This window comes from Trematomus bernacchii, unplaced genomic scaffold (genome assembly GCF_902827165.1).
Source record: "Trematomus bernacchii unplaced genomic scaffold, fTreBer1.1, whole genome shotgun sequence".
Taxonomy (NCBI): Eukaryota; Metazoa; Chordata; class Actinopteri; order Perciformes; family Nototheniidae; genus Trematomus; species Trematomus bernacchii.
The window spans coordinates 2,857,176-2,929,264 of record NW_022987973.1 but is presented as its reverse complement, the minus strand read 5'-3'; the positions used below and the strand labels follow the sequence as shown (position 1 = coordinate 2,929,264).

Here is a 72,089-nt window from a genome sequence, read left to right as displayed (position 1 = left end):
CTCTAGATGCAACGTGAGATACAATGACTGTCGACAATTTACTGGCAGTAATTGAATACCTTGGAAAAATACTGAAGAGTGCTTGCCAGGAGGTGAGAGGTTGCCATGGAAACATATTCAAAAAGGTTCCATCAACCAAGATCTTAACAAAACATCAGATTCAGCGGAGATATTTGTAATTAGTCAGACACTGGCTTGGCTATACCGCAGTTCACATATCCAACAATATCATAGAAATAAAGCAGAGGCACAGAGAGAGACTGTATTAATCTTAGGGGGAGATATAGGTGCAGATTTGAGGGATATGCATAATGTGTATGTGAAGGAATTTTCTATCCTATTGGGACATACTGTAGGTCTTATTTATTTACAAAACACTGTGTCTCTGTATGTGGAGAGGTAAACTGTAAGATGCAAAGGTTAACAAAGGTTGGATGTTTAAGATTTTGTAGATAATTTACATGTGTAGATTCAATGATGTAGTCGCAACCAAAAATAAATGTCGTTATTAGGGCAGGTTAAAAGGTATCTTCAGGATAAATATTCCCTCACAGTTTCAATGAAAACTAATATGGGCAATATGTATATTTATTTCGAACTATACTAATAAATGAAAAAAATCCGTATTCCACAATGAAGCCAACAATGAGAATTTCCCTGAGATCTCTGATGCATCTTCTGCAGATCAGTTCATTAGCTTTACACTGCAGTCAGTGGATAATTAGGCCCCATCCACCTCAATAATGCAAAAAGAGCAAACCAGGCAAACAGCGCACAGCCTTATCTGCCTCTCACCTCTCAACACAGCATCTACCAAGAAGGTAAACAACACATGATTAGCCAACCAACAGTGGGTGTGCAACAACTGGGATCCTTCCTGACCAGAAACCGTGTGCAGGCAAGTCTGGCTAATTGACAGTGAGGCAAGGAAGAGAAGAAATCAATATGTGATGTCACACAGTTATATCCATTCTCTACTGTAAATGTAATATATTTACAAAGCAGGTGGTTCAACCGATCAACCAGGAAAAGTGTTGAACATATTTGTTTTTCTAGTACTGGTAAGGTAAAATATAAAGAATGCTGAAAATATGTTTAGTCACACAGCTATTTGTGCACTTGACTCCGACAGATAACAACAGATGAAGGATCCTGATGACAAATGGCAGAGAGTGGAGGATATGTTGTAGGGCTTTGTGATTTGACATATCAGCTGATAGACATCACAGCACTGCCCACATTGGGAACACAGCAGCCAATGACAGGATGACTTAAAAGGCAGACGCCTGTGTGATCAAACCAATGGGAGCGCAGCTGCTTTGTTTCCCTGCCTGCATGGTTCTGTTTCGTGCGCACATGTGACCTCAGAAGGCGCTTAGCCTACTCCAAACATCAACGATTGGGTGCTGAAGCGGACAGCTCCCCATTCAGATAAACAAAGCAAAAACACAATGGCTCTTTTTGGCTCTTCGTTATGGACGCTTTGAAGCCTTTTTCTCTCTTTATCTCTCAGTGAAGATCTCCATTTCCCCAGCTGCGCATCCTCTTTAAACATTAAGCTATTTTATTTTAAGCTGCTGACGAGTAAAGCGATCCTCAAACGGCAGAAAAAGCGGATGTTGGGACACCTGTAGCTGAATCTCATCCCCTAAAAAGTGAGGTTGGATTGTTTCACATCCATTCAGCATCCGCCCTGCAGGAGAGGTGCTCCTGTGCCGTCTGATCTCGAGTGGGGAAGCGCAAAGGTAGACGCCTAAAGCCATTTACGGACGCATTAATATCTAAGCCGCTCTCTGTGCCTGCTTGCAGACAGGAAGGAGCATGGATAGAGAGGAATTTGCTATGACTAGTGCGCTGAGGGGATTTGTAGAGCTGGGGTTTTGCTCCTGTGGAAACTAAACTAAGGACAGCGGAGGAAGCTCCGTCACTAACTGCTCGCCATTTATCTCCAGGCTCCTTTTGTTTATTATTTCCTATTTCTGGCATATAGACTTTTTATTTAATTCGTCATCATGGGGAAAGATGAGTGCAAAACAATGCTGGACGCTTTAAACAAAGTGACCGCCTGCTACAGGCACTTGGTCATCGCCCTGGGAAGCACTTCGGACTCGCAGAACCTGCGAGAGGAGCTGAAGAAGACCCGCAAAAAGGCCCAGGAGCTGGCCGCGGCCAACAGGACTAAACTGACTTCCCTGCTCAAAGACAAGTCCATCAGCAAAGAGGACCGGGCCGAGTACGAGCGCCTATGGGTGCTGTTCTCGAGCAGCATGGAGCTCCTGGAGGTGGACATGAAAAGGTCCCTAGAGATAGGGCAGGATTTCCCCATCAAGGTGCCGACGAGGCACTTCATCCAAACCGGGATGACCGGCAGCACCACCACCGTGGCGGCCCGGGCCATGAGCGTGCAGAACATGAAGTACGAGGCGGACAGCAACATCGACACGGTGGACCTCCGGGAGCTGCAGACCGAGATCACCCAGGTGAGCCAGATGATGGAGGAGATGGAGATGAAGGTGCAGGTGGCGCCGTGGGCCGTGGAGGCGAAGCAGGAGGCGGGCGCGGAGCTCAAGTCAAACATGAGTGTAGGAAATTCCTCCGTGGGTGTCATCTCCATCTGCGAAGAGGAGCCGAAAGAAGAGGAAGGAGGCGGCAGCAGAGACTCTGGCATTGCCTCGGTCTGCGCTGTGTTTGTATTCTTTGTCATCCTTGCGTCCGCTGGGATTTTAGGATATCTGGTCGTCAACATGTCCTGAAGTGTCTAACAAACAACCCACTTATGGACACCATGCGCTCCACAAGAGAGAGAACGACCTTTTTTTGAGGAGCTGGACAATTGTGGACACGCGAAATTACTCATCTTTATCGGATTTGTGAATGTAGGCTATTCGGTGGAGTTAAGGAGTTGCACTAGATATAAAATGTAGAACAACACAATGGACCATGGGCACCATTTCAGGTTAAGTATTTTTAAGGGGCCAAGAGGTTGTGTATTTTTGGAGAAAAAAAAGTCATGAAGTTACGTGACAGTGTCTGGCCATCAGTTTGATGCATACAACACGTAATCCAAGTGGATTAGTAGGAAAGCTCAAGCGTAAATGTAGCCTACTGTTATGTATTCCCCTTAATGTTCTGCAGATTGATGCTTTAAATGTATCATTTCAATCCAAAGTCAGGGGGCATGTAGTCAGAGAAGGGTCATGATGTATAGAAACTAATAGAGCCAGTATTCCGGTTGGATCAAATCTGCACTGTTCCACACCCTTAAGCACAGTTTTAATACTTCATCAATTCTGTACAGCAAGGTTTTTAGTAGGCCTGCATCTTACTTCATTGCATCAAATCACAATGTGCTTCATGAAACGTAAGTACAAGAGGGATCCACAGTCTTTTAATAATGCACCTGTTCACTGTAAGCCTGTCCATGTTCTTTTTCAGGGTTTTCTTGCAAACAGTCTTGAATGTATGCATTGCAACATGTGAATAGAAGGGTTTTTCACAACCTACAGACTTTGGTGTCAGATAATGTACATACATAAGTATATTTATTATAATAAAATTTGAAAAAACTTAAAAACGTGCTTGTAGTTGGATGAACTATTGCAGCCAAAGCAGCTTTTGTACACATGCATGCATTGAATGTCACACATTTATCATGTGTAGGCATGTTTTAAATTAAAGTTGATGGTTGCAGATGAGTGAAGATTGTCAACACTGCAAAGCCTAGTACACACACATCAGATCAGGGCCTACCCAGAGGTATTTTTTAGCAGTGGATTAACATGTCACCACCTTGGGTTTATAGTATTCGATTTAACATGGAAAGGGGACTAAAATAGATACTCTAACTCCCTAATGGATTTATTTGTAAGAGTCTTTCAAGGTATTCCTGGTGGCTGGCTGTCAGAGGCTGTAAGGCTGTGGCTAGTTGGAGGTCAGCTCAGAAATAGTTGGAGAAATCTTTATCTGATCCTGTCAAAGACCAAAGACTGGGCTGGTCTGAATACATATTAAGCAATGAAATTCTGTTAATCTCTTCCATGGAACATCTTGTGTTTATCCCTTTGAGAAGAGTTTTGAGAGGGTTAACTAAAATAGATGCAATTTTAGTTGACAGTTACATTTAATTTTCACTCCTACCTAAGGACAATTTTGTTAGCTTTTTTTCTTTTTCTAGTATTTCTAGAATATCTAAATACTGAGTCAAAATAATAGTCATGTTAAAAGTTCAACACATAATTATTTTTCTCTGGTTTAAATGAGCAATTATTTACAAAAAAGGATAAAACTAGTAGTCTACAGAGGACATTTTATCAGAACATTTTCTGGTAGAAATGTGATAAGTTGGAAGATATACAGTACCTAAAAATGATGTAAAGTTTAAAGAAAAGTGTTTAATTATCATTGATGAGATTTGAAACAACGGTACCTGTATTTAGTGTTGCTCCTCTGTTCAGAAAGATCCTCATCAGCTGCTTTCTGGTTGTGCTTTCAGGCTGAAAACAGAAATCAGGATAAACATTTATCATCCACGCACAGTTGCTATAAAACATAAATAATTCTTACTTGTCATTATAACACTTCATTTGAATTATCGCCCCATTTTTAATTCTAATAAATCGTCTGTAGTGACTCCTCAAGTTCAATAGTTGCACCTTAAATGAGCTCTAAATTGACTTTAATGATCTCCCATACATGAGCGGTTTCTCCGATAATTCCCGGTAAATAGACCCCTGGCATTTAAAGACCACTCAGCCTCGGTTGCTGGATGTAGAAGTGTGCAATTATCTCAAAGGGTCAAATATAATTAAAGCATCCCTCCTTTTCTTAGCAGATGCCGAACTCATTGTATGTGCGATGGAACATTTCTTACAATAAAAAAAACAAAACAAGTGTTACATTTTCAAGTATCAAATTAAGAAAGGAATTGTTTGGGACATTACATGTTTATTTAGAAGACTTCTTTACTACCTTTTTATCTCTTTTGGCTGGCTGCATCTTCTCAACCTGACAGCGTTAGAAACCGGCAGAGAATCATGAATAGAACATTTTAAAAATGTTTTACGAAGTTACTCGACACCCAAAAGCAAGAGGCAGCAAATGAGTGGATTTATTTATCAGGATTTTGATGAACACAAATCAGTGGCCTGCTAACATGATTCACAGAAGGCTCTCTGACATGTTGTCTATCCTTGATGTCATCTCACAGAGGCACTAAGCTCTGTTAAATGTGAGTCATGTTGAACCTCTTTGAACTTCACGACAGACCTACATTGTCATCCAGAGTTCCAAAAATATAAAGGCAATGAATTATACATGGGAAGGAAAAGGGAGGGGATGAAATAGTGGAGGAGATAAAACCTCCTGAAACAGTGCTCTTTGAAATTGGTTCTGGAGGTTTCCAGACAAATGTTCATGAACAAATGTACTTAGGTTCAAATGTGCAATCCCTGTAAGGCCAGCTCCTACACAAAATAGCCACATCATAGACGTTTTAAAATATATGCTTCGTTAGGTTTAAAAATGTACCCTGAAGAGGTGAGTAAATCGTCTTTCTCTTCAGTTGCTCAGAAGCGATTTTTCTAACGTATGATAGAGTCATTTATTTGCTTCACTCCGTCGCTTGGAAACTAACAAACTAAGCAGACTGGTTCACAGAAATGCAAGCTACACACTTGGCAGAGACAAACAAGCGCATCATCACCTCATCTGGACGAAGATGGTGGGTTTCCAAGGCTGTGGGTTGCCATAGAAACCCCCAACGGACTCCATCGCAACCATGCACAGACGGCTGAGCAGTGTTATTTCAACTCGCCCCCTTCCTTCCACCACCATCCTACACACACACATAGCGCTGTGAAGCACGAGGAGATGTGGTGTGAGGACAGAAGAGAGCACAGCTGAACAGGGGACCGAACCTCAGCCCACCCCAATCCCCCCCCCCCTCGCTAAAATGATTACTTTAATTACATGTTTTGATGTTAACAGATTTCACATAACTGTATCAGGTTAGTTGAAAGCAATAATATGAAGTTTAAATAGGTTCAAATTAATATTATTGCTTTCAACTAACCTAATACAGTTATGTGAAATGTGTTGACATAATACATTTAATTAAAGTCAACGTTTCAGTTTTTTAGGTGTATAAAACAAGCAGAACAATTATGATTCTTTTAGATGTAGAGACTCAGACAAATCCAAAATCAATACATTCAATCACTCTATCAAAACAGCCTGATCTGTCACATCCAAAGGGCAGTTACCAAAAAGGGAAATGATAGTGACCTATATTGTTCCTTTAATATTTCATTAAAATATATATTTATATTCTGTTAAATGCAGGATGACCCTCACTCTACATGGAAAAACGGATAGAAGATACATCTGCACACATAAATCTATTGTATGCAGTGATTCATTTTATTTATAGCCTTCGGACTAAAATACCTACATCACAGAATACATGATTCAACAATGGACCGGCATGAAAAACAATCATATTCTAATCATTGGCAGTATGAGACATACAACGTTGGGGGTAGTTTTTTAAGTGTGAATGAAGTACTGTGAGGTATATGGAAGCAATACGTGATTTAAAATATGAAAAAACTGGGGACATTTATTTTTCTTAAAGTATCATTAGCAACAAACTGTTTTCATTTCAACACTAGAAGATGACGTTTCCTTTACATTAGATACCAAAAAACGGCAGAAATACAGAAATCAGAAAGCTGGTTATGAGCACTGTTGACTGAGTGATGGTTGGGAAGATGTTATGACTGCACCGCATTTAATTTAAATATAAAGTGCCCTTTTTAGAGCAGGCAATATGTAAGTAGATGTGAATTTGTGGAGGACCCATTAGACTCATTTTTCAGCTCGCTCACTATGTGCTCAGTTGTTGTGCATCTCTAACCATCAGAAGCACAAATCACTTAAAAGCAATGTAACAGAGCATCGGTAAAAAATATCAAATTAATAATGAATACATTGATTAGTTTAATAATACATTAATTTATAAATGGCAGACACAGGGTACAAATCCATTTGACAGATTATTTCTTATGAGTTATCAATTCGCCATGAAGGAACTCGCTGTGAGCAAGGAAGACCCCCAAAGGAGAAAGGGAGGAAGCCCTGCAGTGAGATATGCACTCCTGTTGAGAGGAATCACCATAACTAACAACAAACAAACAAACACGCATTTGGTCAAAATAAAACGGTTTATACTTTTCTTTGAAATGTGGATACAATTCTGACAAGAAGTTTTTTTTTTTTTACAGAGAGAACTATCAAGTATTACATTACATGTCACTTGTTAGACGCTTTTATCCAAAGCGACTTACATACTCAATACTGTGGGCAATCCCCACAGGAGCAATTTGGGGTGAAGTGTCTTGCCCAGGGACACAACGACATGCTGACTGCAGTGGGGTTTGAACCTGTGACCCCCTGATCCGAACACCAACGCACTAGCCCACTGCACCACACCCCTCCCAAGTATAAAATATATCCACGTAGAACATGATTTTTGAAGAAGCACTCCACTCAAAAATGTGTATTGACTTTGGTTATGTCACCTAAAATGTTTAATCTGGCCAATACTGATAGTAGCTTTGTAAAGTTTGTCACTAAATTGAGGATTTTAAATTCCTTTACTGAAGTGAGAAATGTCTTCACTAACCTAAAATCTGAGATTCAAATTAAGCCCAGGCAAACTAAATTTGGCACGTCACAAATTTGAAAGCCAATCGCTGTTTAATGTGCAAATGCATGACAAAATAAGCCTGAAACCTTCAGTGCTTAGTAAATCAGACGATGTGCTTTCGTTCACTATATTACAAAAAAATCCCAGTATATATTATTGTATCTTTCACAGCCACTGCCACTTACAACAAATAAGATAAAAATAAAGATCCAAACTACACTTACCATTTAAATTCATCTGCTTGTTGTCGGTTATGGTGCACAACAGACTCCTCATCCGGGTTAAACGTGTTTCCTCTCATGTTGGCCATCTTCATGCAGACTGACCTTTCACCGGTCAACCTAGTGAGACATCTGCATTTGAACAAGTGACAAAGAGTGTATGCTTCTCCAGGCCCTTTTCATATTTTGAAAACCTTCTTATGAGGAAAACCCCATGTTAAACTAATAATTAATCATACTTAAGAATATTTACATAAATACAAATCAGATTTACAAATATTATTTGTAATCAGCATATTTTATAAGAAATAAATTGCACTCATTGAACTTAATCCAGAAGTTCACATTGAAACAAATGATGGAAGCACTTGAATTTGATCACCCTCTTGAAGTGGCCTGCAGGTGGCATGTGTGCTGCAAATATAAACCAGTGTCTGAGCAAAACCTTCAACTTCATTGGCAAACACTTTGTCAATCAAATATGTCTTAAAAACAAACAAAAAAACAGGTACGATGGCAAAGACTGATACAACAGTCACATGGAGTACAAAAAAGAAAAAAGCAGCTCCAGACATATTGACATTGACACAATATGCCTTTCCTACTGAAGACATTTGGCAAGATCCCAGTAGTAACAAAAGGCAAAAGCAGAGATGTAGATTAAAAAATAAATGATGGTTGAATTGAATGTAGCTGCTTCAGTTTCAGGGTTCCTGTGTCAAAGCCACGGCTTAACAAAGGAAACAAACTCATCAGGGGTGAAAAGGGTAAACAAAAAATAATCCTCGATGATTTTTTTTTGGAATACATGCAATTTTTCCTGCTGCAGAATTCATGTAAAGAGGACATAAGCTCAGGGAACCTAATAAAAAACTGTCAGAGTACACAGTCCACATTTGTTTATAAGTGCAATTCATCCAGCATATAATACATTTCATCAAACAAAAACACAATGTGCACAACAACCCACAAATCAAATGGGGAACACAGCGTAGGTTAAAATTTGGTAGATTTAAAAAAACTAACAAAAATAACACATTCACTATATTAGGTTTGCATCCCTGAAAACAGTCAAACTGGCAGCAAAACTGACTCACGTGGAGTCGAAAGAATCGATGGTAATAGTCTCTGAAAAGTTCAACTCTCGAAAATGTTGTCATGCTAAATTGCTCCTTTGACCAACAGCAGGCTGTCTAGACAGTGCTGACCTTTGAGTGCATGGAGAGCATCACTTTTTATTGAACAAAAAGGTGTGAAGTAAAGACCAAAATGCCACTGGGAAGTCAATAAAACAGATTGTTAATTGTTAATCAAGGCAAAATGTCTGTTGTGAAAAAGGCCATCTGATTTCTTCACCTGCATTACATTTGTGTTGCTTCATTGCATTTTCACAGCAGTTGTGCAACTCGTACGGCATGTCGGGCAAGTTAAGACTGACTTTTTAAGTCATGTGGGAAGGTGACAACAGGAAGTAGGTGATTGTACTTGGGTGTGATGGTGATCTGTATATGTATAGTGTTCTGATCTACGGTCACAAAGCGGTGCAGTGCAGAGTCGTCCTGAGCATCTTCCTGCTGAGGGTCTGTACTCGTACCCACCCCCACCTCTCCTGAAGGGTCCAGAGGGTAGTCTTTGTCTCCTGGAGAGAGTGGACAGCACAAGAGAGACAAAGAGAAAAGCAGAGAAGGGGAAAAAGACAAATCATTACTCTATCATACGCATTAATGTTTCATCAATTACATTTTCCTCATTAGCTCAACTGTAGGGCACTTTAGTTTTTAGCAAACATTGTTTGAACAGGAGTAAATATTGCATTTGTTGGCAGCTATTAAGTTAAATCAACTACACAGTCACAGCCCTTTTTTTATGTTATTACATTACATTACATGTCACTTGTTAGACGCTTTTATCCAAAGCGACTTACATACTCAATACTGTGGGCAATCCCCACAGGAGCAATTTGGGGTGAAGTGTCTTGCCCAGGGACACAACGACATGCTGACTACAGTGGGGTTTGAACCTGTGCTCTCCTGATCCGAAAACCAACGCACTATCCCACTGCGCCACACGCCTCCCCTGTTATGAAATAAACACTGAGCCTCAATGGTGTGCTCTTTTAATTCACTTCTGTACAATAGTGGCACAGAGCTGTCATATAAATCATAACCTGCACAGCTTATTTAAATATGGTATTTACTTAAAGGTAGGGTAGGTAAGTTTGAGAAACCGGCTCGAGATACACTTTTTGTTATATTCAATGGAATGCTCTTAACATCCCGATAGCAATGAATATCTTAAGTGCTTTGACAAAAAAATCCATAAAAAATGTCATCTGTGGAAGCCGTAATACTGTAAAAAGTACGACCAATCATTTTAGCCGGCCCGGCTAAAATAACTGGATGGCCTACCTGCCTGTCAGCCTTCCATCTGTGCACAAACTTAACTCGTGCCCTCATTGGTCATGTGCGCGTTCGTGTGTGTTGGAGGAGGGGCTCTATAAGGAAGTGGCAGATTTTCTCCGGTTGTGTATTTTCAAATTCTAGCGATCTCGAGCCGGTTTCTCAAACTTACCTACCCTATCTTTAATGAAACATAAAATAAGCATGTTTGGATGTGGCTTAGATGAGATATATGATACCTGGCAGCAGTGATAAGAACTGTTTATCCTTTAAGGAAATAACTGGCAGCCACTGTTCGCAGCCCTCTCTGGCACGCCTGCTGGAGAAGTCGTGGAGGTCTTCCAGCAGAGGGACGCGACACATTCGACTGAGCTCATAGAACTGTGGGGGGGCGATCCAAAACTCCCCCGAAATGTAGCTTTGCAGGACCTCTGAGGGTGTGGACCACTGGAACAGAGAGAAAAAAGTGTTAAGCAACTATGAAAGTGTGTTTAAAAAAATAAATAAAAGTCTCTGGTTTGTTATATTATGGTACTAAAGATCATAAATACTGTAACTTGACACAAACTAGAATAAATAGTAAGTTAGGCAATGAATGCACCTTCTTGTTTGTCTGTTTACACTGTAAATGAATGTTGGAAAACAGAGGAAATATGCCTGTCTCAAAGTCCAAAGAGACACCTTCAAATGTTTTGTTTTTACTAGCTGTCCCAAAGATATTCAGTAAAGCCTGACAAATTCATCTTTGAAGCTCAAAACTGACACACCATTCAGGACTTTTTACCTTACAATATAATCAACAGTTCGTATTCAAAAAGAAATACATAACACAAACAACAAGTAATCTTGATACACATCTCTTGCTTTTTCATTTGTTTTTTTGACTGATCCATATGTTTTAATGCTGAAAAAATACTATAAACTATATAAAAGCGAGATATAGATAATGTTTATAAATAACCTTAATCCTGGTTTGGCATTTACTTGCAATGTCTTCCTACTCATTGACTGACATAGATGAACCTAGATGTATCCAAATCCTAACAAGTAAAACCTACAACAGAAGGTTATTATCAATTATTTATTGCAGCCCTGATTTATTAATTTGTATTAAATACTTGCTGTTTCTTGCAAAGCACTTCAACATGAGTTTACTTGATGTATGTATCACCTGAAAGCGCACTATTTCCTTCTCATCTTGCAGTGTGTGTGGGATCTCCTGCAGGCAGCAGATGAAGAACATCGTGTCAAACCTCGTCACTCCGTACCGGCCTGTGGGAGTCAGCCAGTTGCACCACTCGTGTAAAGCCCAGATGTTGGGCAACACCTCCAACTCTCTGCACATCCTGATGAAGTTGGAGGGATTCTGGTTTACCAAAGCCCTCCACTTTGTAAGTTCAGTGCTGCACAGATCGTTCACCTTGTAATGCTGCTGTCCTTGAGCAGTGTCCCCCTTGTCCTCTATGCTTTTTAACAAACTCTTCTCCTCCAGTTTTGGCACAACCAGGAGCACCCCAGACTCCTCGAAAGTCTCCCTCAATGCGCAGATCCTGAAGGCGACCTCTCCCGGGATAGGAGAGCCGAATTTCAGCCTGTCTGTGGCGAATATCGGGGGTCTAGTCTCCAGCGGCTGGGTGACATTTCCCAAACCAAAATTTGAAAAGTTACAGAAAGACTTGAAAATATCCAGCCATTCACTCGAAAAGTCTGAGGAGTGCACCTTGCCGCCGGGAAACACATACGCATTTGGCATGAATCCACTTTTACCGCTTCGTTTCAGAAGTAAAACGTCGTAATCAAAGCGGGACTTGTGCGGCAGGTGTTGCGGTCCGCTGTCCTGCGGGGAAACAGCAGCGACTGTCCGGGGTGTCCTTGAGGCCACACCGAGCCTGTGTCCGGCGGCTAAAATAAGAGTGGCCGACTCCTTCCAGTGCTTTAAAGTAGTATTCATGCTAAAAAACAAGTGCGTTTCTTATTTCTTTTACTAAACGCTTTTGAAAGTTCCTGTTTGCTCAGCCCAAATGAGTTTGAAGTGACGTGTTCCAGAGAGGAAACGAGCACAGCTGTTTCGAGCTCTTCTATCGCATAGACTGCATAATAGCTTACTGTATATTTGACTGTAAGTACTATAGTACGTTCTTATTATACATCCATGATTTTGAAGAAGACTCGCCTACTTCCTGATGACGGAAGCCTCGACGGACACTTTTCTTCTTCTCCTTTACTAAGACGTTTCGGGGATCATTGCTGCCCCCAACAGTTCAACACATTACATGCATAGGCTAATGTCTTTTCCACAATACGATGTTTGTTTTTTCCACAATCAAAGTTTTAAAAAAACGTAAACACAATTTTCTATTCTCGGTCAAATTAATCTAGGCCAAGGAAATATTTCTTCCTTTCTTCATTTGTATGAACAGACATTTGAACAAACTTACTTTAACTTTCCTTTATTTTGTAGTTAATATTTCTTAATTGTCTAATCTGACATTCTCTGTATATTCATGGCACTGATACATTTATCTATGTTTCCTCAACATATCAACAATGTTATGTTCTGTAAAACATGTTGGATGAATCAGATGGTTTAACATGCCATACATTATTGAGCTAACCTCTTGAGATCTGGTCAAACGTTTTTGTTCTTTTCTTTTGTGCAGACAAACTACGCTATATGGCAATTTATCAATTTTGATAAGCCTCACATATTGTTTCCATTTTCAACAAAGAGAACAACAATAATAATACACTATATTTTATATCCGGTCACCCTTGGTCACCAGCCTAGATTATGAAAGTGCAAAGGCTCTAAAGCCTCAATTGTTGCAGTGAATGCACTCACTCTGATCATTAGCATTTCATGAAATGGTAGCTGACACTTACATACACCCAATTCCTACAGGAACAAATTGGGGTTAAGTATCTTACCCAAGGGTATTTCGACATGTTGACTGCAGAGGGTGGCAGAGACCTGCTGACCTCCTGATTTGCAGATCAGCGAATACCAACGTGTTGGCAAATTACGTGAGCAGGTGCGGCTGTCTGTTTGCAGCAACTGTTCATATTTTCTCACACGCTTCTTAAAAACATGTCTTGTTTGTATTTCAGCAAGGGCCTTCAAAACTGCAGCCATGAGGTCAGTGACAAAATAAATTGTAGATGTAGAAACAGGACAAACCTAAATATCATTCGACTTCTCATACATGTCCTGTATCATTTTGTCGAGGATGTTATTGTTGAGATTAATTGCATAAAACCGAAATTGAATCCTGAAAAAAAGAAAATTAGACTTGAATATTTTAACCATATTGTTCATAAAGTACAATGAATGCAAACCTATCATTTATGTTTGTCACCAAGACTTTAAACTCACTTTAAAAGTTATTCTTACCTTTGAAAAAGGCTGGCCTCAAGAATTCCAAATGTTTATGAACACAATCCACAGCTCTAAACATTTTACCTTACAATTAAATTCCCTTTGGATATATTCACAGTTTTTTTCACATTTCGCTCAACCCCTTCTCATTTTGAGGGGTAAAACCGTCTGAAGAAAAAGCTTGGTCTCAATCACATGCACTTGCAGGAGGATGCTTGGGTCAACGAAGGAGAAGGTTGCCATTAAACACAATTCATTCTCAAGGAGACAGTTATTTCTAGTAAAGTTGACAATACACTGATGTTAGGAAAAGGAAAAAAACACGAAGGAGAACATGCAAGTTGTCAGACAGAGAGATACCTTTGAAAATGAAAGGCAGAGTAGAAAGGGAATGTAACACACACACACACACACACACACACACACACACACACACACACACACACACACACACACACACACACACACACACACACACACACACACACACACGCGCCTGTTTCATATGTCTTATCAAAGAAGCATTGTGAGAAAGGTCATGTGAGAAAAGCTCAGAGAGTAGGAAGGGTTTTAGAGCTTTCTGTTGAAAATTGAAACTGTCCTGTCCAAATGTGCTTCCCTGACTTTACCCACCTCCCTTCAATCCAGGACTGTCCAGGATGTCCAATCAGATCTGGGAACCTCCCACTGGAGGAGTGTGTTCAGTCGCAGGGAGCCCCAGGTTTTCATTGACATTTACATTCCTGCTCTCCTTCATTAGAGTTAGCCCTGTATCCGGTGTGGGTTTACAGTACTGTACCTGAGCTCAAAACAATCAAGGTTCAAGGAGCATCACTGAAGTGATTTTCTTCAGAGTCATTAAGTAAGTGTACCATCCATCTATCTATCTCTCAACCAAACAAAGGTTTATACAAGGTGCATGACTTCTTGGAATTTACAGTAGTCTAAGCTGCTTTTCACAAGCATTTTAATGCAGAAAGACATTACTTGGTGTGGCTAGATTTATGGATTAAAACCGGGATGGCATTAAAAGAAATGTTGTGGAAAGTCAAAATCTGGATTATGGCCTTTTAGAGGATACATTGAGAAATATCAAAGGATTAACAATGTAAATAGATTTGGATTTAGGTGGATTTTGTATTACTTGTATAAACTTCATTGTTTAGCTAGATGAGCGCATTTCTTACTGCTGGTAGCAGCACAGTGTTTTAAACCTGTTGTTGTTAAAGTTGTTGTGAATGTGTTCACGTATTTACGTTTTCCTACACACCAGCAGACTGAAATGGATGAAGAAAACATCAGGAAGAGGAAGGAGTCGCAGAATGGCTCCACCAGCAACAACGTGGACTCTCAGACTAAAGACAAGCAGCCTGCAAAGGCTACTGTGCTTCAAAAAGATGTAAGTGTGTGTGTGTGTGTCCGTGTGTGTCCGTGTGTGTGTGTGTGGTGTGTGTGTGTGTGTGTGTGTGTGTGTGTGTGTGTGTGTGTGTGTGTGTGTGTGTGTGTGTGTGTGTGTGTGTGTGTGTGTGTGTGTGTGTGTGTGTGTGTGTGTGTGTTGTGTGTGTGTGTGTGTGTGTGTGTGTGTGTGTGTGTGTGTGTGTGTGTGTGTGTGTGTGTGTGTGTATCTGTGTTTCTGAGAACAAGTCCTATTAGATGTTCACACAGTAGGATCCCACCATCCTTACCTGTTAACATTAATGGGGGCAGGTCCTGAGTACCAGGCAGTACTACAACAACCGTCTCTGTGTATTAACTCCACAATGATCCTCTCAGAGGTGCTGTCCAGATCTCTTAAACCCTCTAATCCCTAAAGTGAATTTAGGGGGACGAACAGGATACATCTAACCGGATAAATTAGGATTATTATGACAAATGAATAATAAGCACTACACAATGATGCTGACAAATCCATTTTATTCTTTAAATTGGATTGCACGATTTAAAAGCACATATACATGACAAAGATAACAAGTATTTCACAGTGCAGGAAGAGGCAGAAAACCCACTCAGTTTATTTCATTTGAAGCCTCCACCTAACTTTTGTTATATTAGCACAATGTTATTGAGAACATAAAACAAATAAACAGGAAATAATTAAAAGAATCACAAAGTATTAAAATACATTTGTCAGGTAATGTTTAGTTTAGTGTTTAATGCTAACATTTGCTTATTAGTGCTGACCACAAAATGCTGGTGAGTGATTGATGAGAATTGTATTAGTTTCCATTCATTCATTTATTTGGTCATCAGTTGACCTGCTGGTAGTATTACATGAAAAGTCTGTGGGTCACTAAGCATTATTATTATTATAGAAAGGTATCCATTCAGCAGTTCTGGAGAGTTTTTCTTTTACCAGAAAACAAGTGTCAGTCTTACTGTGGCACCAGACGAAAAGTTAGGGGATTACCAAAGGTGAAGCATCAATGTCCATCCATTCCTCCATCAATGCATTTGACTGTCTTCAAATAATGAAGATATTATTTTTAAAATGCACCCTTAATAATAACAAACAAACCTAGGAGGACCTTAACACAAATCCAGAATTCGAAGCTACAGTATGTGATTTAGGATACTTCTGGCTCATCAAGCACTTGCTTCAGTGTTGGCAACATTGCACATTAATATCCAGGCACACAGAAACATGTCCAATACTAGCTTGCATTTTAGCTTTCATTGGCCATATTTAATTCAAAAGTGTACAACATGAGGGGTCACAATGGCCATAAGGAAGATGAAGGCTATCAGCTACTTTAGGTCAGTGAAACCTTGAGAATGTGCTCTCCTCCTGATAACCAAAGGTACTGTATGACACTGATACTTTCTAGTCGATTGGATGCACAAAGATCGACCGCATTAGATCTCCTCATGACGGGTTCTACTGGAATGTTGATAACTTAGCCGGATTGAGTTTTTCAAATACTAACAAAACATTCAAAGTGTATGTGTTTTGACAGACAAAGCCGAACAAAAGAAGCACACAAGTTAAATGAAAATGATGCAAAGAACAATTAGAGAGGGAAACAGTTCAACAGAGCAAAACAATAAAAAAAGCTATAAAAGAAAGTAAAAGACGTCTATAAAAATTGGTTTTAAGAAATGGTTTAAAAGAGATGACTGATTATACAAGCCTTATCTCCTCACTCAGGTCAAAAGTGAGCGAAAGCTTTCCTTATTATACATAGAAACTTTATCATAATGCAAATCCCACAATGTACACTATTGCTAGTCAAATAGTTTTTTCTAAATTTCACTTCAAATACAGCATTCAAGAGGTTCAACCACATAGAGGGTAACACTTCTCTTATTGTCTCTTCATGTGTTCAGGTTGGTCTGTTAAGTGGCATCTGTCTGATTGTGGGGACGATGATTGGCTCGGGCATCTTCATTTCTCCTAAGGCTGTTCTGCTGTACTCTGGAGCGGTGGGCCCCTGCCTGCTCATCTGGGCGGCCTGTGGCGTGTTAGCCACTATGGGTGAGAACGGCATCTCAAACAATATGTCTCTTTTATCAGCATCAGATATGTCTGTCCCTATACTTTGATTTCTGTCTCCAAATAGAGAATAGCTCAATATAATAAGAAATAAGAAATATTGATGGAAATCATAATATTGTGTTGGAAGATGTTAGGCCATGGGTGTTTAATGAGTTTATCTGGTTGCTTTTTCAGCAACCAATGTTGTAGTTGTTACTTTTGTACAACGTTGTACAGTTATGGTTACTGTCCCTCTAAATCTATCCCTACACCCATGAAATGCACAATAAATGTAAGTTTAAAATGAAAAGACTGATTATACTTGAATATTATTAGTTTTGCTTTTTCAAGTGTCTATTTCGGCCTACTTGTGTTATTGTGAATCCATGATAATTATGTGGTGAAAATAATGACAGCCTTCTTGATGTTTGCTTGAAGCACTTGGAAAGTGGTAATGGAAAAACCAACACAGTAAACTGTCAACAATTGCTGCAATTCAATAACTGTTGAGTCAGTGTGTTTTGGAACCGAACAACAATGATTTGTAAATTGGTAAGATTCCCCAGCTACTCTTTAGCGGCTTTGTAAACAAAAAGTGTTTTTGTGTGTAGTTTAACAACAACATAGTAAAAGTAGAACAATCTATGTGATAACAATTATGAGCTGAAGTGATTTGTTTCCCAAGCGACTTTGAACCTGTCTACCTGACCACTCCTTCTTAAACCACAATAAAATCCCAAGGAAGACACTGGATCTGATATTATCTACAACATTTACTCATTTAAAGTGTTTTATTACGATTCCTTTATAGGATTTCCATATGGACTTCTAAGTGTGTGTACCATCATGTGGGTTGCATCACTGCTGGATCTGATATTATCTACAACATTGACTAATTTAAAGGGGACCTATCATGCAAAATGCACTTTTGTACGTCTTTTATACATGAATATGTGTCCCCGGTGTTCCAGGGAACTCACCAAGTGTCAGAAAATACAACCCTCTCTCTTTTCCTCCGTACCCAAATCTTTTAAAAACGGGGCTACAACGAGCGGATACAGATTCCATCCGACCCGGCGTCAGCCCGGAATAGTGGGCGGTGACGCTCCGCCTACATGAACAACGCTCCACCTATCAGGGGAATGAGAGGTTGCCGTGGCATGGTAACAGCATGGTAACAGCATGGTAACAGCATGGTAACATGACGCTCATGCCTCGCCCCCCTCCTTTGCAGGGCGGCGTGGTCAGCTGCAGCTCATTTGCCACAGAATCAGCCCTTGCAAAAACAGGGCTGGAATACAGCAAATAGAGCGAAATGAGGCATGGCTAAAATGCATGATCTGTTTGGTATTTTGAAAAAAAAACTTCACAGACATGTTTTATATAGGTATGGCCCTACAATATATTATTCAAATATAGCATGATAGGTCCACTTTAAAGTATTTTGTTTTCATAATTTGTATTTTATTTTATTTATATTAATTCCCATAAGAACTACTAAGTGTGTATTCCCTCTATCATTTGGGTTGAATTATTTTCCTTGAGCATAACCAATGATTAGATTTTGAGTGTGTGCGTAGTATGCGTTTAGACCATACAGTCTATGGTTTAGACCCAAATTCTGACCTTTTCCTTGAATTTTCTAACAGAACAATTATAAAACTCCCCTTGTTTGATTGACATATCTCCTCTTTTCTCAGTCTCTGTGTTTGTGTGGATTTGTGACTTTACAGGAGCTCTGTGTTATGCTGAGCTTGGCACCATGATCGCCAAATCGGGGGCAGAGTATTCGTATTTATCTGAGGCTTTTGGCTCCCTCGTAGCCTACCTGTACTCCTGGACCACTGTTATGGTGCTGAAGCCCTCGTCCCTCGCCATCATCACTCTGAGCTTTGCAGAATATGCCTCCATTCCTTTCTACCCCGGCTGCACTCCCCCTGTCATTGTTACAAAGAGTCTTGCAGCAGCAGCTATATGTAAGTTCACTCGTTTCCTTGTGACTAAACGTTTAATAGCAGTAAATTACGCATAACTTGTGGATTACACATTTAAAGGTATTGTAATAAATGTTGTTTTTTTATTAAACAGTGGATCAAAGTAGGGTAGGGAGTTGGGGAGTCTAATAGAGAGCTGAACAAAATTGAACTTACTTTGCCAGTTGGCCAGAAAAACAATTCAACAATTAAAGTTGATTTCAAATCACTAGTTTGTTGTGCTTTATATTCCTGACTTTTTTGTGTCTTCTCAGTTTTGATCGTCATGGTCAACTGTTTAAGCGTTAAGCTGGCGAACTACGTACAGAACGTCTTCACTCTGGCCAAACTTTTCATCATTCTTATCATAGTGGTAGCTGGCATGGTTATGTTGGCACAAGGTCAGTTTCCTTTATATACAACTCTTATTAAAAAAAAAATGTGTATGCAGAGTTTGATAACAATTATGTACTGTTCTGTATTTGTGTCCAGGAAACACTGAGAATTTGTCAAATGCATTTGAAGGCTCATCAACGTCTGTTGGAGCAATCGGACTGGCATTTTATAACGGGCTTTGGGCTTATGATGGATGGTAATTATTATACTTCACTTATTATGCTTCTCTCTAAAGCAGGGGTCTCAAACTCAAGGCCCGGGGGCCAAATCCGGCCCGCGACTTCATTTTCTGTGGCGTATAATAAACGTATTATATTCTTTGCAAGCTCTTGCGGAAGAGCTTGCAAAGAATATAATACGTTTATTATACGGTTACATGCCACTTTACAGAAGCAGGTTGCCCATAAACTACATGTCCCACAATGCATCTCGTTTTGTGACATGCGCACTGAAGAGACTTGCAATTATTTGCCCTGGACTTCTGCTTTCAGACGTGGTTAATTACTAAGTTATTATCCTATCCGATAATAATCCAATTCAGAGGCAATAATATAATATAATACATTATTTTATATATATATTATATATTTATATAGTTACAACCGGCCCTTTGAGTGCAACCTTTATGCGAATGTGGCCCGTGATGAAATTGAGTTTGACACCCCTGCTCTAAAGCATTACATTGTTTACTTTTCAACTCATACACAAGCCTTTTCCTGCTACATGTCTTTATATAGGGAGCACTGTGACTCTACTCATCCTCTCAGCTACTCTTGAGCCTTGTGCTCTTTCTCCCATTCTGTGAATTAAACCCTCAAACAACCTTATTATTATCTCTAGGAAAGACCCTGTTTCACAGTTAATCAACTTAGGGTTTTTCATCAACAGGTATTCTATTTTCTCATAGTAATGAGATGCCATGTTGTTGCATGGCAAAGACTTGAAAGTGTGGTGGGGCCCAGTGAGTGGCAGCTGCTCCCCCAGCTGTTCACTCATGCAGGGCAAGCGACCTCCTGGTCTGAAAAGTGAAGCCAATGCGGAAGTGCCGTAAACTTGCTTTCTATTTAATGGCCATCAGGGTGTGACTAAACTGGTTGCAAAAACAAAGCCTTTTTGTATACAAAGTCTATGAGAAGATTATCCTACTTCTCACATGTTTTATTAACCCAATCATTAGTTTAATGTCTTCTTCAATACAGAATGATGTTCATTTTTTATAGTTATGGTCTCATTTAAAATAGCTGATAAAGCATTATGCAGCATAGGGTGTATTTCTCTTTCGTCTAACAAAGTTCACAGTGTTTCCAGTTAAAATAGTTCGTTTTTACATTCTGGTGACCTCGGTAAATATTTAAACAGAACAACATTCCTTGTCTAGCATTCGGTTGCACTTCCACCCTCTTGTGTCACTTCTGGTTAAAAAGGGACAAGTTTGTGTCCGTTTTGTAATCGTATTATCCTCTTCATGAGTGGGTCCTATTACTGGGCATGTGTCTTCATTGTAACATTGGGGTTTCCACATCAATGCTTTAGTCTGCAGTGCTGTGTGACCACCTGGGAGATTCTTTAGTTGGCCTCACTTCAAATCCTCCTGGCGCTGGAGTGTGTGGCTGTGCATCGTAGCCTGACTGATGTTCCTGTCTTTGTAATGTGTAAGGTCAATTTGGGAGGCCTGCATGTACATCCTCCATCCCAGTCAATTTTTCTGAGGGCAACTGGAAAGATGGCATAATATTACCTATGCACTTTCGTTTTTGTGTTATGTTTGGATCACAGCAGGGGTTTCAATCCATAACCTTTCTACCAGTAAGGCTAATCAGAGATCAAAGCCCATGTGATATAGCACATAGACATAGCACACCAAAATACCATGTCCCTGACATTGAATGCAGTGATCCACTGCAGGAAAAACTAGGTCGTTCTGCGTGGTGGAGCAAGGCCATGCACACAGGGCCGGTGATATGCCGTAGATTGAAGCCTTGCCGTAGATTGAAGCCCTGTTCGCAGATTGAAGCCCTGTTCGCGGGGACGAGCAAAGTGACGTCATCGCCTGTATTGAGCGTTCGCCGAGTTTTCTAAGCGGAAAAACGAAAGATACTATTTACTTTCTCTCTTTTGAATGATATATTTCCCATCAGATTAAACAGCAAACGGCTGAATAAATAATGTGCATACAATTGCGTGGAGGCTCGTTTTAAGGACACTTTTCAGATCTGTCACAATCTTCGTATTGGAACAAACTTCCGTTTTTGAGTCCACTCTGTTATGTTCCTCCTTCCTACAGAACAGACAATGACAGGATAATATGTTATTTGTCAGTATAGTCCTATTTTTTTAAAACCTTCTCTGTTGTTTAAGTGTCTGATAACCACGAATATAAGCAATGATATAACAGTAATTATATAACATATGTCAGACACGGTGTTATTTTCAATCAAGCCTAAAAGATTATAATGTGTTCAAACTGGCTTCACTCGCTTTAATTGCTCCTTTGAATGTAATGTTCCTCTGTGGTTTCCTACTCAACACATGTTTGTATTGTAATGCCACTCATATTTTATTTTTTATTGTATTTTAAGGTGACATTGAATGCTTTGAAATGTGCCCTAAAATAAAGTGTATTATTGATCTTATATCTGTGCCTATATCACACTATTAATGTTCCTTATTTTAGACTAGGTTAATCCCGGTGTCAATAGGGAAGATCTGCATCTCTACATAACATGTTCAGCAGAGCAGGTATTTCTCCTGCCAGATTTGGAACCCCCCCTATCATTTTGTCCAGGATGGTCACAATTTCACCAAAATCACACTGGTGTTTGCTGTTCCCCTCTAGTGTGTGCTCACAAAAGCATTTTACTCTGGGCCCAGCAGGTAAAAAACTAAAGAGGGGCTTCCAAATCCGGCAGACCAGGTGTTGTAGCTGCCGGATTTGGAAGCCCCCCTATATCTTTGTCCAGGATAGTCACAATTTCACCAAAATCACACTGGTGTTGCCTGTTCCCCTCTAGTTTGTGCTCACCAAAGCATTTTACTCTGGGCCCAGCAAGTGAAAAACTAAAGAGGGGCTTCCATATCCGGCAGACCAGGTGTTGTAGCTGCCGGATTTGGAAGCCCCCGTATCATTTTGTCCAGGATGGTCATAGACTCACCAAAATCACACTGGTGTGTTCTGTTCCCCTCTAGTTTATGCTCACCAAAGCATTTTACTCTGGGCCCAGCAGGTGAAAAACTAAAGAGGGGCTTCCAAATCCGGCAGCTACAACACCTGGTCTGCCGGATTTGGAAGCCCCTCTTTAGTTTTTCACCTGCTGGGCCCAGAGTAAAATGCTTTGGTGAGCATAAACTAGAGGGGAACAGCAAACACCAATGTGATTTTGGTGAAGTTGTGACTGTCCTGGACAAAGTTGTAGGGGGGGGTGCGATATCTGGCAGCACCTTCTCTGCCGGATTTGGAAGCCCCTCTTTAGTTTTTTATCTGCTGGGCCCAGAGTAAAATGCTTTTGCGAGCACAAACTAGAGGGGAACAGAAAACACCAGTGTGATTTTGGTGAGTCTATGACCATCCTGGACAAAGATATAGGGGGGCTTCCAAATCCGGCAGCTACAACACCTGGTCTGCCGGATTTGGAAGCCCCTCTTTAGTTTTTCACCTGCTGGGCCCAGAGTAAAATGAAGCAAAAAAGCCCGAAGTAAACTGGATATAAACTCCCCAAAACAGGCGAAAACATACCACTGTCTCTGCCACCTCCCTCCATGCCTGGCTCCTCCGGTTTATATCCCGGTAGGTCTGGTCATAAAGCACCGGGTGATTGATTCGCTACCGCTAATTTCTCCTCCATTTTTTGGAATATGAGGAAATGACCTGCAGTATGTCTCTCCCAGCATACACGCCGTTTGATTGGCTAGAGCTTGAACTGCCAGATTTGCGTACACGGGATTTGATTGGCTGCCGCTTCCACCTCAGCTTCAAAAGTTGAACATTGTTCAACTTTGAATCTTGAAAATCCTGAAAATCTCCGCTCGCCTGCCCACAATGCATTTCGGCGAAAAGTGAGGGAAAGTGACGTCACCCCATTCAAAGTGAATGGGCAGAAGCGTTTCAAGATTTTTTTAACGCTGCTGTGTAGACGTACCGTAAACCAAAAATATCGTTTAAAACTGGAGATATTAAAAAAAATGAATGAATAAATAAATGTTAAAGATATGATGAACAACAAAAATAAAATACGTTACATTTATTTGTTATTGGCTATAGGTTATGTTCACATACTTATTTGATTATTAAAATGTAAACCGATCTTTTTTATATGGGTGTTTTAGAGTTGTACCCCATATATCTAGTCTCTAGTAATTCTGCTCAAAGTGCACCAGATTGAAGCATTTTACTTTAAAATGTTAAAACAAATCTTTCCGGGGGGGCGTACCCCCGGACCCCCCTAGAGGATGTGACGTCCACCCCCCAATTAAAACATGTTCATACAATAATGAATACATTTGAAACCTTCTGTATGTATATAACCAACATGTCAATACGTTTCAGTTGTTGTGGTGTATTGGTCTTTTGTAGAGATTTTTTATTTATTCTTTATATATTCTATTGTGTATTGCATAATCTCGCCTAGGGCACCAAAATGTCTAGGGCCGGCCCTGCATGCACATATCAGTGTGCTGTTCTGCAGAGGAGAATTATCAAACACATTACTGTTATACATGCACTATCGTTGTTTGAATTTCTCATTTTTGGTAATACGCAACATTAAGAAATGACACATTCTCCTTGTTTTTAAGGAATCAACTGAATTACATTACAGAAGAGCTGAAAGACCCATTCAGGTAAGACAGATAAGTGAAGTCTAAACTGTTTTTTAAAAATTGCAATTAGGTAATGATCATTAAACAAAAAGCAGCATTTCCTTATGTACTGTAGGCTACACACCCTTAAATTGCACATGAGTACATATTTTCTGTCAATTCATCTCAGGAACTTGCCATTGGCCATCATCATTGGGATCCCTTTGGTTTCTGTGTGCTATGTGCTGGTCAACGTTGCTTACTTCACTGTTATGACCCCCACTGAACTGCTGTTGTCTCCAGCTGTTGCCGTGGTAAGAACCATAGATGGTTGCCTTGGTTATTGAGAAAATGAGATCCAATGAGTTTAAAAAAGCTTGTAATGACTTATTAGCTGTGTGGTGTTAAATAGGGAATTATTTTTGAGGATTTAGACCTCCCTGTATCCAATCGTTTTTCCACATATACAGTACTTTGTAATTCAACATGTATCTTTTCAACTTTTTTTGTATTGCTATTTTATTGCTATTGAGATGTTGACATTTTAAACGTTTATTTTATTGTCTTTTAATTTTAAAAAACACAAAAAAGTCCCAACTTGGGATCAATAACGTACTTCTTATCTTATTATCTTACTGTATGTAAATGTGAGATTTAACCTTAGTAACAGCTCAGTATTTGTTTTTTGTGCTACACTTTTGTTTCTGAAGGATATGTTTTTGCCTCCTTAGACTTTTGGAGACAGAGTCCTTTACCCTCTGTCTTGGATCGTTCCTCTCTTTGTTGTCTTATCTACATTCGGCTCTGCCAATGGAAGCTGCTTCACCGCTGGCAGGTAAAAAAGACAACTGTCACAACATGTATGAAACACAGAAGCAAAATGAAAACATTGTTCTGTCTGTGTGAATCTATGTGGTGTGCATATTTAAGAAGGAAAGCACAAGTAAACAGAGTTCAAAACGTGACAATACTGATGTGCATTGGATGTGGAAACACTTTGACAGTCAAGAAACAAAAACTCAAGAAACTCCAAGAAGAATACACAACTGAAAAACAACACATTTCAAATTCTCTTTTCTCACAGACTGGCCTATGTGTCTGGTAGAGAGGGTCACATGGTGAAAATCTTATCCTATATAAGCCTGAAGCGCTACACTCCAGCTCCTGCTCTCATATTCAATGTGAGTCTTGCATATTTGATCAGACCCCTTGTACTTTTCAATTTGGTCATCTGTCTTTTTTCAACATCTGCATGGTGGTTCACACTGTATTGAGTATAGTTTTAAAATAATGTAAGCCTCTTAAAAAACGTTCTGTAATTTTACCAAAGGCTACATGATTGTTGTATTATTCAAATGTATATAAATAATGTATTGACTGTGTTGTTTCCATTCAAGTAAACAATATATTTATCAGTTTGGTTTCTCTCTGTTTTAGGGTATTTTGGCTAGCATCTACATTATCCCATCAGACATCAACACCCTCATTAACTACTTCAGCTTTGCTCAGTGGGGGTTTTATGGTCTGACAGCACTGGCTCTCATCGTCATGCGTTACACCAGGAAGGAGCTGCACAGACCAGTGAAGGTGAGGCCGCGGCGTAAAGTGTTTTAGGATATCTTTTTAAAGCTCATCTTTTATTGGGTTTTGACTAGTTTACGCATTCAGGTGCTTTGTTAATTTGAATCTCGATACATACATTCAAACGACAGCAAAGTGAAAATAATGCTTAGTAAGGTGGCGAATTTCATTTATTTTAACGTGAATTTGGGACGAATCAAAAATATACCTAGAGAATTGCACAAAAAAGATCCAATGCAATGTATAATGCTTCTCATATTTACTGGGAATTTCAAATACCAGGTCCAAGAATAAAGACAAAGTCTGCATTTTATTGAGATAGTTTTGTCCCGATAAATACTTCTCAATAGCATGTTGAATACATCATGTATGGAGGTTCAGAACAACTTTTGCATAGCTTTTTTTTATCTCAACCCTGTGCAAAAGATCCTAGTTTGGTATTTTTCTATTATACATTTAAAAAAAAAGGTTAATATTTGTTTTTCATAGGCTAAACATGTATTATGAAAGTGACCATTCGAAGCTATATACATATTTTAGGGGAAATAAACCTCTATTTAGCAAAACTTTTCAATTATGCCAGTAATATTCAATCTTTATAAGGGAGTTCAGTTGGGTTTCACAGGGCAGAAGTACAGGTTAAGACTATAAAGTGGACCTTGTGTAATTTTGTGATTACTTGTAGGTGCCGATTTTCATGGCAGGCCTAATGGTGCTGGTGTCCTGCTACTTAGTCCTGGCACCCATCATTGATAAGCCAGAACTGGAGTACCTCTATTGTACTATCTTCATCCTCAGTGGACTTTTCCTCTACTACCCTTTCGTCCACCGGAAGGTCAACTGGGCACGCAAAATCATGAGTAAGTTGACTTTTTACAGACATTTCTCTCATTATTTCATGACCATCAGTTTAGCCTAAACAACAACCGAATGCAATTCCGTTTTTATGTTGTTCTGATGTCATTTAAACCTCCATTCAACTGCAGGACCCATCACCATGCATCTCCAGCTGCTGATGGAAGTAGTTCCTCCGGAGAAAACTTAATGAGAAGAGACAGAATTAACAACAAGCTCAACTTCTGCTCTTTGTCATGAAACATGTTAAGGCTGTTATTTTTAAAGCAGCTACGCACTTTGAACCCAGAGTGGATCACAACTAAACAATCACAGCTGACCTCTGTTGTACGGCTGCTTTACAACACTAACAGGAGGTGAGCGGTGATCATGAACCTGCTTACAGGTCTAACATGAAATCATGGGTCATTTTGTTTCAGGGACGAAAGAAGAGGATTTGTGTTTCTAGAGATTGTTCTTTAGGAATACATTTGCTGTAATTATAATTTACTTAGAAGTACAAAGTAAAGTGTATAGGAGTTTGTGAGCTGAAGAATTTGACCATATTGGCATATTCTCATGATGCCTCTCTCCACATGAACAAATAAATCACTGACAAAGTCTTTTTTTCATATAAATAAACAGCATAAATCATTTAGTAACTGTGTTTAACATTTCTTCATGTAGGTAATGTAGAATACACTTTCTCTTGGCAAAAGATCACTTGATTTAGAACTACTACAGGATTTAGATATGCATGAGCTGCTCCTGCGGTTGTTAACTGAAACGAACATGATTTAAAAATACTCTCACTTTTAAGTGCTGCATTGTGCTAGCTGGTGTTTATTAAATGTATTAATCGTGTTGCATAAACTGGACATGCAGTCAAGCAAATATTCCTACTGTGTTTTACTAACCTGAGCTCAGTGTGCTTTGTGAAGCAGTATGTACTCTGTCAAGTATGAACTCACAAAGTATGGATACTAGGTATGTTTTGTTAAGGAATATTATGGAATATACAGTATTATGAACATCATCATGTAGACTTATAAAAGGGTAACTACCTTTGGGTGATTATGTTTACGGCCACAGTCCTGAGTAAGAGGAATACAATTTGTGATGACCGAGGTCTCAATTGTCCACCAGATGTCAGTACAGCATTGTTAAACAGAACAGCAAAGGCATGGCGTGTCTGTGCTATCGTTATGATACAGTAGTAATATATTATTCATTAACGCATGAATATTTAATATTTCCAATAATATGTAATATTACTTTGATGTCATTGTGAGTAATAGTAGTCAAAGGGTGAAGATGGGGAACACTATAGTCTTTACTGTCGTAATATGTGAACACCATACCAGGACGGCATGAGGAAATCTAAGTAAAAGGCCCTGGCCATACATTGTAGGTTAAGGCTGTGTTCAAAATCACAGATATGATTCATTTTTACTATGTACTGCAGCTGCACTGACAGAGAACGTTACTGTAATGTTTCATGCATATGGATACGACAAACTACATTGTCATATAGAGTAAATTGCTAGTATATCAAGAAAAGCTTGCATAAAGAAAAATGTGACTACATGCTGTACGACACACTGGTATTTTAATAATATGGCAATTAACTTTGTTTTGGGAAATTCTCAATCTTTTTCTCACATACCACTGAAAAGTATGAGTTGTTTCATAAACAAAAACTGCATTTGGTCTTTGTTGCCCTCTAGTGGCACACAGTCTTTCCATACAAAGTAAATCTTTTATATGAAATCCAGTGGTGTAAAAGTGAAGAATTTCTACGGTGGGTGCCATTTAATCCACATTGGCTGTGCTGAATGAGAGAAAATGTTCATGGACTCTGCTCAGCATCCTCTGCCAAATTAGGTTGGAACTGTTTAAGAGAAACAGCATGTTGGTTGTGTTGCCTGGCCTGTTGCATTTGGCTCCTTTTAGACATGCATGGTGAAGAATGCAGAATCAAATCAACTGGTCACAAAAACACTGATTATTTATTAACAAGTTGCAGGACTGTCTTGAAAAGGGCCAGCTCAAAGATATAGTTGTGATTCTGTTTATATAAAAATAGCTGCAGCATAAATGCCTTGACTTATCTCATCCAGCTATGTTTTTTGTGCTTTTTTGAAATGTTGCAATGAACAGAGACCAGGTTTTCATTGTGTTTCATCACTCTATAACGGGCACTGGGTCCCAGGATCAATGAAACCACAGTTTTAATTTTGGACACAAAAACAAAAAAGTTAAAAAAAAACTCTGAATTTACAGAAAGAGAAGCCTTGTTGCATGTTTTGGTGCTTTTATGATGATGAAAGATAATTTCCCATTTATTGTCAGGGCAGTTTAGGGATTAGATGACATTAAATAATTAGTCAAGTACGTTTTTTGTAGTTGTGACTATTCATGTTCACAGATCTATATTAAACTCAGTAGATCACAGGGAAGTGTGAATTGTGGCTGTGTGGGTTATGTGGGTGAATGTTCATGAATGACTCAGTGTGCCTGACAGTAGGAGGCATCATTCATCCGGCTGCTGATTGTGTGGGGTCGGGCAGAGGAAGCAGTTTACTGCTCGGTCCGATTTCATGAATAAAATACTGCTCAATTAATCAGATGCATACAGATTGTGTATAAATAGTTTCACAATGTCAGGAAAAAACGCACAAATCTATTTTGATAGGTTGTTGCTTTGGATCAGTGGTAGAAAAAGTACAGAAAGTACCACACAACAAAAACTAAATCATACATTACAATTAAATTCAAGCATTCAAAATCCTACTCAAGTAAGTGAAGAAATGTCATCAGAAAGACGACTTACAGTACATTACATGTTAGACGCTATTATCCAAAGCGACTTACATACTCAATACTGTGGACAATCTCCACAGGAGCAATTTGGGGTGAAGTGTCTTTCCCAGGGACACAACGACATGTTGACTGCAGTGGGGTTTGAACCTGTGCTCTCCTGATCCGAACACCAACGCACTAGTCCACTGCGCCACAGCCTCCCTAGTACCAAGAGCAAAGAAGAAAATAATTATTCATTAATTGTTTGGAATATGTGGTTTATAAAATATGGTATAATTTTACCTCACGCTGTTGTTTAAACTACTGGTCGAACGCATTGAACTATATATAAATATAATTGCACATGATACACGCAGGGAGTTCCACAGAACGGTATGTCATGTTATAAGTGGTGGTGAGTGATGCTGACATACACAGTAAGTGTCATATGAAGTGACCGGCAGTAGCGCTCTGCTTGCACTGTCTGTGACTGAAGGAGCTGCTTAAGACCCCCACAGTCTCAGGGGGTGAGAGATTTCGTCCATGATTGACGTCAGCTTGGCTAACATCCTCATCCCACCCACCTATGCAATCTAGAAAGCAGTCCAAGACGGAACTAGCCCTCTTAACCAGTTTATTGAATCTTTTCCTGTCCTTTCTGTCTTAGTGAGGAAGTCTATCACTATCTCTTTGTCTTGCAGATGGTTCAGTGATGGTGATTGGCCTCTTACCAGTCGAAAAAGTACCCTAATGGCATCCAATTATTGACGTACAAGTACTGTACCTGAAATTCGTACTCAAAGTCCGTCAACGTGGTAAAAATATTTTTTAGATAGTATCCCAAAAATGGAATGCTCTTTCTCTGTCATTGTGAACTCGACTCACCCGCCGGTAGCAGAGTTCAGGAGCAAAAAGTCTGTTGTGCAATGAAATACCCGATAATCAGATGTATCAAACAGGTTATTGGAGTTAGAATCAATTTGTTCATGTCTATGTTCAATCTTTTTAAGCAGGAAAAGGACATATAAAAAATGATAACCTGCAGCCCAATCCTGAATGTTCACAATTTCAACATATACCCTTTTTCAGACAGTATATATTTATTTCAAAACGTTCCTAAAATGAGATGAACTGGTCATGTAAGCTGGCTCTGATATAATCAAGTTCAATGATAGCTGGTCCTAATCAAACTTTGCATTAGTGGAGTGGGAAATTGATTGAACATTAATATGCTAAATATTCTAATGAAGGTGAATGTGCACTAGACACACACTTTCTGCACATATACATGCAGCCTTGAATGGACGCACACATGCACTTACAGTACACTCAAATCCTCTTAATGGATAGACAGCTCTGATGAGCCCTCATCTACATCTTATTATCATCACACTACTGCACTTTTCCAATCAGTTACTGCATTAGCATTTTGAAAAGAACTACGCAATCATTCAGCGACCTTTCCAAAAACTGCTTCATAATGTGTCACTGATGAACATATGCTATAAATGAAATCTGCACTGTTCTGATTGTTTTTGAATTATTAGAAATAATGCTTCAAGACCTCAGTAAAGTATTGAACCTGCAAAAGTTTGGATTTGATATTTATTGTACTATAGCTCATGGTTTATTTGTCATCCATTATATTTGACTTACCCACTGTTTTGCTCCACTGAGAATTCAGCAATATTAAACTAGACTTATTGGTTAGAAAAACCTATAATTTCAGAGTCAAACTGTAAATATACTCAGCTTATTTTGGCACCTGAGGGCAGAGAACATTGAGTCACAGTGAGAAATAAAATTCCTGCTGAGCCCATACAAGTGGGGAAAAAGAACCAAGTGTCACTTCATGCAGAGGAGTCTGTTTTGTCAACATGACCTGTTTTCCTCCATTGGAGGGCACACTTGAATAAGCAGTGGCAGTGAAGTGAGCCAGAGCCGTTTCATGTACACTGTGATCCTTTTACAGGAGAGGCTCCACATCCCATCTTCCCCAGACACATTCCCCAGATTTGTAGCTCACCCCCACCTGGCACTGCTCCCAGAAATGTTCTGGCATTGCCTTTAGTGTTAAGAACATTATGAAAAAATGCTTTTCATTTGAATTATTATGTTTCAAATGACTGTTCTCTCACAAATGTCTCATTAATAACTGTGTTTGACAGCCTCTCTTGCCGCTGTGAATGCCTGTTCGTCTCCCTTTTTCTAGCTGGCCTCGTGCTCATTTTCATAAAGAGAGATTATGTCATGTTTGCTGAATAACATCACTTGTGGCATTTATGGGATAATGTCGATTGCTAACATCTAGTGTAACAGTATCAAAAGTAATGGAAACTTGTTATTTTCAGTCACAGTCATTTTTATCTGAAGTTTGCGAACAGTAGCTAAGCTGTACGCTGCTGATCCAGAACCTATTTAGGCTGAAGCACAGCACAGTGTTTTATTACCTCTAAATGTAGCATTTAATTTGTGAAGGACACAAAGGATTGTGTCCTTTAGTGTTGCAAAAGTGTCCTTTAGTGTTGCAAAAGTCACGGTGCTTTAATTTACAGTATTGTGTAGGAGAACCGTCCAAAAAGGCCACATATTTATTTTATCCATGTATGATTCATTAATGTATCAACTTGGCCCTCTGAGCTGCCCTGTCTCTTTCTTTTCTCTTGTACGTTTACGGGGGTTTTACAGTAAACATAAATTCATTAGCGAATTAATCACAACAGAAACCGGAATTTCAGATCGACGTTTTTTGTCCATGCTTGCTGTGCATCCGTTTAATTTCTTTTTTAGTAAGCATTACGTCTCTCTTTCTCCCCATCACACCCTGTCTCTTTGCACTCTCTCACACTTCCTCTTCCTCTCTCTCCCTTTCTCCTGCCAGGATTTTCTCCGTATTCCCTTTGATCTTCCTCCTCCTCTCCTCTCCTTGCCCTGTTAAGGCTCTTCACTAACTTTAATTGAGCAACTTAGAGATCAGTGGCTGATGCTATCACAAACAGTCGCTCACAGGTGAAATCTCAGTGTGTGTGTGTGTGTGCACAACATCGAGTTATTTGCATATTTGTGTGTATACATACCAAATTTGTATGCACACATATGCACGGCTGTGATGTCAGGGATCGGGAGCGGAATTGAAATAAATATATAAAAAAGTGCTGCTTGCTAATTGTGTTGCTGCGCTCTTGCACCCGCTGTAGTTTCTGGCTGTTTAGCGGCTCTTTGATCAGAAGATAGTGAGATGGTAGGGAGGCTAGTTAGACAGGCTCCCCCGCATGATGTACGGGTGGCTCCACTACACATTCTGCTAACAGTGGGAGGCTGGAATATGTGTGTGTGTTTAAGAGTGAAAGAGAGACAGAAAGAGAGGGAAGAAAAAGAGGCAGGTAAAGACAGATGAAAGAAGACTCGGTTGGAAAGAGAGAGTAAGACAATGAGAGGGAATAGGGGGGGATTTTGTCTTGACAGAGGGAGTGCAAACAGCTTTTACTGGCTGCCTGGCAGGGTCCTCTCTGATGTGTATCCAGCCTGTGTGTACTTCTGAACATTGCTGCTTCACAGTCGAGTCTTGATTTCACAACTCCTTGTCAAAGGTGGTTTTCCTTATCTGTCAATGAGCATTTGGGCAACTCATATTTATATAAAAAAAGCATGTGTACTTATCATCATCCGCGTTGAATCTACACACAGCAAGTGCAATACATTACACCACATTGCCAAATGTTTTGCGAAAAAGCGAGAGGAATGACAAAAAGGACCGAGCTTGAATCATAATAAAAAGCAGGCAAAATCAGCTGTCTTCCACTCTAGTTTTTCTTTTCAACCGACAGGATTGATACGCCATTTAGTTTTTATGGAATATAACTAGAACCTGGCCATCAGGATGTTTCACTCTCAGATATACTGAAGAGCAAATATCCAAAGTCCAAATAGCCCTCTTATTCAAATCAATAGTGCTGTTTTCACACTTAACTGACTAATAGGTAATCCTGTTTTCTGATATACCCCCTCAGAGCAAATCTACAAGCTGTGACATGTTGCTTGTCCTCCAGTCAATAACACCCGGCCTGCCTATCTAGGCATGGCATTAAAAGATAAGACAGACTCTCATTTATGGACAAATGTGTTCACATAGATTTCCCATACAATCCATCTTTAGCTTGTTGCAGAGAGGCTGCCTCTCATCTTAGCAGCCATGAATCAACTCTCTTTATCGACACATGGAGTAATGCGAGTGCAGCTGGGTTTCGAGCATGCTCAGAGCAGGCTATGATTTGTTACTATAAATAAAGATATTATATTTGTAACACTGGGAATGGATGGAGAAGTAACACCTTGGATAGAGATTAGGCCATACTGAGTTAAATAAAATGTACTGCAAAACCACCCCACCTTTTCACCTTTAACATAAACAGGATTGTGTCTCGCAGATTATCAGAACTTCTGCTTCTTTGATGTGAGCCATGGGAAAATGAATTTGGGAGCTGCCCTTATGGCAGAAACTATCTTTAGAGAGTAGGCCGTCCAGGAGAAGTTGCTATATCAAAGACGTTTTTTCCCAGCAATTTCACAGAGCTGTAGTGCTGTCCCTTAGTGTGAGGAACAAAGCCTGCAAAATATCCCTATCCATGTCCCTTAGTGAATAGGAGAAGGGTCAAGAGCCTGTCAAGGGTTACCTCTCATGCTAGATCTCAAATGTAATACAGGTCTTCACATACATATTAAAGATATCACACATGACAAGTGATACAACACCCAACATGTGATTACACTATTCCTGGTTTCTTCAGTGAGCTGAATTTACTAACCCCGTGTTTGATCCAGTGTCTAATTAATTCCTTAAGTTCTTGTGTTTATAGCAGGGGAGAGGAGAGAGGGTACGGTATGTTAGGAGAGGGGATATGTCTTTGAAGTGGTGTTCTGAAAGTCTCTAGAGGACAACCAAGCCTGAGGCTGGACTCAGGCTGTGGGGAGAAGCAACAACCACTTCTCCACATGGGGCCAAAGTCTTACCATGGCAATATACACCGAATTACTGTTGTTATCTGTTTATTTGTAAGAATATACCCTCAGAAATCCAATGTCTTTAGGCGGAAAGAGGTTAATAACGAAAATATGTGATTGAGATCAAGATGCAAACAACAGCTAAGCCTTTGCATTGTTTGGCCCTGCACTGGAATATGGGCTCTTAGCGCCACTGAAAAATGAGATTCTGCAATCCTCTGTGGTACACCCCTCCCTGTGCCTAACTAGCTAATGAACTATCAGCTATCTATCTTCATTCCACCCAGGGCCCACTTGTCCTTCCCTGCAGACAGAAGCTGCTTCTTGGCAGGTCTTGCTGAGGGGATTCCAAACCTCCTGGCACTAAAGTAAAGTGTTGCATTCTTGTGAAAGTCATTTTGAGGTGAAAAACAGGATTCATTGATGCTATTTCTGTTGCCGCAGACAGCACCATCAATATTTGTGAACATGAAACAGCCCTCATTCCCAAGCTAGAAAACAGACAGCTGTAATCATCTGTGATGTCTGCTAAATACTAAATCTAAGTTTCTTCAGTCATAACAAGCTGCAGATGTTTTGTAAGTAAATGATTGTCTCACGTGTAAACCTTTTGATTGAGAATGATTTTAAGCAGCAATTTCGTGACCTATTGTATAAAACATACTCTTTTCAAAATTGATGTTTCATAATGTCCTCAGATTTCAATTTGAAAAGCCATCAATACTGTGGTCAAGTGTGTACCTTTGGGGGTTCAGTGTTAGACAAACATGCCTGCATTTGGCATTACCTGAAAAAGAGTCAATTCACATTCAAAATATTGTGTGTATTTTGTTTTTGTATTATTAGTCATTAGGCAGGTTAAAATGCATGGTTACTAAAAGCCGGATTTTTAACTTGTCAAAATAGAAGAGCATAGGTGCATTGGTGCTCTGTTGTATTTAGAGCCTTTTAGAAAGACATGTCAGTGAGCAAGCATGAACAATGCCAGGGCCATTGAAACAGCACATGCTGATGTTTAGCATGTGACATGTTTTATGTAAGCAGGCTGTTAGTATAGTACAGTTAAGGCTTAGAAGTGTTTTCAATTTATCTTGTGGAAATTGTTACCTGTGATGTTATTGCTCAATTACATTTCAAGAATGAACACTAGTTATTGGTATTCTTCCTTGTTGAATGATGATACTTGATAAATGGATGCCAAATTTCAAGGCCATTCATCCAACAGTTGTCAAGTTGTTTTTACTCTGCAGTGTAATAAATTGTTGGACAAACAGACTGAAGGACATCCCATTCGACCGGCTGAGCCAACATTGACATCCTAGTTCCAACAAGGAAGAGCCAAAGATCAATTAATAAACCAAAAACATTCCTTCTGGAAGAGACTCTGCTTTGTGTTAATGTAGGTGTATTGGCTGCATTCCATTGAGGATATTGTTTTCCTATGAAAATATTTCAATTTCATAGTGAAAAAAGCATGCATGGATCACAGTGAGTGCCGACTGGGACATTAAGTCAAAGTGACAAAAAAAGTAGTTGAAACACTCCACCATCGTTCCTGTCCCCAAAAAGACAAAAATCACCAGCCTCAATGACTACCGCCCAGTAGCACTCACCTCCATCATAATGAAGTGCTTTGAGCGGTTAGTCAAATCATTCATCACCTCCTCCCTCCCTGACTCTCTGGACCCCCTGCAGTTTGCCTACAGAGCAAACAGGTCCACAGACGACGCCATAGCCCTCACCATCCACACTGCCCTCTCACACCTGGACCAGAGGAACACATATGTGAGAATGCTGTTCATTGATTACAGTTCAGCCTTCAATACCATTGTGCCCTCCAAGCTGGTCATCAAGCTCAGAGACCTCGGGCTCAACAGCACCCTCTGTGACTGGATCCTGAACTTCCTGACGGGCAGACCCCAGGCAGTGTGGATGGGAAACATCACATCCTCCACCCTGATCCTCAACACCGGAGCTCCTCAAGGCTGCGTGCTCAGCCCTCTCCTCTACTCCCTGTTCACTCACGACTGCGTGGAAATACACAGCTCCAACACCATCGTGAAGTTTGCTGACGACACGACTGTCATCGGCCAGATCACAGACAACGACGAGACGGCGTACAGAGAGGAGGTCGAAAACCTGACATCTTGGTGCCAGGATAACAACCTCCATCTCAACGTCAGAAAAACAAAGGAGCTGATTGTGGATTACAGGAAGCAGCAGAGAGAGGGACACGCCCCCATCGCCATCAATAGGCGTGTTCACACCAAGTACTTTGCCGTATTTAGTGCCGGCACTTAGTGCTAAATACTAATACTAACGGAACTAAACGCGAAAAGTACGGTGAAAAGTACTCCGGTGTGAACGCGGCTAATGGGACTACGGTGGAGAGAATCAGCAGCTTCAGGTTCCTTGGGGTCCACATCACTGAGGACCTGACATGGACTCTTCACACCACCACCATCACCAAAAAAAGCTTGACAGCGGCTCTTCTTCCTCCGCAGGCTGAGGAGGTTCAACATGGACTCCAGGATACTCTGCAACTTGCACAGAACATCACCAGGACGGAGCTGCCATCCATGGAGGACCTATACTCCCAGCGGCTCAGGAAGAAATCCCTCCGGATTATAAAAGACCCCCATCACCCCAGCCACAAACTGTTCAGTCTGCTGCCGTCTGGCAGGCGTTACCGCAGCATCCGGACAAAAACCACCAGATTCAGAGACAGTTTCATCCCACAGGCAATAAGACTGTTAAACACCTGAACTGTTGAAACAACATCCATAACATTCATCTGCTACTTAGTAATTATCTATCTATTTATCTAATATATTATTCCAATAGCTTGCATATAGATTCTTATTTCACTATTTCACTTTTTTTAAACTATTTTTCTTTTTGTATTTACTTTTTAATATTTACTTGCACTATATTTTTCTATTTTTCTGTATTATTGTGTTGCACTGTTGGAGAAGCCTGTGACCTAAGATTTTCATCGACATAACTACTCTGTAGCTATGTTCGTATGACAAATAAAGAACCTTGAACCTTGAACCTTGCAAACTTCCACAAGATAGGACCACATAGACACACAAATTACTAGGAAGAGTTTAAAAATACTATGTAGTAGTTTGCATCTCAATAAATTACTAAAAATTAGAGATGTTAACCACCACAGAGATGCAAAATGACTTAAAAGAGACACACAAACCAGTTAGAGCCACACAATGAATACAAAGAGATACAACACACCATGCAGCAGCATGTTGTGTCTCTAGACTGGTCAGGTGTGTTGTGCAAGTTTTCAGTGTTATCATTTACTTACTGTAAATCGTTTAATAGAAATGCTCCATATTAAACTTTGTTATGCATGTCACATGTGCATTGTGACATGTCAGAATTACGATACAAAAATGTTCACTATAAATCCGCTTCAAGCTAGCAGCAAAAAATGTTATTTAAAGCACCGGTCATCAGTAATGACAAAGCTGGAATGTTATTACTACTAAATGATGGTTCCAGTTTAACAATAGCATATATGAGAAAGTGTTATCCATTAAGAAGTAGGCTACAAATAGAAATGTGATCTTATGCTTCTTTAAATGTATGCCTGCTTACAGTACTGAATGCTGTACCACGGAGTTGTGGGCTTTCTAGTTGTAGGAAGATAGTTGTGTACGGATCATACCAAGTTAGCTAAAGTAATTATCATGATTACACCTTTACGGAATCTAAGATACACTTAACCCTGTATAATATCTAAAATCATTTAAACTGTATTATTTTGTTAATCTCTGTCCCGTTATTTATCTTTTAACTGTGCAGTTACCGACACAGCCCCCCTCTCCGGCAGTGGTTCCCTCCTCACTCCAGCTGATCGGCCCAGGATTCCCCGGTGGCTCTGCCTGTCGTTGGCTTCGGCGACTCCAATGTTTCACCGTCGATTTAAACTGTTATAATCTAACGGAGGCAGTGGCCGCTCGTGTCGGCAAATCGTTCCCCGTCTAGTGAACATATCTGAAGGACAATCTGGCCGGGGTATTGCCTCTGTACGTGTCAAAGACAGGGGGATCTGAACGCAAAGGCCCTCACTCCATCCTCGGATTCACCTGCTACGCGGAGAGCCTCACGCGGAAGACTGATATGGGGGACACGGGGCGCGAGGGCAGCAAGCCTCCGAGTAACGTTAACGTGATTCCCCCGCGATGCCACTGTGGTTTCTGGGGGTAAGCACATATACACATCAAATGTCTTTCTAGCAAATGCTTTTTTTCGTCTGTCAACTGCTAGCAGAGTCGCTAGCCACTAGCATTAGCAGCTCAAACAGGGATGAGCTGCTTTTCTTGTTAGTACCCCCTCCCCATTGTTTTGTAGCATTAACTGCTAGCTGCTAACACCAGCTGCCTCGGTAACCTTCCCCTAAAGAGGTACAAAGCAGGCTAGGTGTGGAATAAGCTCCTCAGGTAATATGCCATGTGTGACAAAGCTAATAAACTGTTTAATAAACTGATATTAAGGTAATACATGAAGCAGACAGCACAGAAGACAGCTCAGTTAATCCATAAACTGGACCTGGGTGGATACCAGGCAGTGGTGGATAGCAACAAAGTACATTCACTTAAGTACTGTACATAGTACAATTTGGACGTACTTGTACTTTACCTGAGTATTCTCCGTTTATGCTACTCTCTATCTCTACTCCACTTTAGAAGCCAATATTGTACTTTTTACTCCAGTACATTACTTGACAGCTAAATTACTAGTTACTATTTAGATTATAAGCTAATATAGAAATGTAAATCAATTATGAAATACACTTTGACAAATATTTATAGGTTAAAATATCCTGTAACAGTAGGCCTATACAGTTATTCAAATTAGCTCTACATTATCTAGCTATGATATAATAGTAACTCAGTAACTCAAAATATATATATTATAATAATGATATATATGTATATATGTACAGAGTCACGTTTATTGCACATGGCGGATGATTAAGGGGTATGAGTTCAGGAGTTCAGTGCAATGATGGCTCTTGGGAAAATATATTACGTATAAGGAGTACTTTCCCTTTTGGTATTTAAAGTATATTTGGATGAATGTACTCTATTGGCTCATCTTTTCTTTATTAAACATCATTCACATTTACAAAAGACCATTTTATTTCCCCTAATATTTGCAACCGTTTTGAGCAAATCTGCTATGTTGTAGACAGAAGGTAACATGTGTGATATTGACACTGATAATACAATTTTCTCTCACTACCGTTCTTAATATAATATCAGTCTTATTTGTCCTTTTGATTTATTTGTACCCAGCATTTACCGCATCACGTGCAGAATAAATGCTCATGCAGTTGTTGTTAGTGTTGTTTGAATTAAGTTGTTAGTTAATGATGTGTCACTCACATTGTAGACTATGCGTCAGATTATTTGTTAAAATGAAAATGTTAACCTCATTTATCAGAGCTGCTATCAGTTATAGTGTTGCCTGAAAGTCAAGCCTGATCCTAAAATGCACCTCCCTCATTGATGATAAGAAACAGGTCCACTTCTGTATTGGCATTGGAGGTGCTTTCCACTGAGTATGTGTTCATTTTCTCTAGACTAGAGCAACCAAAAACAAAACCTTGACCGATAAATTGACTTAAATGTGCTGATCTGGAGAAAAACATTTATGTGCAGCCATTGTTTTATATATTCATTATTTTAAATTTAGGCAAAAGTATATTGATTGTACTTTCCTAAATGTAAAACACTTTTTTTCTTGATCTCTAAATATCTGGGTTTTGGACTGAAGATAAGATATTTTCATAAGAAGATAACTTCCACTTTTTCTCAATCTATTAATGTTCAAAAGACCAGGAAATTAATAAATTAAATACATAATCTGCAGACTTACTGATAATGTCAATTGTTTTTAGTTACCACCTTGCTTCAGAGTATATGAGGGCCAAACTGCTCCTTCTGTACTTATGCTGCAGTCATACATCAACACATTAAGTTAAACATTTAAACGTTTATGATCAACACTGACCCTGGAAACCTGGGCGAAGTTTGAAGAGTAAAAGATTCAGTTCAAGTTGTGTCTCTTAACGACAAGAATTGTCAAACAGTGTACCAGGCTAATGTTTAATATATCCACACAATGTTGCACTTGTGGGAACACGTCAACGATCCTCTCAAAGTGAAACATTTACCAGTAATTAATGAGCACCTGAACACATTCCTTATACGTATTGTGACAGTTTGTCTTACTTTTGTAGGTCTATTGATTTCCTTTTGGGGTGCCAGTCAGGTGTCTCCTGACATTTAAGATTTTCATAGTCACAGTTTTGATTGTCACTGTTTAGTAAGTCGGTACTGCACAAAGGTGTATACAACTCACTGCAAACACCCAACATTGAATGACATTAGATAAATAATGTTGTTTACATTTCTGGTTGTTACAGTATGTGTGGTCACATGATATTTTCTGATTTGATTAATTGACAGGCTGTCTCATAACAAATCACAATGGAATGTGGAATTTAGGGGTGCCTGCCAAATTTGGGCAAAATAAAGTTAGATTTCTCACACTTCTGCAGGCATAGGCCTTTGAAATGGGGCAGCCCTGTTATGGGTTTGATGGATTTTGTTTAGAAATCCATTTCCTAAGTTAGATGTTTTCCTTCTCAGGCTTTGTGGTTAAAAAAAGTGTTTGTGTGTCCTTGGATCACCCATAGGACTGGAGGACTATTACGTTATGTCATTGGATTTAGGACGGGAAAAAATGGGAATTGGCTGGAATCACCTGTGAGTTGCTTTGCAAGCTCAAGACTTGTCAGCATGATGTATGACTACATTTGAAGAACAACTTCCTTCAGGTTGTTTTATAGCATCAGGCACACTTTTTGACTTTTTAACTTCCACATGTTTTTTTCCGCCTCAAACTTGTTTGAAGAGGCACATTCAAGTACACCATGTGTGTCTGTGATTGGTGCTCTGTAGCTAATAGACAATATCATTTGACATTTAGCAAGAGATTAATGCTTGTTCTACCTTTTGTTATTTCTCCCTTAGCACAGAAGGCTTGAATGTCTCAAAGTGATCTTTAAAAGAGGAAGCAAAAAAGATAGGGGAAGGACATGTTTATGTATCCCTTTGTTAAATATGGAATCAGCAACTTTCTTTTAATGATGATCTTACTGCAGAGTGCTTTTGCAAAATGTGGGTTATAGCACATTTGGAAGACCTGTAGATTGTGGCTTTTAAAATGAACCAAAAAGCAAGTTCATTAAATGCCTTTTTTAGATGTCTTATTTGATGGATGTGAAGATGATTCTTTTTGGCAGATAGGATGATGTGTATCAGAGGGAAGCCTAGTTCTTTAAGATCTGCTTGTGCTAGTTTTCAGTGTTATCAGTGTTATGTTCCTTTTCCCTGCAGGTGTAGACTGTCTGGGTCTCTGTTAGTTTTGTGTATGTGTCTGTGTAGCTTGCCTACAACTTGTCCCACAAAGTAAATTACACATGGGGCTGTAATCTCCTCCATGAACCAATACAACAACAAACATCCCCCATGGCTAAATACACAGTTTCTGTTTGTTGCTACTGTTAGATTTTGGCCAATACGGGGGTTACAAAACCTAAGATAAAGCTAAAATAATTCAAATTCGGCATAAAGTAGTTATGTTTAATAATGTACAATATAACATTGGTGGCAATGGCCTAGAGATCTTAAAGGGTTAGTTATATCTGTATAACTTTCTAGCAACATCTGTTCAAGCTAACAAATCCACTCGTGATATTGACAAAATATACTTTCTGTAATGTGCTGTGTCTCCTGTTTGAAATGTGCTGTGTTGGATACATGAGAAAGACGTTTGTTTCTTAAATCCATACTAATACAGGGCCAAACTATTGTAAGGATTTCACATTAGTGCAGAATATGTATGGCGCTGAACAGTAACAAAGATTTTTACTGTAAATGCAGTGGGGAATTGATGGATTAGTCAAGCAATTCCATTATCAATTAGTTTATTACTAAGCCTGACATTGTTATTCACAACAAAACTGCTTAGTATTGAATTAATTGGTTTTCATTAACAACATCTAGCTGTTTTGCATCCTTGATGGACTCACTTGTGCTGCCTTTTTTATTGAGGGACCAAAACCTGATGTGTTCATCCCTTGTAATATATAATAGAGCTGATCACTACTGTTGTTATTTTATTTCATAGATCTCAGATTTCATATCACTGTCAGCCATGTGTGTGGGCGACCAAATGACTGTGAATGCTCTCTTAATAGACTTATATCTGTACTTCTAAAGTTATTTTGTACTTTTACTGCTCATGTCAGATGAATTTAGTTGAACTTAATTCCCTCAAAACATTTAACTCCCACTCAAGCCATGCTCCTTTCTGTCACTCAACTGCATCACCAAGGCAACGGAGCCCATCTTCCTTTATGTTCCAATCAGAGATTGTCATTAGTAACAGCAGTGGGCCAACTCTGAGATTCACTGATTGTGCAAACTTCACTCAGCAGTTTCTTTCCTGCATGTATCTTTCCTCATCCTTTCTCACCCGTCTAGTTCATTAATTAACCTGTGATTTGATTACGTCTGATTTATAAGGATCGGATTGGCAACAGGATATGACTTTGTTTACTCAGTACCAACTTCCTCCCTGATCGAGTCCCATGATGAGGATTCTCTTCTACCCTTTCTTCTTGCTTTCTACTTTCTCTTTTATACTCAAGACCACACACCGGCAGAGTGACAGACAGCCCTCAGGTTGGCTGCAGCTGACCCTACATTTAGAAATGAGGACAACGGTGTGCAACGAAGCACCCAAAATAAATAGAATGTGACTGATGGCAGCGACCGTCACGCTCAATGCACAGACAGTAAGGACGAGGGCTGCAGAGGCAAAGAGAGGAGCCCTGTCAGAAGAAAGAGCCATCTGTTGTAATAGAGCTGTGCTGCTGGAATCAGCAAGGCTTCAGTGATCAGTCATCAAACAACATATTTTATACAAAATATCTCAATCCATACATTGGATCCTAAGTTAAGGAATTTGGGCATTTTTCTCCATTTCTACCTCTTACTTCCTTTAGACCAGCTAAGTAGTTTTCATATCAGCCAACACACATGCGAAAAGCCACACATTTCTGTGAGAGAACAACTGTTTGTTGCAAAACTGAACCAACTTGTCCCACCATACTGATATTTTCAGACACTACGCTACTCTACATTGTATAGGCAAGGCAAGGCAAGTTTATTTATATAGCACCTTTCAGCACACGCTAATTCAAAGTGCTTTACAAATTAAAATAAAAGACATTTAAGAATAAATACAGCAGATACACATTATAAAATGGCATTTAAAAACAGGCATAAAAACCAAAGATAATAAAATAAACACAACAGGTATAAAAAACATGAATAAAAGCCATACTGCAGTGTGGATATAAACAGCTCACTCAAACGCAGCGGCAACAAGATACGTTTTTAGTCTGGATTTAAAAGTATTAAGAGTATAGAATCATTGCCTATGATACAGAGACAACCGAATATTCTTAATATTACTGATAACTGTTGACTTATTGTAGACAGTATATTCACTACTACTAATTCCTATACTACAGTAAAACATGTAGAAACATGTGATTTTAATTCAACTCATTGTAAGGTTACAAGCGGGGGCACAAAGAGTCGAGAAAACATGGTCTCCAACGAGTCTGCGTTTTGAAAAGTTCAAACGCAAAGCTCTGGTTTATCAGGTTTGTTAGCTTCACTTACCTACCAGCAAACACTCCACAGATGTAGTGATTATAGGTTCATGGGTGTTGTTTTTGCAACCTGATAAATATACGTACACTATTTTCCTGCTATAAAATGTCGATGCTAGTCATTCTTCACTAAACACTAGTTTACTATGACTCTCACATTTAGAGAAAGCATTTGTGAGCCTGTTTGAACAAACAATGAGACTCATCTGATTGAATGTTAATATTGAAAGGTGCTTGATCTTGGTTCAAAGTGATTGCTGTATATCTAATCTGTAATAACTGTGTTCACTGCGTACAACTTAGAAAACGGTGAAATAACTGTATAGTGTTTAATATGTAAACTGAGTTTTTTTATTTGATATTCCTGTTTGGTATAAGATTTGCAGAAAAGTCATACCTAGCCTTTAAGCCAGTAGCTGCTTAGACCATGACAACCTCATACATAGCATGGCAGCTTTGGATTCAGTGAATAATTTAACACTAGCCTGGATCACACCCTTCATCTTGGATTTCCCTTCCAAGATCCCGAATGAAAAATGAAGTCTGAGCCTCGAAGTTGAAACATGTTACTCTTGCTGTGTGAAAACCCACCAGCAAAAGGCATAATGCATTTTTTTTGCATCCTGCTCTGAAGTTTTTTGGAAATCTTATACAAGCTTTGTGATTAACACATTTGTTTTCCCCTCTGCTCTTTTTCTCAGGTCAAGCAAAACTAAGAATCTCTGCTCAAAATGCTTTTCAGGTATGTACTTATTTTACTGTTTGCTTGTTTGGTCGCCTTATTCTGTGTCTAATGTGTGTGCCGTGGAGGGGGTCAACAACCTTTTCCACTGTAGATGTTCCCAAAAGACCTTGAAAAGTGTAGAAAGTCTGAGAGAGAAAGTGGAGTGTTATGTTCTAACTAATTCAATACTCTTTGAAACATTTTCATGTCGGTCTTAGCTCAAGTCACATCAGAATATTTTGTCCCGTCTTACTCAGTTTGCTATAGTTAATTCAATATTTCGAATATTGAAATGAAATTGAAAGGTGCCCCCGAGTTCCCCATATGCCACACTTCACTGATCTGCTGCACAAATAAATAAACAATCCATACCCCATATCTGATAGATGCACTCAAAAATGTTTCAGAGAGGCACACAAATGTCTTATCATTTGACTTTTTTTCACAGACATTCAGAAGAAACAGCCAGACAATGATTGTGCCCCAAAGGCCTCCTCAAGCTCCAGTAGCCAAGCAGACGTCTTCTGTAACGAACCAAACAGCAGCATTAGTCAGACACTGATGTCGATGCCGAAAGCATCAGAGGACCCGTCGCCAGAGGAGACGGGAGCGGCATCTCTACCCGCTCAGGACGGTAAGACAGCAGGTAATCTGACAGGAATAAAATGTCTCTTTTCATCTGAAATTGTTTAGGACAAGGGCATCTTGGCCTCCATTTTTATTTTAAACTATGGACTCCTGTAGAACTGTAGGTCTATGTCATGCGATCTCTCTGGTTTGTAATACTTGCTTCCACAGTTAGAAGTGTGTTTTAATGTACATTCTTTCATTTTAAAGGTCAAACCAGAGTAGTGTAGCTTCAGTCCAGGGCACCTTTCTGTGTAACTACCAGTTTCTACGAGCAGCAGCTGCAGTGCCCCTGCTCCGGCTATATTTGTCCTCATGGCACAGATAGAGAGAATGATAGGAAAGGGTATCCATTCAGAAGTGAAGGTTTTAAGAGGACACCTGCAATTGCCAGTTCATCGGTCATTGCTGTACAATGACAAGGTTATTTGTGGAGGCCGTTCCAGGACAGGACAATAAAGTGGCTACCAAATAAATGTACTAAAAAAATGTGCCCATACTAACGGGGTCCTCTGTTACAACAGGGGCTTTTTACAAAGTAGGTGATTGTTGCTGATTTTTTGCTAGAAAATGACCTTCATCATAATTAATTTTCAACCTGACAAACACATTAATTTGTGTTTACTCTTTTTTCAAGTTAAACTCTATTAAAGAATAGGTCAGCCGTCCCTCTGCTTGTTTTAATCTGATAACATTCAAACTGTGTCTGTCCTTGACAGTTATCTATCACATTCTCTGTAAAAAACGTCAACAACAAAACAAAATTGCTCACGGCATTATTAAGGATTTCACACAACCCAGTCATGTTTTTATAGAAAATATCCAGGCAACCAACAGAAGAAAAAGCATTTCTGTCCTCTGGCTGTAACAATTATAAACTGTGTCCCTTTTTTAGAGTAACCTAACAACTCAACTTAATTTGTCAATCAGTGGCGGTCAGAGGTATCATGTTTTTATACCGTTGTTTTGCTTCTATTTTTGGTGTTCGTGGTTCCATAGTTTAAATTTTCAGGACTTTTATGCAGTTTGCAATTGAATCTGTTTCTTTAGATGATTTATTGTTGAGTTATTTATTGCCTTGTTCTAAATCAATAAAGCCAGAACACATTTTATATTATTGTACATCTGTGATATGAACAAAGTCTTACAAGTAAGAAACTAATGTTCCTATGTCCTCTCTTTTCTTCTATTTTCTCTTCACATCATTTCTCCTTTTCTTTTCCCTTTTCTCCCTGTTTCTCTCTCTCAGAAGCATCGAGCACAGACACAGTCTTCAGTTCACTCTCCACTCCAACAAAACGCTCCTTTGAGTCAGGTAGGTGCGGCACAATGTCCATTATTGTGTTTTCACTGCCTGCTTGCCATGTCCACTTAAGGTATTGGACTGGGGGACCATTAGCATAAACGCCAGTGGATCGATCGGAAATAGCCAGGTTAATTGTACTTCCAGTGGAACCAGCAGAGGGAAGGATATTGGGGACGCAATAGAGTGTATCTGTGAAAATGTGTAAAGCTAATCAAGTGCTTACTAGGGTAAATGTTGGCTACAAATATATAAACTAGGGCTGTCAAGTTAACGCGTAAAATAATTAACGGCACTAATTATTTTAACGCGATTAATGCATGTGTATTTTTTGTCCTCGGCCGCCCCGTAGTTTCAGAGCGCATCGAGTTTAAAATACCATCTACAAGCTGATGCTGACAGCCCCGCTCCTGCCGCCCGCTTGTGGCAGACCACACTTCCACTCTCACCGGCAGGCCCGGACTGGCCATCGGGAGGACCGGGAGGGTGTGTGTATGTGTGGCGCGACTCGCGAGCGAGGTACACCTTACGGCCCGTCCACACAGCAGCGTTAAAAAAATCTTGGAGGTGGGCGTATCTGAAGCTTGGGAATGTTTTGCGAGCAAGGCACCAACAACCAATCACATGAATCTCCCGCCCCCGACATACGAAGCAAAAAAGCCCGAAGTAAACTGGATATAAACTCCCCAAACAGGCGAAAACCTACCACTGTCTCTGCCACCTCCCTCCATGCCTGGCTCCTCCGGTTTATATCCCGGTAGGTACTGGTCATAAAAGCACCGGGTGATTCCCTACCGCTAATTTCTCCTCCATTTTTTGGAATATGAGGAAATGACCTGCGGTATGTCTCTCCCAGCATACACGCGGTTTGATTGACTAGCGCTTGAACTGTCAGATTTGCGTACACGGGATTTGATTGGCTGACGCTTCCACCTCAGCTTCAAAAGTTGAACATTGCTCAACTTTGAATCCTGAAAATCCTGAAAATCTCCGCTCTGCTGCCCACAATGCAGTTCGGCGAAAAGTGAGGCAAAGTGACGTCACCCCATTCAAAGTGAATGGGCAGAAGCGTTCCAAGATTTTTTAACGCTGCTGTGTGGACGGGCCGTTACGTGTTGTTGTTAGCATCGATTAATCGCGATTAACTATGGACAATCATGCGATTAATCGCGATTAAATATTTTAATCGACTGACAGCCCTAATATAAACATATACATACAGTACATATATAAAATAGACTTACAATACAGATACAAATTGTAAAGGTCACACAGATGGGAGCAATGTAGCTCAATGGTTGTCACTGTCATTTCACCACAATAAGATCAATTTTCCAAACATTTAAGAAATATTTGTCTTTGTTTAAGAGAAACCAGCTCACAATGACACACTTCTGAGAGAGCTAAAACATAGAGCATGCAGAGAGCTGAACTGAAATAATAATTAAAAAAGGGTTCAATGTTCATATGTGTATTTTGTGCCTCTACTGTGACATGTTTCCATGCTGTAATGTTCAAAAATATATTTATTTTTCTTATACTGCTTGTTCTGCAGCACCTCTTTTCACCCTCTGTCTGAAACCAGAGCCCAATCTGCTCTGATTGGTTAGCTGGCCGGCTGTATTGTGATTAGAGATGTCCCGCCCCTTAGCCTATCACGTACAATGTGTTGGAGCGCTAGCCAATAGAAGCGCAAGTATTACTTAGTCATGTCACTATGTCGCGGAAGTAAACGAAGGAGTTCAATCGAGGTGTTTCAAGCAGGGGGGGGAGTGTGTGGGAGAGAAACTCCCTCAGGAGGGAACTGTGGGATTTGAGCCTCTGCAGACCATTTACATGCCCTATATTACATATTACAAGAAAGGGAAAAGCCCCAAAAGCATCAAAGGCCTCTTTAAACTAACCTTATACACTGCACACTTTCTTCTAGTGTACATATATTTTATTGTGCTTTGACCCTAGGGTGACACAACCTACTGCACTCACACACGTGAAAAACTGGCACATGCCTTAAGACAAGTGCAGAGTAGGCAAAGCTCAGCGATGGTGTGTGAACATGCTGATCCTTGTCTAATGCAGCCGGATCATGTGAGCACACGCATCCATGTGCCTGAGACTATCTAAAGGTATTTTAGTTTAAAGCCTGCATACACCTTTGTGCAAGCTTATTACCCTATTAAATCAGTTTATAGTTCAAATATTTTACACGCACACAAAAAAAACCACTTGTTGACATTTCCCCTGGTGTAAATTGGCCACGGAGATTTAGTAGGATAACAGGAGGCAGTGCACAACACGCACTTGCACATGTACCGACACACATGCTCTCACACATACAGGGATCGATGGGGGGGCTGGGGGGGGATCTGGCTGCTCAGCTTGGCCTAGTTCTCAGAGATTTATTGAGCGCTGATCAGCATTCGGCCGGGCCAGAGAAAAAGTCTACAGGATTGATGAGAAACGCTGAGTTTAAATTCCAGCCGACCAGTGGAACCTCGCCACACGCTCTCACTGTCTCAGGTGCTAGGTGGAATGTAATTTAATGCAGGGTAATCATTCATCTCCAAAGCACCTTTTTATTTAACATAAAGATTTGTTTTTGTCCCAACGTGCCAACATCTGTTCTCTCCTAGTTTATATTAAATTGAAGTTTTTGGAGCCTATTTATGAAGGTCGTCAGTGTCTCTCTCTTTAAATTCTGGTTAAAAGCTGCTGTCCCGGACACACAGGAGATTAATGCTTTTTAAGATAATTATATGGGTAAGGGGTCTAATAAGAGGTTAAAAAGCTTTGGCTGTAACTATATTGCTAGATTCATTATTTAAAACATTCTCTTGGAGGTCGACTAACCTTCACATGCTTTTATATCTTTCCACAACAGAATACAGATTTCTTCATAGCTATCCATTTGTCTAAATCTGTTTCGATTAACACTGCCACATGGTAATGCTGGGGTGACATCAATTGGTCAATTTCTAACACATTACTTACAGCGTATATTCTGCCAGAGATAGATATTTTCTGTTGCCATTATTACACAAATCTTCAGTAGACCATCTTTTCTCTATCAGTAGGGATGCTCCGATCGATCGGCCGCCGATCGATATCGGCCGATACTCACTCTCTGCCGATCGATTGGAGCTCTCTAAAAATGCCGATCGCGAGAGCCGATCGCATAACGTAAAATTATGACGTAAAATACATGACACTTTTCTCTGTGCACGGCAAAACAAGCTCGCCAAAATGGCTTCACCAGTCTGGCAGTATTTTAAGTGTCCGAAAATTACAATAAAATAGCGGTATGCAACGTGTGTGAAGCAGAAATCCTGCAGCTCCACCCGCTGTGACGGACCGGTGAGCGGAGCAGAACACACATTAAGAGTTAGACCTAACACACTTAGCTATTTTCTCTACCTCTGGAACAAGCTAAACTAGTTATAAATATATTTATTCTTCACTGTCGGGTCACTCATTACTGGATCAGTGAGCTGCATGAGACGGATAGGGACAGGCTGTCAGGAGAGAGAGAGGGGGAGAGAGGAAAAGAGAGGCTTCCGCTAATTTCTCCCGTGTTATTATCCAAAGTTAATGTAAACTTGAATAATGTACTTCATTTGAATGTAATAATTATGTTGGTTGTTGTTTGTAGAAGCGCCAGTGAATGAGCCCCATTAACTGAGTTTTAAACATCACTTTAAATGGAAGATCCCCATAGGCCCCGCCCACTCGATCGGATCGGCGATCAGGCCCCAAAATTGCCGATCGGAGCATCCCTATCTATCAGTAGTGAATATGTTGTGTGACAGACTTTTGCATTGTAGACACATTTCAGCCCAATCTTAATCCAAAACATAATTTAAGAGTTGCAGTTATGGAGCTCCACGTGCAGCTAACAGCCATGTTTTCTCTTTTTCTCTTAGCCTCAGAGTCAGAAAGCGATGTTTCACCCGAGAAGCGAGCAAGAGTGGGGGACGTGCCAGAGGGTGAGGAGTCTTCATCGTCATCTATGTCTGCATCATCATCAACCTCGTCTCGCAGTGGCTCCAAACAGCGGAGCCGCAAACGTTGCCATCGCTGCCAAACCAAACTGGAGCTGGTTCAGCAAGAGCTGGGTTCCTGTCGCTGTGGTACGATGATACAACTCTACACGTATAACACATCATTTAAAACGCGTATATTAACTCATGATCTGATATATACACTTGCATACACAGGCCCACTCACACACAAGAGCATTTGGTAGCTATTATTGTTTTTTATTTTGTTTCAAATACATGAAAGATGTTAGTTAATTTGGTTATAGGTTTGTTCATTTTACATCCAGTGCAATGAAATGCATCTCCTACCTGAGCATGTGTTTGTCTGTTGATGGAAACATCGATGACCAGAGTGCCTTTGCCAGCCTTAGGGGAGCATTACAGAAAGCCTGAATGTTCCAAATAGCACATAAAACATAAGCCAATTACCACGAAAACTAATGCAGTTGAAAGCAATACTTGGCTTGCTAATCAACTTGTTTGCATACAAATCAAAGTACTTAAAAAGTCACAACTCTTCACTTCTTAAAGACCATCTGCTTAAACCCACGCAATCATTTCTAAATTGGAAATGGACTTTCCTTTTTTTCCACCAGGCGCTGCCTAATTCATGGGCCATCCATCCTTAATAGCCCAATACGGAAAAAATGAAAACATGCTTTTTACACACTGAAGGGGAAATGGTGGCAATTATAGTGATTTCTGACTATTGCGGTAATTGCAGATTACTTTGCTAATGGGTCTGGAAAATGTTTCTCAGCGTAAGCCAAGAAGGTCTGATAATGAGTTGAAAGCACGAACGATTCTCAGATAATAAATGAGAGAGAAAAAATAGAGCGGAGTATCTTATCCAATGTTGTCACAGCCGGTGACTTCTGCTGTTACACAGTGACTATAATACTCATCTGACTAGATGTAAGTATGTCAGAGAGGGCACAAAGACTTAAAAAGCTCATTAGATCATGCAGATTGCAGTTTTCCATTTCTTTCATTTTGCAATGGTCCTAAAATAAGGAAAGCCCTACAATTCACAGTAAACTGTGTTGCTTATCTGACTCCAGTATGGGATATTAAGCTGTGGTATTTTGAATGCATTGTAAATTGAGTAAGTTATCATTCAATCATTATCAAATGTAATCACACAACAACAAAAAATGCTCAATTACATAACACGTTTATTAATTCATGTCTTTCCTACAATAACTATGTTTAAAAGTTTTCTGCAGTGTGTGTGTGTGTGTGCATTTGTGTGTGTGTGTGTGCATTCTTAAGCTACTTTTATGAAATTGCTTTTCTTCATTTTCACCTTAGGTAGAATAAATATTTAACACAGCTTGGATTTTATGCAATAAAACTTTGGAAACTTGAAGCTCACTGAACACACATGAGTTTAGGTATAAATCCCATTCCAATGATCACCACATTTCCTCTTGATGTTTTACAACTCGGCTGGATTCTTGGTTCAGTTAAATAAATCATCCGAAGTGACCATGGTGTTAAATGTTTGATAAGTAGTTCTAATGGAGGTATCACAAAATCACAGTTTGTTCTTCCTTACTTTTGAAAATATTGTAGTTAAAGAGTGCTAAATATCTTATCAGTGCCTTTAAAGAAAGTTTATTTTCTGTGGGGGCAGTTACTTCTGAGACAAATGATGTAATGGAAATGAGTTTCAGGCAGCTAAAAAAAAAGTGCTTTAAGAATCATCATTATTTGTCATCAAAGCATTTTTCTGTACACTTATTGCAATAGGCAACAAATAGTTCAGATTTCGACTGTTGCCCACCCCTTACTTGGTTTATGACCGTGCCTAGCATTCATTTTTAAACCATGAAATGTTAAACAACGTTCCACTCCATTTGTGTGCACTGTAATGACATCGTTTTTTAATTGCATAGCAACCAGCTGTCATACTGGGCTTTTAATCACCGCTCATTGAGTGCCAGCAGTGTTATTATGTGTATTAATGAATGAATTTAAGACGATGTGAGCTAACGAGCTTCTGTGAGCTTAACGAGCCTCCTACAGCGGCAGAGCCTTTGTTTAGAGTGATACAGTAGAGACAGGGAGTCAATGAGAGAGATGAAGGGTACTCTGCTTTGTGGAACTGAGTCAAAAGAGGAGGCTATCAATGATATGTCTTGTCTTGTTACAGTACCTTTAATGGTTGCAAAGCAATACATATTATCAGCCCTTGGCTATTGAAAAAGACTTGCAAAATCAACCTGTATTTGCATTTACAGGGTTGTGTTTTTTTAACGTTTTGTATTAACTACAGTTTTTTCAATATGTTCAAATAAATAGCCTTCTTGTATAGATGCATGGTTTATGTACTGTCTACATATCTTACTCTCTATTCTGCATGCTGTGTCTCGTTCTTCAATTCAAAGGTTTTATTGTCATATGCACAAAGCTACAGTGTAGAAATGGCAATGACATTCTTCTGACCTGAGCTCCTCCAACAATGCAACAAAAATAATAAAATACAAAATAAAAAGTAGTGCAAAAAGTCAATAGAATATGGGATATGTACAAGAACAGAATATGAAATTAGATAATGTAAATGAAGACAAAATTAAATACGGTTTATTGCGGTAAGTAAAATTCAGTAAGTTAAAGTAAATGGACATTAAGCATATTAACACTCTCCCTCTCCTACACCCCGCCCGCCCCCCCGCCCCGCCCTGCAGGCTATGTCTTCTGTATGCTCCACCGGCTCCCGGAGCAGCACGAGTGTCTGTTCGACCACCTGGGCCGGGGGCGCCAGGAGGCGGTCCTGAAGATGGTGAAGCTCGACCGCAAGGTGGGCCGCTCCTGCCAGCGCATCGGAGAGGAGTGCTCCTGATCTGCTCCCTCGGAAGAGTCTCCGTGGTCGGACGGTGTCTTAGCACCAACAGGGATCTGATTTTAAAGTTTAGTTTTCTTCTCATTTTGTTTATCAACATTTTTGCAGGTTTTTTTGGATACAAACCTCCACACTTTTCTTTTAATTTATGCTCGCTCTTTTTAATTGCTCCTGTTACCCACACTCGTTTCTGTTCTGCTTGATCATATCCCTGCTGCTAAGATGCCTTTTGGAAAATCCAAACCCAGGAATGACAGAACAATACAGAGCAACAGGAAATATACAATTTCTTCACTTTTTTGCAACTCCTGACAACTCAAGTGTGAGCAGAGTAAGAAGGAAGAAAAGGATGATGAGAAGATAATGAAATGCTTTATACAGGTGTTTGTCCCAGAAGCCAGTTTCTATACTATATAACTATACTCTTTACCTCAAAAAATGAAAACAAAACAACAAAGAATGAAAAGAAGGCGGGAAAAAGGATTGTTACCATTTGTGTACACTTCTGCTATGGCGCTGTGCTCTTTACCTCAAAATCAGACAGAGCTGCTTTGTACTCCAAGCATGGACTTTGTGAAGCAAACCGAGCAAGCCAGACTCGGTTTAAGTCAGTGTCTTACCCCCTGGCCGTCCACTACCCATAATCCTTTAGAAAGACCTGTTAATCATCCACCTCAGGTTATCAGGATATTAAACCCTCCCCTCACTGACTTGCATCCCTCTCTCTTCCCCTACAGACACCTTTTTACTCCTTTTGTTTGGTTTAAGATTACTCTGGAAACGTTTCTTCTCTGTGGACGATGAAACCGCGTCGGTAACTCCAATATTCAGGACTTGCATTATGAGATGGACTCAAACACATTATGGTGGTGGGAGTGAGCTGGTTGTCCTGAGATCGCACACAGATCTGTGTTCAATGCTCGGATGTGATTTATCGAGGCTTAATTTGTCGCAGATTTCCTCTGTCTTCCTCTTTTTGTCTCAGTCTTTCTCTCTTTCCTCCCTCTTACATAAGGACATGTCTTCTGTTTTCAGCAACATGAGGTTTACACGTGCTGGTGTGTACAAACAAACAGGAAGACCACATTTACAGGGCATGTCTTATATTAAAGTGATTCGTGACTGGACCTGAAATGTCTGCATTGTACACTTCCACACATCTTAGAGTTTTCCAAATACACACACACTCGCACACCTTTTATGTTTTTTGTTCTCAGCGGTTCACATTGAGGGCAAGATCACACATTGCTGTACACTTTGAGTTTGGGCTGAAGCTGAGCTGGCAGAGCGTCACTCAGAGGTTCCTGTTTTAAGATGGGTGATGGTTATGTAGTTCAGGTTTCTAATATTGTCTTCAATTATCCACATTTTGAAGGGGATTTGATACAAGACTGTTCTTGGGTTTTCAGTACTTCAATGCCCCATGTTTTCATTTCCAGCCAGCATGATGAGCTCACATGCGTTCTCCTTCTCCTGCCTTTCACTTTCCTTTCTCATCTCGCCCCTTATTGATTGCTCTATTTCTCCTTATTTCAGCCGCTCTGTCTCCCCTCCTCCCTCTCTCTTGCTATAGAGAGGGAGGAGGAGGATAGGGCGAGCAGAGTACTGAAAGTTCAAATCAGCAAATAATTACTTTCCAAATGTTTTCCTGGTGGACTATGGAAGGGATGAAGAGAAAATGCATAATGAATGAATTTTCTGTATCTTTAAAGAAAACCTTATTTAACTCCTTTTTGCTTTTCACTTTTAAGTGTAGAGCTGCTTTCTTTTTTTTGGTTGTAATGTGGTTATAAAATGGGAAGATGAACGTGGAAGAATTCTATATTTTTGTTTCCATTGCTTTACTTAATGCTTACCCTTTCCAACAGTTTCTTTTACTGAGAAAGAATAAACTGGATTAGACAAAGTGTGAACACCTGTAGTGTGCTTATTGACGTGATGGATGAAAAGTTGACGGATTGTTTGCAGAGATGTTTTATTTATATATTTCCACTGTGTTAGATTTTGCAGAAATCAGAATCAGATGATACACTTTTAGTTTAAAGGGGACCTATCATGCAAAATGCACTTTTGTACGTCTTTTATACATGAATATGTGTCCCCGGTGTTCCAGGGAACTCACCAAGTGTCAGAAAACACAACCCTCTCTATTTTCCTCCATACCCAAATCTCTAAAAAAGGGGCTGCAATGGATCTGATAAAAACTGATCCAGATTTGAACACTGTCCTGACGTCAGGACAGTGGCGCTACGGCTATTGGGCCAACTCCACCAATCAGGAGGAGACAGCCACGGCCATTGCCGTTCGAAAGCGCTGGAGACGCTGTAGTACATATGCCAGGCCTGTAGGTGGTGCTGTTCTCACAGAATCTGCCCTTGCTAAAACAGGGATAAAAAATGTCAAATTGAGCAAAATGAGGCATGGCTAAAATGCATGATCTGTTTGGTATTTTGAAAAAAAAAAAGTATAAATATGCCTTATATAGGTATGGTCCTACACTATATTATTCAAATATAGCATGATAGGTCCACTTTAAATGCAATGGATGAGAGTGTAAGCTGAGGTTGGTTAGCGGTCTTCTTACATGTTCCTGGCTCTCTGCCATGTCTTAACATCCTGCTGATGTTTTAAAGTAATGTAGACGTCTGTTTACTGCTCACAGAGGGCTGCTATAAAGCTAATCTCATTTACTTTAACAAATGTGTTTGAGAGTGTTTGGGTGTGTGTTTGCATGTGATCATGTTTGCTCGCTAATGGAGAAATTTAACTGAAGAGGCTTCATATGGCAGCAGAGAGTCTTGTGGGCCGGCTGCACTAATTAATGTTGTGAAAAGGAAAACGTGTAGCCATGATCAAAAGACATCTTCAAACACTGAAATTGGCCGGCTGCCAGGCTGAGCGTAATCTCTAACCCTCCTCCTTGCTCAAAGTGAGACAAAACTAAGGAAGTTAGCATCTAAATGTGAAGAAGTTGTTTTAGAAGTTTCTCCTCTGTCAAGGTGGTTGAAACTTTGAAGAGCCCTGCTGGGTTACAGACAGCTTTAAGATCTCTTAAAACCTGCCCTGTGTGTCCTTGTGTAATGCTCGTTTTACATCCACTGTCGATTTTTCCTCCAGAGTTTCTGAGCCTTGGTTTTGCACATCCTTGGGTCATTTGAGATGCACACGGAGATCTCCTGAGACCGATAGACCAAAAATAGATCCAGAAATCTTGATAAAAAAAAAATAGACTTGAATCGTATAATTTCTATATGAACCATCAATGCTTTCATGGTAATAATACATGCAATATGTGGACATACAGGGACTTTTCTTTACTTGCACTGTCTCCCAGTTAGTTAGAAAGAGTATATGATTCTTCTTTTTCCTTCTTTGGGTCGGCTGAAATACAGTAAGGTCTTTTTAGAGCTGTCTCTTTGTTGTGGTTGTCAGTATCTCCAATCTATTGTGTTTTATGTTGTCTTGATTATATCCTGACACCGGGGGAGGAATAGTGCCGGATTGGGTGGTATCAAGGAGGCTGAGATTTGTATTTGCTGGAGGCTGCCTATTTTAGAGAGGGATTTTGAGGACAAGATGTTGTGGCCGTTGGTAAGTAATCTCCTTACAGCTCAACAAACAAGGAAGCTGCCATTCTTACTGCCTCGATTGGCTTACATCAGTTATACACACCGTCCCTGTAGCTTTATTTGACACTTTGATTCTCCGCACTGTCATAACTGTTACATCTTCTACTGTACAAGTGTGGGTAAACATTTGTTAGGAAAGCTATGATGTGTTGGTTCCTACTTTGCACCATTTTGAACCATCCATTAGTGGAGATTGATCTCAGATATACAGTAAATGCAATAGAAGGTAACAATGTCCAAAGTAATCACAGGATCAGTTTCATTCTCATGTGTCATAAAACACACATTTCCAGGCAGCGCTGGTGTAACCCATGTGAAATGGTAAAGGCACTTATTAGTGTTATTTAATATGTTGAGCCCTTGTAATTACATCAGATGCATTACTGTACACCCACTCATACACAGACAATGTTCATGATTTGTGATGCAAATAGATCACAAGAACCTCAGATCTTCACAAAACACCAAATACCTAAACACAAAAAATACTGTTATGCTTCAAATGTGGCAACAATTGGAAATAAGCCATGAAAATACCATATAAGTAAAAGGCGGTTGAATTCCACTTTTCACTATTTAAGAGGACTGCATAATTTTCCCAGTGGGAAAGTACAAGTTCCTATGTTAACTATACTGTATCATTACATAATCACTCTCCATCCTATTTAGAGTCAATACCTTATACATGTTATTAGCATGCATCCTGTCTTGAGATTATTTAATATTCTTTGAGTGTAACTCTATGAGACACATAAGGTATAATCCCCTGTTATACCATATCTAATGACTCCAGTCCTGACTGTCTTTAAACACTGACACTCTGCTGCAGGAGCCTCTCACAGGCGTGCTGCTGACATTTGGTCAGGTTCAGGGGGAAATTAGCAGCGACTGTGCAGGATCCAATCCCGGCGTAGCCATTACTGTCAGTTGGACATTTTCTTTTGTTTCCATGTGACCTTTAAGGAGGAAGCTGACTGCACACTTCTCTTCAATTACTGGATGACTTCAACAGGGAGAGGTAAACCAGCGGAAAGGGTGAGACTTTAATGAAGAATTACTGACGAATTGGGAGGTCTCTATTACGGAGTGAGAGGAGTGTAAAGGATACAAGCAGAGAGGGTTGCAGGTTTCAAAGCTTTTATCTTAAGTGTTACCGGCTGTGTGTATACTCTTCAGGTTTGATTTTGTGTCAATTAAACAGTTAGGTATACATTGAGATATATTGTACACACAGCTCTTATTTACCTGATTGAATGCCCTGATTCACACACTGTCATAACAATACACACATGCAATTTCACATTAATTACAACTAACATTATATATTAGTCAAATTAGACCCTTACTAAAATGGTTGAAGACTTTGTAGCGATTTATAGATAGGTTGCAGATACTGTGAAGTCTTTCTGTCCAACATTTTAATTTTCCTTTACATTTTCTGCAGTTCAATCTTGCACATAGTAATATTGATTTCACATTAGAGCCATATGAGTCGAAGCCAAAAGGAAAACAGCATTACATTGTTATCTTTTAATTACTTCACTAAGTAACCATCATCGACATGAGTCTTTTTTTAAAGTGATGATGTTTTCATTGCATGCACATTTGTAGAGAACCCATTCTTTGTCTATTTCTCATCCCACAACCAAGCCACACAATCCAAAGAGTCTCATTCCCCCCAAATAGCAGTTTCCTTATTAATGTGTGGTCATCTTCTCCTTTTTGCCTCTCTAAAGCCTCCATTATTTGGCTGCCTGGGTGGCCTCCACTATTGATTTCCTGTTTTTCAATTCTCTAAACTGAAGCCAAACTGGGCAGCTTATGGATATCTCTCTCTCTCTCTCTCTCTCTCTCTCTCTCTCTCTCTCTCTCTCTCTCTCTCTCTCTCTCTCTCTCTCTCTCTCTCTCTCTCTCTCTCTCTCTCTGCCTCTCACTCCCCAACTGTCTTTCTCACTTATCCTTCAACTTCCTAACCTTTATCTCTGAACTGTCCTCTCTTAACTTTCTCCTCTTTCTTACTCATTGGTGTGATGTTCTGCTCTACTTCTGTCGCTGGCATGCTAGCTCTGTTTTCAAGAGCCAGAGGTTAAAAAAAGTTGAATCCAGTTTGGACTGAAGCAACAGCTCTGACAGCTGCAGCAAAACAAGCAGAAAAACATACTGCACACTTTTTGCTTCAGTGGATTTAAAACACCACATTGGCTTTTTTGTATGCAAAATACCCCCTTTATCAACTTTCTTACAGAACTTTTAAAACTGCTATATAAAAACATGAAGTGCTATATGACTCTTCATACATTGTTCAGTAAAAACTACATGTGCTAAGAGGTACAAAATGAAAGGGGCACGGTTTTCTACACTTACATTTGCTTACTCAAGACAACTCAGCATCTGAAAACAATTGTATGATCTCTTTTGGTGGTGCTAGCCTTAGTGCTTTATGAAATCTATCAAGACTTTTTGAAGCTTGACCCAATGACCCATGGCTAAAAGTAAGGACAACCTTTGCCTCTCCTTGACACATTTTGACCATTGAAAGCAACATTTTTTCCAAATCCTCCAATATTTTTAGATGCAGTGCTTCCTTTGAAGGTCTAAGGTTAAAGGTCCAGTGTTTAGGATTTAGCCTAATCTCATTGCAGAAATAAAATACCGTATTCACAAGTTTTCAATAGCATATTATCAGCTGAAACTAAGCATTATTCACATATAGAGATAGAGTCCTCTTCCACACTGACATTTTTCTATAGTAGCCCATAAGGGACAAACCAAATAATAGGTCTAGACATAGCCTTTGCATGTTACGTTACCTGAAGGCCACTTTATATTCTCTGACACAGAGTCGAGCGGGGTGAGCGGAGGGATATTCAGTTCAGTGGCAATCAGTTCAGTTCATCTTTATTGTCTCTCAAGGGGATTGGTTTACGGTAGAGGGCAAAAACACAACATAGAAGAAGACTGGGGACGTTAATCACAACAGTTAAAACACACAACTAAGTAAAAAAAGAGAAGTAATTGTTCAAATCAAACCATTGTAATCGCAGCCGTGATAAAGTGTTGCTAAGCGTTGCAGTCAAGTCAAAGTTCAGTGCAAATGACGTCCCTTTATTGCACCTCGAACAAAGGAAGAGATAAACCTATTGCTTTTTTCCCCTTGGGGACCAGTATCAAATGACTTACATTACTGCTAGATGCCATACACTGGACCTTAAACAATCCCCAAAACAGAAGAACAGCTTAATTGTTATGAACTGTGCGCTTGTGTTAAAATCGTAATTTGTCAGCTGCAGCTCATGCTATCATCACAAGCATTATCATAGCACAATCTAGTTGTCATTATGGTGGTTAAGCACAACAACACCCTGCAAATGTATTATACAAAAGTACTCTTCTTCCCTCTATTAAAACTTAATTGACTGTTTAAAGGTTTTGGGAATATCCAATATGAAGCCCATTGTATTAATTATACCAATTTAGTAGATTGTAATAATGTGTTATGGACAATAATCGTGGCTTTAAATCTTCATAATGCAGAATAAAGCATTATCAGTCGTAGGATATCTATCATTAGAAAACATTTTTCATAACTTTATGAACATCAGTGTTCTTTCTGTTGCCATAAAGAAGGACACATTTGTTTTTGAAGCTTAATTGCTGCCTCATGTTAAGTAAGGCTATGTTGGTTTGGTATTCAGTAAACACAGGACACAGCCATCATGCTGTTTGTAGATCCCAAAACCACAGACATCATTCACATCCTCAAAGAGCATGACAGACATTCAAAGTGGAAATGTGGTGGCAGAGTCACAGCCTCGTTAAAGTAAGACTGGGATAACTGGCTGTTTGAGACCCATTTTTGTGTTTATCTCAAAATAACTAAAACAAATATGAGTATGAATGTCAATAAACTGAAGAGAATATACAACTGTTTTTCTATCTTCTTCTTTCGCTCATATTCATCAGACCATTTTTATTTAATAAGGATGTGTTCATGTGTTAGATCTGGACATTGTGTTACTGTGTAGTAAACGTGAGGAGCAGCAATCATGTTATTTTCTCATTAGTTTATTTGAAGAACCCAAACATGTGCAATGGCTCATACGTAACATACAGTAAGGGTTTACTTTACACCAAGCAGGCTACATTTATTCACAAAATGTAATTACTTGTTGTTAATAACAATGCTTTAAGACTTGTTTCAACAACAAATTATAATACATCATGAATGATTGATCATATAAACGCTTGACATGTATTTTGCATTTCTTACCATCCATATTACATGTATCAGTGGTACATTACAGATACATCAATTTTCCTTTTATAGATATCCTATTTACTAAACTTACACATTACGTGGTAGATTACATTTTTGATATTTAAACAAATATTTAACTTTGTGAAGATGATACAAAAAAGTTGGACTTCATCTAATGGAAGACGTGTGCATTCAATACTTTTTTAGTTTGTTTTCCATTTAGTAAGTGGTTGGCACTTATGGGTAAATGTTTTATGGAGATACTGTGCAGTCGGTATTAGCTTACATCTGGGATTTCAGTCAGACAACTCACGTGTTTCTTTGATATGTTTATTAGAAGCAGCATATAGTTTGAGTTTGGCATTTAGGCTCGGGCCACATCACTCCACAGATTTACATAGAACATTGAGTGATGATTAGATAACTATCTAGCAGCAGCAGCAGCAGCAGCAATAGCGAGGCAGAGGCAGGCAGATCTGGCAGTTTAAATGGAGCGGTAGATTTAGGAGAATGTGTTTGGTTGGTTGTAAGAGGGACGAGGTGCGTCACGTGTAAATATATCATTGGTGCTCGTTGACTGCCTGAACTAGCTCGCAGGCTTCACCCCATTTGTGGTCTATGCAAATCACAAGCCGCAACAGTGAACTTAAAGGAATACTTTGTTTACCATTGCTATTTGGATAATTTTCATACATATTTGATACTGAGTAAAAACTGCTGCACACCAGTCAGTTAAGGCAGCAGCAGCTTGGGAGGCCAGTCCTTAAGAACAGCTGCTGAAAGAACGGATAATGTTCCTCAGTCACTTTATGTGCTTAGTGAAAGAAACAATACCCTGACAGTTATAGAAACTATTTAAATGTGCTTTTTTAAGTGCTAAAAACACGTATCCAATATCGTAAGGACAGCCATTTTACATCAGCACTGTGACATCATTTATTCATTGGATGCTTACGGCTGAAAGTGTCCCTCTTTATAGCCATGTTAACACTTCCTGTCTCACGCTGACTGTACTGGGCTTTATCTGACTTTATGTACTTTAATTTCCTACTAGTGAGAGTTTGACTATATTTTACTCCTGTTGAAGATCCCTCATTACTTTCTGTGTAGTGTTGATCCAATCAGAACCAGCCAGGGACAGTTTGGCCAATGGGCTGCAGTTAAGGGAACATGTTTCTTTTGCAGTAGACTGGCAAGTTGAAGTGATTTAATATTGATGAGTGGATTTGAAGATGCTTTAGAACGTCTACAAAACCATTTAGTGAAATCCCTGCATGCTTTCCCCATCATCTATGTTCAGTCTCACAAGGTGTTTTGCTTTGTGTTCGTTTGAGCACAGCTGGTGTTTAATGGCTTCAAAATACATATAGCTTAGTTACTGTAAGACCTGAGTAACCCCACTAGTGGAGTATTGCATGCCTAAAAAAACACAGCTGCAAACATATGTCTGTACCAAATGAAATCCTTATATTACCATATTATACTGTCCCTTCTGAGACTTTTCTTGTGATCCTTTCCCAAAAAATGTCAAGCAGACCACAATCCATATCTTACCTTTCATCAAGTCCATAACTTGATTTTAATGCGTGTGGTTACTTTTGATTACACTTCAATTCAAATATGAATACTACTGTAGGAGAACAGTACCAATTATTGCGCCATTGGCATTTTGTTGGTTCATGTCCAATCACAAGGATTTAAGCTTTGTATTTGTGCTTTGTGATCTGTGAGAGGGTTCCAGCTGGAAAAAAAGACAAATTAAGCTCTTGTGAATTGATGTCATTTGACAATGCAGACACAACAGAGTGGCTTTCCTACTTGTACTCCCTCTTTAGATAGAAGAAGCTTGGCAAGAGCTGAATGAAAGAAGTGGATAAACTCACCCAATTTTGCACACACACACTGCTACATCATGTCAAGAGTCCTTCAGTATCAGCTCCATCTAAAAGACTTCCATTTCCCACCACCTCACCTTTAGACACACACACACACACACGCACACACACACACACACACACACACACACACACACACACACACACACACACACACACACACACACACACACACACACACACACACACACACACACACACACACACACACACACATCAATCAGAGGACAGCTCTACAATCTATTTCTTCTCTCTCTCTCTCCCAAGTGGGAAACCAATCCAAGCAGAGGCCCATCTCCTGAAATAAGATCTCAGATAACCTAGGGTAAACCCCATTGTGTGTGTGTGTGGACATGTGTGTGTTCATGTCCTGTATTGTCACATTTCCACTCTATGGTACAGCACAGATCAGCTTAAAGTGGACCTATCATGCTATATTTGAATAATATAGTGTAGGACCATACCTATATAAGGCATATTTATATATATATATATATATTTTTTTTTTTTCAAAATACCAAACAGATCATGCATTTTAGCCATGCCTCATTTTGCTCAATTTGACATTTTTTAGAGCTGTTTTAGCAAGGGCAGATTCAGTGAGAACAGCACCATCTACAGGCCTGGCATATGTACTACAGCGTCTCCAGCGCTTTCGAACGGCAATGGCCGTGACTGTGTCCTCCTGATTGGTGGAGTTGGCCCAATAGCCGTAGCGCCACCGTCCTGACGTCAGGACAGTGTTCAAATCTGGATCAGTTTTTATCAGATCCGTTGCAGCCCCTTTTTTAGAGATTTGGGTATGGAGGAAAATAGAGAGGGTTGTGTTTTCTGACACTTGGTGAGTTCCCTGGAACACCGGGGACACATATTCATGTATAAAAGACGTACAAAAGTGCATTTTGCATGATAGGTCCCCTTTAAGTGCCAGTATTCTCAGTCAACCTGAGTGATCCAGATTGTTCCTGTTTTTTTAATGAACTCCATACTGAGATGATAATAAACTTTGGGGACAAAACACTCAGATCACCGACTGGCCAGAGAAAATCATCACTAGTGTGACACGGGTCTTCCTGCACAAAACAGCCATTTTCAAATAGCCAAGCTACCATCAATAGAGGCAGCATTTTCTTTCCATTAAACCCAGATTATAAAAGACATCCGACAAAACTATGCCACACATATGCAGTACAATGCATACAAAGACACTATGACGAATGTATATATCCATAACCTTTTCCTCTGTCTCAAACACGTCCTACAGTATGAAACCCATCATCCTGTACTGGGGGAAATTTGGCCACTAGTTATCTTGCATTTCAAATTATATTCTAAAGCTCTGTATTTCACGCCACACTCACACACACACTTTACCCCCCTTGACCTTTCATATTCACCATAATCTCTCTCACACACTTCTCCCCGTATCTGCTGCTGATCTTGCAACTTTATAGGACAGAAAGAGAGACAACCACAGTGTGTTTTTAAGACCATGTCTAAACCATATAAATGTGAGAGCAGAACTGCTCTTTTCTCGGCTTTTCATCCACCCCACTTTGGTATTTTTGGCCACCAATATCGAGCTTTTGAGCAACTCCAAGTCTAATCCTTTTTGATAATGAATACTAATAAACATGGCTCACAAATTGCTTGTCTGTGTCCAAGAAGCCATCCTTTTGTATTACACTTTGTAACATCTTTGTTTTGTTTTTCATTAAAGCTGATCAAACACAACAAGTATTGTCTTTGACATATCGTTCTGCTATCAGCTGCCCGCACAAGTATTCAAGAATGATTGAGAGTCACAAATAATAACACCCCTGTAATCACCAGAAATTACTCAGCCTTGCTCAGCAGGTAACATTCATGACCCTCGATCATAATAATATGCGTTGGCATTATGCCTCTGGCAATCGGTTTCACTGCAGATTACACTCCGGGCTATTTTGGAAGTCTGATGTGGATGGCCCAAATAATGAATGAATTGGGATGTTTTGTGATTTAAACATCCAATAACGATTTTCTTGGCAACTTGGGAGCAACATTAACAAGTAATGAACACAACAAAAACAAGTTGGATAGGCAAATGTGTTAGCAATAATTTGTTTGTATACATAACAAGCTGCTAAAGACTAACATCATCACTCATTTGGAGTTATGTTTCTGTCCAAATAACAAATGTACGACGAATATCCGCTCTCTTTCAACTCTGTTTTTGGTCTCTACTGACTCCTGGGGGAAATATATATCTCTTTAGCTACTAACTCTTCAATTATATTCACAAGAAAGTTAGAAACTGCGTCTGTCTGCCATTTGTTGCTGATCAAGTAATATCCGGGGGTCTGTCATAGCTTTTATTTGCCTGAAAACGGCTGCTTATTGCACGATAAAGGTATGAGATGGTGTAGTCAGTGAAACAAAACGTTGATTTTAGACCCTTTATAGGGAAAGTTTGGTTTATTAATTAGACGAAGTTCAGATCATTATCTGCTGTTCTTCTTATACATGAACACATTTTCTTTGTTTGCAAATGTTTATTTTCCAGTGACAGTTATATTTGAACCTGAGTCCACCTCCACTAACAAGCCTCATACAAACTGCCCCATTAAAATTATAAACAAAAATAAGCACAATCGATCAACAATGAATCATCGCAAACTTCAGTGCTTTATCTTCATGTCCCACATAGAGCAGAATAGCTGACCAGTGGAACCAATTTAAACTGATATCAAAACCCAAGAGATTAATTAAACACAACCTTATTATAGATTAAAACAAACCTGGCTGCCCCAAGAAAGTTGCTTTTGTCTATTCTGAATATTATATTTTCTATTTCCTATGAGAAAACCATTTGAACAACATATGAAACGGCTCCAGTTTCCCTCATTCCCCTTATTTGTTCATTTATTTTCTTCCTCATGAGCTATGGCATTGCTGTAATTATTATATAGTTTTATTTTTTCTTTAATTGCTTCTTACTTGCACATGCACACAAAAATCCACAAGCGTGCACTCTGAGAAGTTCTAATCATTATTCAAATGGTATGTCAATTGCATGTAATTGCCTTGGCAATATTGTTTGTGAACTTTAATACTAATAAAGCTCATTAAATTATAAGTGAATAGAGGAAACAGGAGTCGGGGGGGGGGTGGTGGGGGGGGAGAGGGTGGAAAGGTCTGCAGCGGAAAGCTTTGCTCGTCTGTCAGGAAGCCCTGACAACACAATCTCTCAGACCCTCCAACCTCCCTCCCCGATTCCATTACCCAGGCAGTGATAAAATCTCCCAATGACACCCAGCACCATCGCATCTGCAAAAGGCGTAGACAGAAACATAAATTCAATGTACCAGTGTTGTATAGTGTCTAATTGCTAATTGTTGTAATATCACATTACAGGCAGTGGGTGCTAACAATTTGCCGAGGTGTGTGTGTGTGTGTGTGTGTGTGTGTGTGTGTGTGTGTGGAGACGCGATTAAGTCGGGAGGAAGTGGTAAAGCAAAATGTATTTATCCAGAGTGACCACTGATATGGGACAACTCAATCCAGGTTGGGTTTCACAGAGAAGGCAGTTTGTGTGTGTGTGTGTGTGGATCTCAGGATGTGTGTGAGCAGGCTGTTCTCACTGTATGTCTTGACTTATATAAATATGCAAAGTAATGGACTATAATTTGAATAACCTAAAACATTTTGTGCCAGGATTTTGAGCCTGCCTTTATTGCGTGGTGGTTCAGAATCGCAATATAGCAGCCTGACTCGGCTATAATGTGTGTTGGCTCCGAACAGGAATGGCAATGGGCGTGTGCTTTGTCAATCGATTGTTTCATTCCTCATAATGTTGTGGATGACAACTGACAGTGGCTTTGACAAATAGAGGCACAGAGCGCTATTCAACTGTAAACATGGAAAAGCAAAACAGGATGTTGATGCTGGAGGTGGCACCATTAAACAGAGGAATGGTTAGTTGTGTTTTCTTTCTTGTTTAGGCTTTTTCACACTAAAGACCACATGCAGCACACACTATAGAGAGGCGAAGTCCCTCCCTTTCCGGTGGAACACATAGGACCTTATTTCGGAAAAATTATGTATTGAAGTCAATGGCGAGAGAAAACTTATCTTTCGATCCCGGTTGAATTGTGCCATGAATTTGTCGTAAAACTGTTGAAATATAAGACTATGAAAATACACAACTAGAAAGACTACAAATCCCAGAGTCGCGTAAGTGATGTCATAACTGAAATATAAGAGATAGCTAAGATAAGATAAGATAACTTTAACAAGATGCCTGTGTGCTTTGTACCAGGTTGTAATCATACCAGCAATGGGTCTTGCTCGTTCTTTCGCTTCCCGTCTGATGAAAGGACCAGGAGTGGCTGGATCAAGTTAGCTACCTAGCTAGTAGCAAGCACGTTAGTTAGCATTACAGCCTTAGCCTTGTCATTTTGATTAGCCTTAACATGAAGTAACATTAAGTCTCCCAAAATGTTAAACAGTAAGAGTAGTATAGTTTTTAAATACAAATTGTTTATTTGAGAAATTCCAGTCAGGTTTTAGAAAACATCATAGCACAGAGACAGCACTGGTTAAAGTCACAAATGACCTGCTTTGTGCATCGGATAGTGGACTTGCCTCTATCCTGGTTCTGTTAGATCTGAGTGCTGCCTTTGACACTATTGACCATAACATACTACTCCAAAAATTAGAGTTTTTGATAGGTACAGTATAAGGGGAACTGCACTAAGCTGGTTCAGGTCATATCTATCAAAACAGTCTCAGTTTGTATCTGTCAACGATGAATCCTCATTACAAATTACAGTCAGTCATGGAGTACCGCAAGGGTCTGTACTTGGACCCATCCTGTTCATCATATATATGCTACCATTGGGCAATATCATAAGGAATAACTCCATCAATGTTCATTGTTATGCAGATGATACACAATTGTATCTATTGTGGTGCCGAGAGACGGGAGTCGGAGGCGGGGTATCAAATGAACAAGCTAGACTTTTATTTTGCATCTGAACTTCATGTCAACAACAACATGCACGAGGAGAAGAATACCGGCGGAAACAGAAAGTCCGCCTCACTCAAATGTCCGTGCGGAACAAATCCCCAACCCCTAGATCTGTGGGTGGATAATGTCAATCACCACACAAGCCCCCCCAGAATTCACCCATAGTCAAAATCCTCGTGCCTGGGAGGAAGTACCACCTGACCCCGGCGCGTACGGACCACAGGGGCCGAGGAGGGCGGGGCCGCAGGCGAGGGCAGGGGCAGGGGCGCCAACGAGGGCGAGGGCATCCCCACAGGGGGCGGGGGGCGGGCCATGGGAGGGCGGCCCCGATGTGGGGGCAAAGCCAACTCCAACGGCCTGGAAACGTCCACGTGAGCAGGCTTAACCCGATCAACAGACACAGTCTCAGGCCTGCCACCAACGTCCACCACCAGGCTCTTGTCCCCGTGACGTATGACCCTGAACGGACCGTCGTACGGGGGCCGCAGGGGGCCGCGGTGGGCGTCGTGGCGAATAAAAACGAAATCCGCCGACCGTAATCTGGGGGACACCCAGAAAGCTGGGCTGCTGTGCTGCGACGTTGGCACGGGCGCGAATGTCCCGGCGGTCTCCAGCAGGGAGGAGCGCTGCCCGGCCGCAGACCAGGGCACAGTGGCCGTGGGAATGAATTCCCCGGGGACCCGTAGCGTCTGGCCATAAACGAGCTCCGCCGACGAGGACTGCAGGTCTTCTTTGTGAGCACACCTGAGGCCGAGCATAACCCATGGGAGCTTATCCACCCAGTTGCCGTCTGTCAAGCCGGCACGCAGCGACGCCTTCATGGATCGGTGAAACCGCTCACACAATCCGTTAGCCTGGGGGTGATAAGCGGTGGTGCGGTGCAGCTTGACCCCCAAACCCACAGCAACAGCGTTCCACAGCTCCGAGGTGAACTGAGAACCCCGGTCAGAGGAGAGGTCAGACGGGGTCCCGAAACGCGCCACCCACGTGCCGATGAAAGCGCGGGCGACGTCGGAAGCTGACGTCGAGGTGAGGGGAACGGCCTCGGGCCAGCGGGTCGTTCTGTCCACCATCGTAAACAGGTAGGTGAAACCGTGAGAGGGGGGAAGCGGACCTACGAGGTCGACATTGACATGGTCAAACCTCCTCTCAGGAACCGCAAAAAGTTCAAAAGGGGCCCTAGTATGGCGGTGGACTTTGGCCCGTTGACAGGCCACGCATGAGTTGACCCAGGAACTCACGTCCTTCTTAAGCCCCTGCCACACGAACTTCTGCGACAACAACCTCACGGACGGCTTCCTACCGGGGTGGGAAAGATTGTGAACCGCCTCAAAAACGGGTCGGCGCCAGTCCGCAGGGACCAGCGGCCGAGGCTGGCCCGTGGAGACGTCACACCACAGCTTCGCGCCCGAGTCACCGACCGTGACCTCCTCCAGGCGTAATCCCGTGACCGAGGCCTTGAGGGTTTGGACCCCGTGGTCAGAGGCCTGGTCAGCGCCCATGCGGAGGTAATCGAGGCCCAGCTGCACAGCTCCGACAACCGCTCTGGAGAGGCAGTCCGCGACCACGTTAGCCTTGCCGGCGATGTGTCGAATGTCCGTGGTGTACTCGGTGTACGAAAGCTGGCGTTGCTGTCGGGCGGACCACGGCTCAGCCACCTTGGACATGCAGAAGGTAAGCGGCTTGTGATCCACGAACGGCGCAAACTCCCGGCCTTCCAGCAGGAAACGGAAGTGGCGAACCGCCAAATAGAGACCAAGGAGTTCTCTGTCGAAAGCGCTGTACTTGCGCTCCCTGGGAGTCAACTGGCGGCTGAGAAAGGCGAGCGGTTGCCAGGCGCCGTCGACCCATTGTTCATGCACCGCGCCCACCGCGTAGTCAGACGCGTCGGTGGTGATAGCGATGGGGGCCCCGTGCGACGGGTGAGCCAACATGGCGGCTTCGCTCAGGGCGGCTTTGGTGGCGTCGAAAGCAACCTCCCTCTCAGCCGTCCAGTCTATGGCCTGGCCGGGGGACTTGTCCTTGAGGGCCTCGTACAGCGGGCGCATCGTGTGGGCCGCCCGGCGGAGGAACCGGTGATAAAACGTCACCATCCCGAGGAACTCCCGGAGCGCCCGAGCTGTAGGCGGTCGTGGAAAGGCGGACACGGCCTCCACTTTCGACGGGAGGGGGGCGGCCCTACCCTTGTTGATGAGGTGCCCGAGGAACTGGATGGAGGACAACCCGAACTGACACTTCGCCGGGTTGATAATCAGGCCGTGTTGGTGCTCTTCGGAGGAGGAGCTGGCGACCAGGATGTCGTCTAAATAGACGAAGATGAATGGCATGTCTCTGAGCACCGAATCCATCAGCCGCTGAAAGGACTGAGCAGCGTTCTTAAGTCCAAAAGGCATACGCAGGAACTCGAAAAGCCCGAACGGCGTAATTACAGCAGTTTTGGGGACGTCCGAGGGGTGCACCGGAACCTGGTGGTAGCCCCGCACCAGATCCACCTTGGAGAAGACCAGCTTGCCCGCCAGGTGTGCAGAGAAATCCTGGATGTGAGGGACCGGGTAGCGGTCTGGCGTAGTGGCGTCGTTAAGGCGGCGGTAGTCACCACACGGTCGCCAGCCACCGGCTGCTTTAGGGACCATGTGAAGCGGCGAAGCCCAAGGGCTGCCTGAGCGGCGGATGATGCCCAGACGCTCCATGTTGACGAACTCCGACTTGGCGACTGCCAGCATGTCAGGGTTGAGCCGCCGGGCCCTAGCGTAGACTGGAGGGCCCACAGTGTCAATGTGGTGCTCTACCCCGTGTTTGGCGGTGGCAGCGGAAAAGGTGGGCTGCGTCAAGTCGGGAAACTCACTGAGAAGGTGCTGAAACTTGTCACCCTGTGAGAGTGAGCTGGAGAGCCCGCTGAATGACGCCTCGCCGCGGGTACATGTGAACGAGGCAAATGTCAGTGCGTCCACCAGGCGGTTGTTCTTGACGTCCACCAGCAGCCCGTGAGCGCACAGGAAATCTGCGCCAAGGAGGGCGAAGGAGATGTCAGCCGTGACGAAATCCCACCTAAACCGCTGACCCTCGAAGCACAGGTCCACTGTCTTTGTGCCATAGGTGCGAATAGGGGTGTCGTTAGCGGATGTCAAAGGTGGGCCGTGACCCCCACCGGCGGCGTCCTCCACGGTAGCCGGCAGGACGCTCCGCTGGGCTCCCGTGTCACAAAGGAGTCTGCGACCAGAGAGGGTGTCCCTGATGAACAGGAGCCGGTTGGACGTGCCCACGCTCGTGGCCACTACCGAGCGCAGGCCTTGGCGTTTCCCGTTACCTTGTAGGTGCAGGGGGGACGGCACATCTTCGCTTTCGCCCCGTAGCGTGCATGGTAATAACACAGGCCAGGGCTGGAGTCGCTGACGTCGGCCCTGGAGCTCCTGCCAGGTGGCCTGCCT

The 72,089-nt window shown here is 40.7% G+C and overlaps 4 protein-coding genes across 6 annotated transcripts; 3 read left to right on the top strand and 1 right to left on the bottom strand.

Annotated features, from left to right (window-relative positions):
* Positions 1-2,003: 2,003 nt before the first annotated feature.
* Positions 2,004-3,524, top strand: LOC117471783 (regulator of G-protein signaling 9-binding protein). The gene has a single exon (XM_034117003.1). The coding sequence runs from the start codon at positions 2,013-2,015 to the stop codon at positions 2,751-2,753; it is 741 nt and encodes a 246-aa protein (XP_033972894.1). The 5' UTR covers positions 2,004-2,012; the 3' UTR covers positions 2,754-3,524.
* A 4,681-nt stretch (positions 3,525-8,205) lies between these two features.
* Positions 8,206-12,502, bottom strand: nudt19 (nudix (nucleoside diphosphate linked moiety X)-type motif 19). Its single transcript, XM_034117100.1, has 3 exons — positions 11,497-12,502; positions 10,565-10,772; positions 8,206-9,565 (listed from the first exon to the last, which is right to left on the bottom strand). Exons 1-3 carry the CDS (start codon positions 12,274-12,276, stop codon positions 9,354-9,356), a joined length of 1,200 nt encoding a protein of 399 aa, XP_033972991.1. The 5' UTR covers positions 12,277-12,502; the 3' UTR covers positions 8,206-9,353.
* Positions 12,503-14,404: 1,902 nt separating this feature from the next.
* On the top strand, positions 14,405-27,407 carry slc7a9 (solute carrier family 7 member 9). 2 transcript variants are annotated; one of them, XM_034116666.1, is made up of 13 exons: positions 14,405-14,563; positions 14,978-15,100; positions 17,026-17,173; positions 18,907-19,149; positions 19,422-19,547; positions 19,639-19,738; positions 24,334-24,378; positions 24,527-24,650; positions 25,068-25,171; positions 25,421-25,517; positions 25,774-25,923; positions 26,603-26,777; positions 26,904-27,407. In XM_034116666.1, the coding sequence occupies exons 2-13, from the start codon at positions 14,984-14,986 to the stop codon at positions 26,960-26,962; spliced, it is 1,488 nt and encodes a 495-aa protein (XP_033972557.1). In that variant the 5' UTR covers positions 14,405-14,563; positions 14,978-14,983; the 3' UTR covers positions 26,963-27,407. The 2 variants fall into 2 exon arrangements, with proteins under 2 accessions (XP_033972557.1, XP_033972556.1); XM_034116665.1 differs by having other exon boundaries at positions 14,409-14,563; positions 14,975-15,100.
* An 11,010-nt stretch (positions 27,408-38,417) lies between these two features.
* On the top strand, positions 38,418-55,781 carry LOC117471518 (AN1-type zinc finger protein 3-like). 2 transcript variants are annotated; one of them, XM_034116601.1, is made up of 6 exons: positions 38,418-38,780; positions 45,034-45,074; positions 45,505-45,690; positions 46,933-46,998; positions 50,907-51,113; positions 53,714-55,781. In XM_034116601.1, exons 1-6 carry the CDS (start codon positions 38,698-38,700, stop codon positions 53,866-53,868), a joined length of 738 nt encoding a protein of 245 aa, XP_033972492.1. In that variant the 5' UTR covers positions 38,418-38,697; the 3' UTR covers positions 53,869-55,781. The 2 variants fall into 2 exon arrangements, with proteins under 2 accessions (XP_033972492.1, XP_033972490.1); XM_034116599.1 differs by having other exon boundaries at positions 45,505-45,702.
* Positions 55,782-72,089: the final 16,308 nt, after the last annotated feature.

Coding starts and splice junctions, on each gene's coding strand:
- LOC117471783 (XM_034117003.1), top strand. CDS start 2,013: ATGGGGAAAGATGAGTGCAAAACAATGCTGGACGCTTTAAACAAAGTG.
- nudt19 (XM_034117100.1), bottom strand. CDS start 12,276: ATGAATACTACTTTAAAGCACTGGAAGGAGTCGGCCACTCTTATTTTA. Junction 10,773..11,496: donor AGGAAATAGTGCGCTTTCAG/GTGATACATACA, acceptor TCTCTGTTCCAG/TGGTCCACACCCTCAGAGGT. Junction 9,566..10,564: donor GTTCTTATCACTGCTGCCAG/GTATCATATATC, acceptor CACTCTCTCCAG/GAGACAAAGACTACCCTCTG.
- slc7a9 (XM_034116666.1), top strand. CDS start 14,984: ATGGATGAAGAAAACATCAGGAAGAGGAAGGAGTCGCAGAATGGCTCC. Junction 15,101..17,025: donor CTACTGTGCTTCAAAAAGAT/GTAAGTGTGTGT, acceptor TCATGTGTTCAG/GTTGGTCTGTTAAGTGGCAT. Junction 24,651..25,067: donor TGTCTCCAGCTGTTGCCGTG/GTAAGAACCATA, acceptor TTGCCTCCTTAG/ACTTTTGGAGACAGAGTCCT.
- LOC117471518 (XM_034116599.1), top strand. CDS start 38,698: ATGGGGGACACGGGGCGCGAGGGCAGCAAGCCTCCGAGTAACGTTAAC. Junction 45,075..45,504: donor CTGCTCAAAATGCTTTTCAG/GTATGTACTTAT, acceptor TTTTTTTCACAG/ACATTCAGAAGAAACAGCCA. Junction 46,999..50,906: donor AAAACGCTCCTTTGAGTCAG/GTAGGTGCGGCA, acceptor TTTTTCTCTTAG/CCTCAGAGTCAGAAAGCGAT.